General features: G+C 39.4%; 1 protein-coding gene and 1 long non-coding RNA gene across 3 annotated transcripts; one reads left to right on the plus strand and one right to left on the minus strand.

Moving 5' to 3' along the window:
- Nucleotides 1-683: 683 nt before the first annotated feature.
- On the minus strand, nucleotides 684-42,991 carry RPS6KA6 (ribosomal protein S6 kinase A6). Of its 2 annotated transcripts, none has more exons than XM_084534669.1 (22): nucleotides 42,633-42,991; nucleotides 34,531-34,590; nucleotides 30,947-31,063; nucleotides 27,364-27,445; nucleotides 26,614-26,694; nucleotides 25,178-25,257; nucleotides 22,330-22,436; nucleotides 22,026-22,063; nucleotides 20,309-20,451; nucleotides 19,428-19,498; nucleotides 18,271-18,359; nucleotides 17,765-17,829; nucleotides 15,736-15,838; nucleotides 14,373-14,497; nucleotides 13,945-14,070; nucleotides 13,347-13,436; nucleotides 12,529-12,687; nucleotides 11,940-12,101; nucleotides 10,792-10,868; nucleotides 8,969-9,086; nucleotides 7,103-7,243; nucleotides 684-6,066 (listed from the first exon to the last, which is right to left on the minus strand). In XM_084534669.1, exons 1-22 carry the CDS (start codon nucleotides 42,711-42,713, stop codon nucleotides 5,941-5,943), a joined length of 2,241 nt encoding a protein of 746 aa, XP_084390795.1. In that variant the 5' UTR covers nucleotides 42,714-42,991; the 3' UTR covers nucleotides 684-5,940. The 2 variants fall into 2 exon arrangements, with proteins under 2 accessions (XP_084390795.1, XP_084390796.1); XM_084534670.1 differs by lacking the exon at nucleotides 42,633-42,991 and adding an exon at nucleotides 41,510-42,268.
- Nucleotides 42,992-43,741: 750 nt separating this feature from the next.
- On the plus strand, nucleotides 43,742-47,103 carry LOC311443983. Its single transcript, XR_014697606.1, has 3 exons — nucleotides 43,742-44,345; nucleotides 45,363-45,428; nucleotides 46,044-47,103. It is a non-coding gene; the product is annotated as an uncharacterized lncRNA (long non-coding RNA).
- The last annotated feature ends 14,044 nt before the right edge of the window (nucleotides 47,104-61,147 follow it).

Consider the following 61,147-nt stretch of genomic DNA (forward strand, 5'->3'; position numbering starts at 1 on the left):
TGGCTTTGTAGTAATAGCTCAGATATAGGACAAAAGATTTCTATCAGCTGAAGCAATATATCTTAATTTCAAAACCAAACCACTGTAGTAGAAAGAGCTTTTCACTACAACTTTTTATGACCTCACATGGCAAACACTGATGCAGATAGTTAACCATTTGTGCAGGTCACTGCTGTTAATGCCATTACTCTCATTTGCAATGTAAGTGCCTTTATTTCAAAGGACCAGACCTTTGCAGAAAAATTATTTCTTCTTGTATACATGAAGTCAAAGCTGAATACCTGAAAAATGTACAGAAGGTAGATTATCCCGCCCTAAAGTAATACATCAATCCTATCAGTGAATGTATGGTTTATTGAAAGTGGGGCATGAAACACTTTACTGTGAATATAAATTTATAAACAGCTCTTGATGTATGTGTTGTTTTTGGCAAGGCTTACCAAATAATGCAATTCACAGTACATTTAATTTAGGAATGTTTGCTCATTGATCTTTATATCAATTTTTTTTTTTTTTAAAAAAAGAGTTGAACTTCCAAATCATAAATGACCTATTTTTGTCAATTATAAAATATTATGAATTTGCAACCTTTTTATTCTAGTACTCAAGGAACTGCCAGCTATTTAAAACTGTACCTTTATCATTATTCACAAAGTTTAACAAAAATAAATACAATTTTGAGGTTGTCTTTGGCATGTCGTATTCAAGGCAATAGTATCTTTTAGCAGCACAGTGCAAAGAAAGACAACATACCATACAATGCACTACTAGATTCAGCCTTACAAGGAGAAGAGAACGTAGTACAATGCAAACTTTAATGTCAATATATACAGAGCTTTAAAGAAAACATTTTTTAAAATTAAATGAAATAAATACAATATGATACAAAATCCACAATATGCTTAGAGAAAGAAATGACAGTTACAATATCTGATAACGGGGACCTTTTGTATAGTTTCATCTTTGAAGTACCTCAGAGAGCATGTGATTCATTGCACGCTGTTTTCAATTAATGCCCTTTTGTATATTGAGATTTATAGCCAGTCACGTGCCAGAATAGTTTTAGCTCTAATCAGAGTATCAGTGCAAGATGCCAAAGTGCTTGGGATATTATGACACTGCAATTACTTAGCAAATGCTGCTCATAAGCCTAATGCAAAACATACAAAATAGGAACACTTTGTCCTGCAAAGGAGATCCGCCTTGAGCATGTTTTCAGTCCTCACGCATATACACGCAAAAACAACAACCCCACAAACCCAGATCCAATGTTATTCAAACTCATTATTGGTAATAGGCTATCTCCCAAATCTTAATTATTAAGAGACATAATCAAAGATCATTTATCATTTAAAGCTTTCAAAGTAAAATTGCTTTCTTTATATAAGAAAATCTCAAGAAAGCCTGTCACCGATTAACGGGGAGGAGCAAGGGGGCAGGTGAGCAACTTCTATTTACATAAGATACCGTAATACTCAAATCAACTTTATACCTATACACTAGGGTGTTGGTTTTTGTTTTGCTTTGGATTTGTATTGTTCTATTCAAGTGAAAATACAAGCTTATCCACAAAATAATTTGGGGGAGTAAACGTTTAAGAAAATACACTGAAGTAGGGACAAAATTTATTCAGAGGGTACTTAACTAAAGAGAAGTTAATGCAGAAGGATGGTACATGGTGTATAACAGGGTATGCATGTTACCAATAGGTATACCAATACATACTCAAGAAAAAAAAAAAAAAAAGTGAACTTTCAATGAGCAGCTTGAAAAAAACCTGTAGAGCTGTGATAGCATTACATAAGGACCCTATTATCATGGCTTAGGAAGCCTTCTGAAATCTGCTCCTCCCTTCCCTCCCACAAACATTAGGAAAGTTTCAACTCTGGTAGGATTTAAAAACTTAAGTGCTACAGAAGTACATAAAACCCCATAATTGCATTGATGCATGAGCCTTATTTCATTTATATGAATCAGGATAATTACTATATTACTATGTAATTCATTTAACTCAATCCTTATAAGCTCTCCTAACTTTTTAATTGCAACATTTGACAGCAGAGAGAACACTAGATGCAGCCATCTGTCACTGCAAATGACCAGTGTATACTGCAAGTAACTTCCAATTGTTGCTTTGCTAGATGTAATTTTAACTACTGGACATATTAATTTCTTCAATACATATATTAAGATTAGCTTTGGAAAATGAATTAAAACACGGAAGACAATTCAAGCTCAGTATGACTGACTTGGGTAAGGATTTGGATGCCTTCTCTGAATGCTAGCAGAACATTTAAAACCATGGAACATGGGCCTCAACTAGAAGTATGCTTAGACCACCTACACCTTAGGCTCTTTACAGGGTCAAGAAGAATTTACTAGTTTCAAGCATAATGGGAAAAATACACAACAACAGCATTTAGACAAGCCACAGAACAGCAGCTTAAATGAATCTACCCACGCTAATGTTTGCTGGTATGGGCACTCTTCATTATGCACCACTGGCAGATGTTGATGCCACTGTGTAGCTTTTGAATAAAATACAGGAATACAATAGAGTTCTCTGGTTTTCAGCGAAAGAAAAACTGAAGATAGTAATTGCAATACCCAGCTAATGAAAAAGAAGCAGATATGTCAAGTATGGGCTCCAGCTACAGTTCAGGTCTGTAGGTATCTAATCCTTTCAGTGAGAACCATATCAGACTGCTAGTGAGAGCTAGCACTCACTTATAACTGCCATTATCAAAATAAGAGTAGATGTCATTTTGCTGGCAGTAACAGAGATCACACCCAAAATATCTGAGCAGTGAAGAAGAAAATGTTTGTATTATAGTATGATCATAACTAGTCTTGAACTGTGCAGAGAGGATATGAAAATGAAACATTACGCTAACCTTTCACTCCAACCAAGAGCATGTTCAAGTGTTCTTCCATTTCAAACACTGAACTGATAATGCATCATCTGTTCATGAGTATTAATAATTGATTGAACAAAATCTGAGCTTGAAAAAAAATGAGGTTACAACAGAAGTATCAAAGATAATCATTAAATACCATATTAGAAGTAAATGTGTAAGAACTCTTTTGTATCCCTGAATATCCAAAATGTTTCAAAACAGATATGCTGAAATATTCATAGCAAGTTAAGTTCTTTCCCTCAAGTGATTTAAGGATTAAAAATCGGCATACCAGAATACACTGGTCTTGTCAGATATCAGAAAGATGTTTGTCCATATGTTTTTCTTGTGATAAGACAACTTGTTAATGTTGCAGTCACTGAAACCTTGCCTTTGCCCCAGGAGTACCATTTGCACTAAAGGCTAGCAATGATATAAAAACACACCAGGGATAGACTTATAGATGTTTAAAATTCTTTGCTAAGAATCAGAATATCCATCTTGTTTGCGCATATTTCTTCTTACCACCTTTCTTTTGACAAGAACTTGAGTATCTTCAGCTGCTTACAACTGTATTTGTGCAAAATGCTTTTAAGGTGCTTATAATGTGGTGCTTCTAAGCAAGCTAAAAGAAAATACCAATATAAACACTGTTAAATGATTCATGAATAAAGCCATTAAAGACCAGCTGCTACCTTATGGGAAAGCTGAAGACAATTCAAATTTGACATTTTAGTTCTGTTCCATTCCTTGCATTACCCTCTACCAACGCAGTTTTTCCTAGTGCATTACAACCCACGTTACACCTTGACCTTGGTCAAGGTAGCTTATTTTTACCACATCTATTCTACCCCTCTCTACTCAGTGAATTCAAATTCTTCTGGTAGTTATTTATACATTGACGAACAAAATTACAGACTGTAAATGAGAGGTTTACATACATACTTCTGGGCCAAGGTCTCTGATAATAAAAAGGATGAACCAACTGCATAAGACGCAGATTTGGTACTAAACAATAAGCTTTCCAGGAAGCAGTCGTGTTCTTTGATAGCTTTCAAGCATTTCAAACAGGCACCTCAAAATCAGGCACAAATTGCCCCAGTATGCTTCCAACATCTACCAAACACTCAAGAAATTTAGTATGGGGTATGTTCTGCATGATACAAATAGCACACCTATGTTTGCTATATTCATTGAGCCTCAAATCTACATATATTCATACCTAACTATTTGGCCAGATAATTTCCATCTTCCCCCACCACAACAGAAGAAAGCAGCTCATCTAACAGTACTTTCAGTGACACCAAGTACTTCACAGGTATAAGCAAAAACCAGCCAGCACCCTCTGCATTTTAAGATCTGAGTTACTATTGCCATTCTTGGCAGTTAGGCCAGAATTCTTCGGAAAGTTTTTTCTTCCTTTTCTTCCTGTCTCAAAATGCAGAGTTCTGCCATCGTAGATGTCTTGTAATTTGCCAAAGCTATCAGGAACAGGAAATTCAATGACAGCAAATCAGTCAACTACAATTTTTGGTCACTTGCATTCCCCAACTGTTCACAGTCTAACTGTTGGTCACTAATATACTTACCTAATGTTTAAAATGCGTACCATCCTACTATGTCAATACAATTGTACAGTAATGCCTACAACTTGTGAAAATATTTTACTTTAAGCTTATTATCTCTGAATGTATTAGTTCCCAGTCTATGAGCAGATGCAAGTCAGCACTGGTTTTGAGTCAGAAAACTCAAAGGTGATTCTGGCCCTGAGATTTGTTTCCTGTCTATCACAGCACGTAGAAAGAGCTGAAGTCCTAACACCAAGACAGAGAGAACAAGTGAGTGCCGGCAACGGGATATTGTCAGTAACTTGCCCTTAACTATGAAATTTCTTGGTCAAAATTCCCTTATCTGGGCACACTGCAAGGCTTATTTATTTTCCCAAGCTACCCCTACAGTTAGGCAAATAGAATTTTGCATTTATGTTCTGTAGTATTTGTACATGCGGCTAGAGATTCAGATAAAAGCAATGTTCTATAAAAATCAAATAAATAAAATTAAAATCCACATGCCAAGTTTGTTATAACAAAGTGTCAGTTTGTCTCATACACCAAACATACTTAATATTGGATATACATGTATTCAGTGGAAACATCTGCCAAGGAAACAGTAATACAGCCACTGTACAAATGGATAGACAATGTAATTATTTTTTTTTTAAACAAAACTGGATTGCATGATGTTGTCTTAAAATAACAATGTTATTTCAATCCTTAATTTTGACTGTTTATACACATACGTATTTTCTCCAGCTCAGTGCAGGACACAGTACCATTCATGGTAATAATTTGAAGTGTTCATTTTCCTGTAAGAGGCCATTAGTTAACCAGCATTTCTTTCAGGTCACAAGTGATCAAGTTGATTTTACAGGTAAAGTGCAGGACCTTACACATTGCTTTTGTTTATATTTTCCACATAAAATTATCAGTTACTGGCACCATGCAAACACAGACCTGCCAAATTAGCATTAATGCATTTAATATTGGCACAATACATTAGTCAGTTTTTCATAAAAGTAATGAAAAAGTGAATTAAGTTGAATCAGTTAAGTGTCCAATTACAAAATTAAGAATTTGTCCTTCACAACAGGATTTAAATATGTGAAGAAATTAAAAAAACCTTACACTGACACTTTTTTATGTACAACTTGGTCATTGACAACGGTCCCCTAAACCATTTTAAAATGAACCCAGCAAAACTATACAGAATGCGAAATAATATTTGCAACAGATCTCTTAAAGGACAGTGTAGAGAAATTCATTATGGTGTGTACCTGATGTTAAATTAATTTAACAGATACAGCCTGTAAAACAACACAGTATGAACCTGTGGATTTTTTTTTTTCTTTTTTAAAAAAGGACTTTTACAGAATTCAAGTAGTGTAGCAGGAAACCATAGATGCCTTTTGATCACAGGTCAGGCAAAGTAGAGCCACTTATTGGATTTTCCCCTTGCTTCTGTTTGCTAAGGTGTCCCAGTGGATCTATAAGTCTGTAGATGTTAGCTTTTTCATGCTCCGTCGTTGAGCTAAACTCGAGGCTGCAACAGGCTCTAACACTGGCTGAAATGTCTTGTGATTCAGTGCAGAATATGTAGCAGCCATGGCTCCCTAGAGAACAATGAATCATATAAAAGATTGTAAGTCTTTAAAAAAAAAAATAAATAAAATAAAACAACTCAATATTAAATTCTTACAGAATTCTATAAAAATTGGGCTTACAGTAGGTCACATTTTATGAAGTTTGTTTCGAAAGAAAAAGAAGATTTATTACTGAATCCTTCAGGTTTCTAAGCATGGGTGTATGACATCTTTTTCTTTCCCGTGTAGTTCTTCTACATACCTTAGATGTAGCAGTAACCTCTTAATGTGGGTCAGAATCAGGATCTTCCAAGCAATATTAGAATCAATTTATCAAATACAGCCACTTAAGTGGCTATTCAGGTCCCGACTTATGAACACAACATAATTAAGAATAGCTTTCACAGGTCTTTGCTTTTTAATTCTACAAAATTGATGAAGTCTTAAAAGCTGTTTGCATATATTAGAATTTGCTTGTGTATCACAGGTCAGAATCATAGATAAAAAACAAACAGATAAAGTACAAAAATTGTAGCTAGATTGCTAATTTGTTGTTGTTGTCAGGAGACTGTAATAGAGTTAGAAACAAATCTCCAAAGGTTTCATAGAATCATAGACTAATAGACTATCCTGAGTCAGAAGGTACCCACAAGGATCATCGAGTCCAACTCATGGCTCCACACACACACAAAAAAAAAATCAAAACATATCTGAGTGCTGTGCACATGCTTCTTGAGCTCGCCAAAACCACTTCCCTGGGGAGCCTGTTTTAATGCCTGAATTTCTTGAATAAGCATGCTAGGGCACCTGTGGAAGTCTCAGATAACTGTCTGAGCTGGTTCGTGTATGGCCAAAGCTACCTTAAGCTTTGAAAGCACAAAAGGAACAAAAAGAGAAGTCGAAAAAAAAAAGTTAACTGATTATTTGTCTGCTTATATAACTTAAGTGAGGATGTACATACTAGCAAAGAGAAAAGAAAGCTAAGCACAAAAATTAGTATGCCTGTAGCTCCAGAGGTGACCCAAACCATTGCACATCCATCAGCTCAAGCAATATTCAGGTTTACCTTTACTAGATGTGGTGCATCTTGCCTGTTTAGTTGATAATGAGGCAACTGGTCCCTACACGCTATCCATGAATGTTTTAATACTTGCTCTGCTGTATACCTCTGATGCGGATCTACATGAAGCATATGTGATAACAAGTCCTAGATAAAAAACAACAAACACATACCATTCAGTTAAAATAATCTTAATACAGACTATAAGGCATTAATTATGGCAGTTTTTTAAAAAGGATCTTATATGGCAGGGATAAACAAGGCAAACACACAAAGCAGCAGATAAATTGGATCATTTTGTGCCTTGACACTGCAGAAGTCTGAAAACAATGTGGTGTACTATAATCAGTTTAACAGAACAGGCCTTTATTGTAAAGAAACTTACTGTTGCTTCCATGTTTCATATTTCATTTTGTTTATAACATGTCTAGAAGACCAAAAATAGTATTAAAATCTAACAGAAAGTGCTTATGGAAGAATATTATTGGCAAATACCTTTCCTCGTTCCTACTAGGCACTTGGAGTCTGCAGCATATTACAGTTGAATTCATATACGTATATGTGTGTGGATACGTATATGTGTGTGTATATATATATACACACACATTCGTTATATACTACCAAAGATTTTTTCCTTCAAGATATATAAAGAGTAAAACCAAACAAGAATGAACATTTGTTTTTGGCTGTTTAGAAGCATTAGTAACAAGCTAGGAATTGTAGTGCTGGTCAAAAGATGAGCTGGATGGGAAGTACACAGAAAGACAGGAATAGCTTGAAAGAAAACAAAATATGAACAAGCTGACAGAATGTTCCCTTTGTTTTAGGTACAAAATGTTAAATGTTCTTGACTATGCAGAATTGAATTACTTGTGCTAAGACAGAATCAGCCAACAAGTATTCTGAATTACTCCTATTGGGATGAACAAATAACACAGTCCCAAAGGATTAGGTAAAAAAAAAATTAATACTAACACCAAGATTTATGAAAGGTAAAAATAGTGACTAAGATACCTACAGAGTAGGCCAACACGAAACCCTGAGAACGCATACAGCAATTGATATGTGGTGCATGACAGCATCTTTAAACAAAGGAGCATAATCAAGCTGACAGACTATTTGCAAAAATATCAAGATATATATCAAATCATTAGTTTAATTGCTGAAAGTAGTAACAAAAATACAAAGACCTGACAACTTCAGTGTCAAACAAGTCAAAAGAGTGAGCCTATACTACAGGAAAAAAAAAATAATACAAAAACTAGTCAGCTACTATAACTAATGTAACTGTAAAAAGACATCCTTCCACTTAAGTAATACCACATTCATCTGGTTTTGGTCCAATATAAACAATGAATTAAATGATTAGGAAAGCTTATACAGGAACCCATCCTACCTAAAATGGGTATCAATGACCTGGGTGAAGCAACAGAGCACACCTGTCATGTTTGCAATGAGAACTGAACAAGAAGTACAGATTAAGAAGAAAGTAAACTGAGGGAGATGATTGCATTCTTTCAGCCAGCACAGCCAAAGAAATGGAGACAGAGGACAAAATAAAACAAGAGGTGTTACAGCTTTAAATCAGAAGAAGCTTCTTCCTCATTAAGGTAGTCAAGAGAAGGCTGCCTGGGCAGGTTGTATAGTCTTCACCCTTGGAGGTTTTTAAAATCAGACTGAATAAACCCCTGAGCTGCCTATTCTGATCATGTGCTGACCCTGTTTTGAGCAGGATGTTGGTGACCTTTATTGCAATAAACTGCAGACAAGACTAGCAAACTTGTGTGTTAGATCAGTCTGTTTCATGGCACTGAAGAGATGTTTGTTCGAATTCTACAAAATACCAGGAAAAAACACAACACACATTTATACCTTTGCTGCATCTGAAACAGTGTCCCAGTTGCCTCCACTTAAGGAGAATTTTCCACTGCCTATTCGTACCAGGATCTCCTCAGGAGTATCATTAGGACCATTTGCAAATGGAGTGTAACTATTGAAAGGGAAAAAAAATGTTAAAGAAGTTGTTAAAACCTCATAAATCATTCTGACAAGTACTGACAGTAACACACTCTATACTATCAAATAAAGCATACATTAATTAGCATTTCATCTTTGAAACTATTATTTTCTTTTTCCCCATAATTGTTACTCAATTGTTACTCAAATAGAATAAATAGTAATACAGATTAACAAGATGTTTTAAGTAAGTATCTTAATAATACATTCTAACTAGCGCAGACTTTCAAATCAAGTGAAAATGATTCATAAACAAAAATTATGTTAGACAGCCAGAGCAATTAGGTAATCCAAACCTAGAACAGTACCCCAACAGAACGGTCTAATGAAGCTGGAGTAATATAGAGTTTGGGGTATGTACATACATTTTCACAAAGAATGAGCAATATGTGAATACATCTACAATTTGTGGGAAAAGCTGCAAGACAAATCAATCAAGATTTGTTATTATTTATTTTTAAGTGAGTTTGGGAGGCTTAAACCACAAGATTATTGGTTTGGGAGGCTTTTAATAGTTTACTGGCTTTCCTGTAAATTCAGATTATTTTCCTTACAAATCCGACTGTGAAGAACAAAATAACTCACCTGGCAAGTCTGAAACCCCTATCTTAATGACTTTTCAGTCATTCACTTAGACATTCAAAAGTACACCTTTTAACAGGATCAGAAGTAGTACAATGTTTTGGCATCTCCCATGGTCATAGACCAGTACCAAGTTAGTTTTAATTTTAAAAAAATTAAAATCTCAATCAAATTAATTAACTCATAACACCCATCAGACATCAAATCAGTACTACACGTTAATGTGTTGTATCTTAGTACTTTGAAAGCTTTACATAGAAGTCAATCAACATCAAAGGTTTAGGAAGTATCCCAACCAGTTTAGTTGTAGTACTTCAGATGATGAGCTTAAGGGGAACAAAATGGAAAGCTAGAAAACCAAGTTGGACCATTCTTCTCCCTTACTTGTTACCTGCTGTGTCTTTTGTTCAGAAAATGTTTCTTACACACGCAGGCAGTGTAATGCCCAAGATCTGCATAACTGCATATAAATAATACAGAAAACTGAGTTTTGATGACAAAACTGTAGTGGCGATAGTTATTTTACAGGGAGAAGTACTGTATGATCAAGGTTTCCAAAAGACAATATTTATAGATAAAAATGGAAAAAATACTTAACCTGTCAGTACAGAAATTGATAAACGCTATTAATTTTTGAAGTACTTTCTAGTCCTTAATGAAAGCTTAGATGAAAGTTTAGAAGTTTAGAAAACTGGAGAGATTACAAGCCAGCTCATTCTGTAAAAGGGCCATGAATCAAGGCTGCGGAAAGAGATACAAGAGGATGGACTGCAAGGGTGGGGGGGAGAACAAGGGGCAGAAGAAAAAAAAGAAAACCAACACATGGTTTTAAGGATTAAGAGCTTTCCCCTAAGCTAGGGAGAGTCTTTAGCATCCTCTAGTCGTGTACTAGGGAAGAGAGAGAAGACCCGAAACTACCTGCAAGATAAGCCTTGTTTATGTTCAAATTTATAAACTCACAGCTTCCTGTTCCTCTTCAGAGTCTTTGTTATTCTGCATTCAAACCAGTGAGGTAATATCTTACAATTTTAATAAAAGCATGGATTTGTGCAGCATGCTGTAACTTTAGGTAAACAAAATAAGCTAATATTTCTCACCCTGCCAACATTGTGTAAAGAAGAACACCCAAGCTCCATATGTCACAAGCAGCATCATAACCTTGTCGCATGAGAACCTTTAAAAAAAAAAAAGTTAGAGACTTTTCATATATATAAAAAAAAGAAAAAAGCCACCCCCCAACCCCAAAACACTACACACACAGGATGAGGAAGGATAAGTCAGTCCCAATATAGTTTCAGAGGCTTCATTTCTTGTTCAATATACAGGTTACAGTAACTATTGAAAATATTTCTTTGGGAAAATACGTTCCCAGAAAGATCCTCAACATGCAACCATCTTATTTTTGAGGGTAGCCTCTACTATTTTTAAAAAGTATCACAGAAGTATCACAGAATTTTCTAGGTCGGAAGAGACCTCAAGGTCATCGAGTCCAACCTCCAACCTAACGCTAACCCTCCACTAAACCATATCCCTAAGCTCTACATCTAAACGTCTTTTGAAGACTTCCAAGGATGGTGACTCCACCACTTCCCTGGGCAGCCTGTTCCAGTGCCTCACAACCCTTTCAGTGAAGAAGTTCTTCCTAACATCTAGCCTAAAACTCCCCTGGCTCAACTTAAACCCATTCCCCCTCGTCCTGTCACCAGGCACGTGGGAGAACAGGCCAACCCCCACCTCGCTACAGCCTCCCTTGAGGTACCTAAAAAGAGCGATAAGGTCGCCCCTGAGCCTCCTCTTCTCCAGGCTGAACAAGCCCAGCTCCCTCAGCCGCTCCTCGTAGGACTTGTTCTCCAGGCCCCTCACCAGCTTCGTCGCCCTTCTCTGCACCCGCTCAAGCACCTCGATGTCCTTCTTGTAGCGAGGGGCCCAAAACTGAACACAGTACTCGAGGTGCGGCCTCACCAGAGCTGAGTACAGGGGGACGATCACCTCCCTAGCCCTGCTGGTCACGCTGTTCCTAATACAAGCCAGGATGCCGTTGGCCTTCTTGGCCACCTGAGCACACTGCTGGCTCATATTCAGCCGACAAAAGACTTAAAGTAAACACACATACACTCGTATTTACAGACACATCTAAGGAAAACTAGCAGGGTAGGTTTTTGTTTTGTTTTTAAAACTACTGAAAGGATTAAGTATTTGATACATCAAAACCAGTGTAGACAAAATGCATGGCAGCTTAAGATACCTCTGGTGCCACGAAATTTGCAGTGTAGCACGGAGTCAGAAGTAGTCCATTTTCTCCTCGAAGTTGTTTCGCAAATCCAAAATCACAAATCCTGATAGAATCAGCATTATTTGAATCATCCGTATATAAAATATTACTAGGTTTAAGGTCTCGATGCACTACCTTTAAAAAAGGACATTTTAAGATCTATTATTTCGAAGATGTAAAATTTGCATGTATGTATGTTTGTACAATTCTTAACAAACAATAGGTATAGTAAGCCAGAGACTAACACTTCCATGCACTTATCTAACTTTCAAGTAACAAAAAATGTATTTCAGTAACCACATAAAAAAGCATACTGGCTCATAATGCAACTGTAACTAACATAACAAGCTCACAAACAAGCATAGAACAAGTATCTACCATTTCATAAGTAAAAGTGAAGTTAGAAGGGCTTTCAGAATAATTACATGGGTCACTTATATCGTCTTTTATGAAAAATACTCAAATCTTCTCTTCTGATGTTAAAAAAAAAAAAAGCCACTCAAAGCATGTAAACAATAGCATTTGTTAACTCTAAGAGCTGTGAATAAAACAAATCACTCACTCCTTGGCAGTGCAGGTAATCCACAGTCTTAGTTATAGTGTACAAGACAGCACTAGCCTCTCGTTCCGAGAAGAACTTCTGTCTGAGAATTCGATCGAGCAGCTCTCCTCCTTTCATCAGCTCAGTGACAAGGTATATGAATCTACCATCATCATACACCTGAAGAAGTTTAACAAGCACACATATATACAGACATACATATTCATCCAGATCATCCATAATTACAGAACCTGAAAAATCTGAAAATTACAGACTAGATTGTTCACCCATTCACGTATATGAACATAAAGTGCAAACAGCAGGGGCTGTCAAATTTAATTCTGCAATTCAAGAGCCTTAAAGCATGAAGCCTAAAGAAAGCTTGTGTCATTCTGTGAAATAATAGATTATTAAATCATGACTCAGAATGACATTTCTTCAGTCTAGGAACTTTTGTTTATAAGAGGAGACTAGCTCTATCACTCCCTTATTCCTCTTCCCCTCCAGAGGATTTTAAGCTGCTGATACTTTGCATGTACATGACACATGCAACTGCTTTTTCAGATTCAGATCACCAACACATTAACTGATTATTTGAAAAAGTCGTATTTCTTCTAATTTAACATGTACATCATTTCTCACTTCAAGTTCATTAAGCAATCTTTATAAAATATTAGTACCAGGACACTTAATACTCTATACTTTACTATATATACTGCTGTCGATATATTTTGACATGCAAAGGAAATGTAAATCCCAATAAACTCCCTACATCTATATTTATATATAAACATGTATTGACTAGTGTGTAATAAGAGGTAGCAGAGAGAGGTACATACATCCTTTAAAGTAATAATATTTGGATGCTGTCCATAACGCATGAGAATCTCAATTTCTTCTGAGGGATCCCTCTTACTTTTATCAATGATCTGCAAAATACAGTAACATGAAAACAAATTTTGCAACAGTTTCAAAAATGTCAAGAGTTCATTACTTCTTATTAATTGTGACTAATTCATCTTCCAGCTTCACATCCCTGTTTACTCAGTTCTTGTTCTATCCTTGCTACGGGTTAAATCTATCATTAACGCAGCCTAACCTGCTCCAGTGGACAATGGAATTCACTCAACAGCCTGAAGCACCACTTCCCTGCAGGCCAGTCCCAACCTACTGGGCTCTCTCATTTATTTTACTTCAGGTGTGTTCATCATCATACAGTATTTTCAGGCTTCAAAACTGTAGTTTTGAAAATTAGTTCTTCAATGCCACAAGTTTACCCACAGAAACAATAACTACAGAAGCCAATATGCAATTTCAGTGAAAAAAGAAAACACTGTTTTCATTTCTCACTGCATATGAACAGCTACAGTAACTGTAGAATTCAAGCATTTAAACGTCTGCTATGCAATAAGTCAAAAATAAATTTATTAAAAGTACCTTTACAGCAAACTCCATATTTGTAGCTATGTGTATACACCGCTTGCAAACAGAGTAGGAACCAACACCAATATCTTCCTTCAGTTCATATACATCAGTAAACTGCACACTGTTTCCATGAAGTTGCTTTAAAAAACAAACACATACAAGCTGTCATCTAAAACAACGAGAACCTATGCACTATTTCCAGCAGCAAAAGATTTTTTCCTGCTTGCCCGTGATCTCTTTTGAATCCTCTCTCCAGAAAGGCAGCATCCTGGTTCCCTGCACCCCCAGTTCTGGAGTTAAATACCCCGTGGATTGATTTTAATAATGTGTATTTTATAATAGCCTCCACAAAAAAAAAAAAAAAAGAACAAACTGCAAACTCTACATACTGGTTAATCTTTGGCGTTTGAAAAATGGTTTACTGAATACATAACTTTTACCTGTACTATTGGCAGTATATTGGTGAGTGGTGATATTTTATGATCTTCTACAGTAGTAGTTGCAACAAAACTAAATCCTTTGAAGAGCTGATGTGCATTGGCACTAGGTGGGACTCCTGGAGAATCTAGTTGAACACACACTTCATTAGCATGACTAAAGCTTAGCAAAGCTATTTTTTGAACATTCAGTAGAGGTATGTTAGAAGAAACATTTTGAGGGAAGAGACAAAAGTAGCACTAGACATTGAATTAAGACTTCTATCCAGTGATCTGTCTTACAGTATTTCAGCGACACACAACATAAGTAGTACTTCTATGTTTCACCTAAAACTGCAGAAATCAGTGTACGAATACATGTTTTTAGAAAGAAATTTACTGAAGCACAACACTATTTATGCAAAATAAATATCATAACCTTATGTTCAAGGACTGCCTAAGAGTGCCCATACATTTTGCTACCTCAGCAGTATATATGCAGATAAGGCAGAAATGAAGCAATACAAAAATATTCAATTAGTAAAAAAAAAAAAAAAAAAATCAGAAAACCAAAAAACATTAAGCCAAATTTACCTCAGATTCTATTATGTGCACTTTTGAATTCACTGTTTGAAATTTCAAAATAAGCACAGCTTGATAATTCTGTATAGTCTATCAAAACCACAGACACTCTCCAAACAAATATGACAAGTGGTTTTAAAAGTTGGATGCAATAGTAGAGAAAAAAAAATCACATAAGAAAATCTGAAGTGAATACACTAATCAATGAAAAACAGCACTTACTGTCTTTCTTCCAAAGTTCAGTTACTTAGATTATTGCACTAGGAAAATTTCTAAGAGACATGTTAAAAGTTAATTTTAAAGGCTTCTTGAAACTAGTTGAGATGTCTTTGAAAATAATTTAATAGTATAGGTCCTCAGTGCAGTGAGTGTGTTGTCCTGAACTTCTCAGGAGTTACTTGATACACATAAGAGAACTCAAATATTTGAGACTCACATTCAAACAAACTCCATTAGGTATTGACAATAAAAGAAAAGGGAAGCCTGGATAGATTTAAGACAAAATTAACAGGTATTCTCCTTATAGCAGAACAGGACTTGCCCTCTACCTTCCTTGTCATTACATCCAGGGAAACCATAATTAAAAGAAAAGAACAAAGTTGGTTGTACATTAATAATAAATGCTACAGTTACTTTATTAAGAAGGTATTGGGTTTACATATTTTATCTTTCACTACATATAAAATTCAAATCTGACCAGTTCCAGTCTTCTATTTCAGTCCACAAATACCAAATTAAAAAAAAACATTTTACCCCTATAGTGCCATAAGCCTCACCAGCTAATAAGTGAAAGATGCACAATTACCTTTTGGTGTTTTTGCTGTGAATTCTGGATCAAAACAAAAGGTATCTTCTGGTTTTCCAGAAGCAGGTTTAAATGGGGGTTGAATTTCTCTTCTGAACAGTTTCTGAAGTAGAAGAACAAAGTTCATTTAATTAAGAGTGAATGAAGCTTCCATCATGTAATTTTGCCAAGCTAGAGGGTAAGCAACTCAAATGTCATTGTATTAAAAACAGTTTTCTGAAAAACTGCATAGTATACAGCAATTAGAGAGACTCAATTACATATGCAAAAACAGAGTTATATTTATTTCAAACGCTAAGTGAATTGGTACCAAGCAAGTCAAACACACAGCTCTTGCTCTTTTGAAATCTCCTCACCTACCAGATTTGTCCTTTTTAAACTAGGGTAGCAGACTGCCATTTATCACCAGTTCATCTTGGGCTTATTCAGAGAACAGCTACCATGCATCTTCTATCAGTCACCTCAGATCTGGTTCACTGCTATTTTGGACAGTGGTTACCACCCAGAAATACCCACTCCAAAGGGAAGGTATGCAATATAGTCTTTGCCTCTGTCTGGGACCCAGAATAAAAATAACTCTCACAAGCAAAGGTTTCCCTCTTGGCAAGGAACTGCCAGTTCCCCAAACTACTCCAGGTTTTTCCTGACCTACTAAACTAAGTCAGAAGGAGGGAAGGAAAAGTAGAACAAAGGCTTCTCATTTTCTTCTCCTTTACTTGATATGCTTTAGAAAAGCACTTTGCCAACTGTTATCAAAACAGCAATATAAGTCACATTTACAATGACGAGTCTCATTTTATGGAAAATTTCATGTCAAATTATGTCAAAGTCCCACACAAATTTCAGGAAGTTGAGAACATTTTTTTTTTTTTTTGGCATTTTTCTTGTCCTGTCAGACCTCGTACATGTAATAAAAAGCAAAAAAAAAAACACACAAAACCCCAAACCAAGAACACACAAGCAAGAGAGACCTGATTTCATCCCCAAAGAAAATGAAATAAAATACTGAAGCGTTCATTAGTACCACCATAGCTAAATAAATATAAAAGTTAGAATTCCACAGTTTTTGAATTTTTTTGATGGTACTCATTTCGTATTCAGCCCCCTAAAAACAACAAAAACAATAGATAACCTGAAACCACATTACCACTGCCTTCTCTTACTAAGTGTACTCACATAAGATGAAATTTTCCTGATACTTTAAAAGTCTGCTTGCTAATCAGGACTATGTAGATGCTGCATAAGCACAGCTAGAAAGCTACCTTTTCAGAAGGAAATACAGGAGGTAGAGGAAAAGGATAATGCTAAAAGGCTTTAAAGAACCAGTTAAGAACAGCAGTAACTAGCATTGCGTGTAGTCACATCAGCATAGCAACATCATTCCTTGCGTCTATCCTTCTCTAGGCATTACAGCAAAGGCATGTTTGCAGGGTAGATATATTTGATATAGAGCACCTCATTTTTGCAAATGTTTCTGGGCAACACATCTCAAAAGGCCCCACATCAACATGCTTGTTAAAAATTAAGAAAGCAGCCATGGACTTGTACAGACTTCTGATCACCTCAAAGCATGAGAGTCAACACTTCAGCTGTTCATGGAATATGACTGATAAGAGAGGAATGCGCTACAGCTAACTACAGTTAAGTCAAAGAGAACTGTAGTCACAGCGAGGCTTTGTGACCTGCATGGAAGTTATGAGACATGCTTGTACGGGATGGACACCTACTCGAGAGAATGATTCTTGCACACAGGGAGTGCCAGCATGCTCTCCAACTACAGATGATGTAACTGACAATTTAAGCTTTAGAATGCTGCAACTCTAATTATTAAACAATTGAGTAATCAATTATAAATTGGACACTTTTTACACCATAAATACAGTTCCAGATGCCAAGTAAGGTTGCAGTAGAGGCCAGAATCTAAGTCAGCAGTAGTGTAGTGTTTATTGCACCCTATTCAGAGGCAAATACCTATATGCTACAAGGTAGGCAAAAATAAGGAGTTTTATTCAGATCCTTTCCTACTTACATTCCAGTCAACAGTAGAAAAAAAAGGATGTCTCTTGATTTCTTCAACTCCATCTGAACCAGCTCCTGAACAAAGAAAACACTGAATTTAAAACATTTTGAGGGCAAAGTCTTTGAACGAAACTGCAATACTGCGTGTTGCTTTTTTTTTCCTTAATTTGTATATGCATGGTTATATGAGGCATATAAAATATTTGATTGAGCGCATTTGCCTACCTGATGAGACATACAAGAATAAAAGAAGACCATAAATACAGTGTCAATACTCCTTTACTCTGACACTGTCAAAGCTTTGTTCTCGCGGCTAATAGTAACTGGTTCAAGAAAGTAACCATCCATTAGCCAAACCCAGAAAGTCACGACCCACGCTAACATGAAACGGTATCAAAAGTCAAGTCTTACCAACCATCAACGCTGGAGCTTGAAGAGTCTCCAGCAACTGCTTTCTTTAAATAAGAAATTCAGCCCACCTACTTTTATTTCAATGATCCAAAGAAGTGAACCCACCTAATCTATTTGATGGGTTCCTTTTAAACAACATTCTCAGAAGACTTTGAGCTTCAGGGCTGAGAAACTGAGGCATTCCAAGTTTTGCCCTAAATGAAAACAGAAAATGAGTAAGAGAAAGAAATTTAGCTTACTAAAAAAAGTGTACATAAGCATCACCGCATAATTTGGTGTATTAAGGACCTATTCTAAAGTCTTGTCTGGTGTATACATTTAACTCATTAGCTTTAAAGTTTCACATTCTACGTGAGTGATTTTCAAAAGCAAATAAAAAACCCACACCACACAAAAAACTCACTCCCTTCAAGACCCCAAAACAAACGTCATGCTAAAACATAGTAAAGCAATTATCTCAGGAACACACAAGTATTTCAAAAATATCTTCATGTCACCAGTAAGTTATCACCAAAATGTCTACCAGAAGCAAGGCCCAAAGAGACTCACCAAATGCAGAATTATTTCCAACTTGCTATTATCCCCTAAAGTGATTGCTAACGTTTAACAGTTAGTATCTCTATAAATTCAAACTGCCATTTGTTAAGAAAGCTTTCTCTCTCATCCCTTCCTCAAATATCACCCCCTCAAAAGGCCCGAGGCTCTGCATGTGGTCCAAAGGAAAGTCTTTGTTAACTAAGCACAAATAAAGATGAGAGCATGTTTGCCTAACAACTTGCTTCAGAAGTCACCAGTTCACCCCGTTTGTCCTGTTGGACAGCTTGTGCTGCAACTGAGGTAATGTAATATGAAAATGTGAGCACGTAACTGCAGTCTCCATATATATGTTCATAAAAGCAGCACCTGATTAACTACTGCTTACAAAATAAGGTATGCTCTAACAGTAGCAAGAGTATATAACAACATGAATGGCAAGTAATGCTGTTCCAATTCACTGTAATGTTGTTATCTTTATTATACACCTGCAATGAAGATGCAAGTTTATCCCTATGATTTCAATTCCTGCAGATACTTAACAGAATTTCCATAGTCTGGGATCTAAACTGTATTTATTGTACATGTGCACAGAGGCAGTGCAATGGGGTGGCTTTTTTGTTTCTCTTCTATTTTTAATGCTCTCAAGCACAAGGATTTGAAACAAGCTGTTAAACACATTTAAATTAAGTTTTCTGATATTCTAAAGAGTAAGAAAAAATACTTACTTCAGTATCATATTCATAGTTTCATTGCGATCTTTACCTTGAAACGGTAGTGTACCAGTAAGCATTTCAAACTGAAAAGAACAAATGTTAATCTAAATCAACACTTTTCCCCCAGTTGCTCGAAGTGTTAAGTACTGTACTGTTTCCTATTGCTACATTAGGCAAACTGACTTGACTTTTAAGAGAGATTATCAAAAAGTTCACAAATCTAAAATTTTGTTTTTAATTGTTAGTTCACATTATAACAGTGGCAGTTGTGATGATGATTAGGAACATTTCACAGCCATGAGCTACTTTAGAGTAATAAAATCCCCTCCATGCCTTAATTTTAGGCTTTGCTGTACTATGAAGGGAACAATAAGAGTAAGTTCTAAAACTGTATTTTACTTTTAATGCCAGTATGTATATTTGTTTGATTCTCTAATGCATTACAGCAAAAGCATAAGTGCTAGCATTACTGACTCATTACTCTACTCCACTCCAGCAGTATTCAAACTTACTCTTACAAAAGCAATTGATTTTCCATTAAAACAAATCTTCATTTTTTTTTTTGTCAATTATTTTTTGGAAAATAAATATACAAACTGAAGTTTCACACTATGACAACGACTATTCAAAACAACTAAACTGACCAGGTGCATGATTTTTCAGGTTCCTAGTAAGTACTCCTTACCTAAGCAGGTAAAAAGTAAAATTTTATTCAAACTACTTGTTATTTCAGTAGCACTTTGGTCATCAAATTCTACCCCCCGCCCCCCTCACCCAAGCATTGTTAATTAAATCTGGACAAGCCTATTCTAGACACATTATTTCACATTCACTTTAGACATATGCAGCATATCGTGACCTTTAAGCGAGGTAAGCAGCGAAGCATACAGTACCATAAGAACACCAAAGGACCACCAGTCAGCACTCTGGTTGTGCCCTCGCCTGTTTACTACTTCAGGTGCCATGTATTCTACAGTACCACAGAAAGAATAGGCCTTCTTCTCTTGATCTACTGATTCTTTGCTGAGTCCAAAGTCTACAACAACAGCATTACAAGAATATAGCCAGTAAAGAACTTCAGGAAAAAACAACACTGTATATGGCATTTCAAAATGAAAGCGTTGACAGCTTTTGTTTGCTTCTGTTCAGGAACATTATGTTGTTATCCTAATGCTTCATGAAACAAGAAGCTGCAGATATCTAGAGAGGCATCAAACATTTAACTTACTATATGCCACCAAAGCCATTCTACAAGCTACAGATTAGCCATCAATAATACTACTCAAAATATTAACACTTCAATATTTGAAGTGTTACATATTCAGAGCCTTAAGATAAGCAAAAGATCTTTTTCTGCTTGCTACCTGCTTTATCCATACAAAAGACTGCATGCAATTAAATGAGTTTCAAAGATCGTAGTCTGTATGCTCTGCTATTACTGAATGATGAATTAAAGTCAGACTAAAAATAATGTTGTTATATAAGACAATATAGTTCTGCAATGTGAATCACAAGTTCAGTAAAGAAGTCTTTAAATGCCAGAACACTTTTTTCCTTCCTTGTCTATTCAATGGCCTTGCTGAAACAAGTCCTTGATAAGACTTTCAACATTCCCTTTTATGAGAGGGGAAATGACTGCTAATCAACGATACCCTCAGTCTTCCCACTTTCAGAAGGAAGTGAAAGACTGAATTGGATTTAAGTGTACTGTTCAGAAGTTTTTAAAGCAGTGCATTTTATAAACAATTTCCAACGTCATTCAACTCTCAAAGAGTTTAAACAATTTTTTTTCCCCACTCAGGATCTAATAGCAATATAAATTCATTACATATTTGGATCTATAGATAAGTTTCACCTTAAATGTAATTTCTTAGAAGACATATTTCAGTTGTTCCCTATAAACCATTTCCCTGCAATTTCATTTGCCTTTAAGAGTGATAATCCTGAAATACAATAATAATTAAGAAGAGGTCTTATTTTGCACTACGAGCTTTTTATACCAAGAGAACCTCTGTTCCTTTTATATTTCCCTTATAAAAAAAAGATCCACGCTTAAAGTTGCTGGCTGAGACTAACAACTTCTTGATCTTCAACTAAAAGGCATTTCACAGTAAATCTTGACATAGCTTAGAAATTTTCATAACTTTAGTTATTAAAACACTACCATTGGAACTGAAGTTCATTTAAAGTAAATCATATTCAATGGCTGTTTTTGTATTATCATCTATATTTCTTTTATTTTAACCACAGTAATTAGGATCCGCATTTTACAGTGATATTACTGCTAATACTGGAACCTGATCAATACAAAGATCAGCCAAAGCGAAAAATAACCTCTGTGGAAAATGCATCAGGATATGGTAAAAGAAATCATCTGATACAGTCTCCCGTAATCTAAAAATGCTTCAACAGAAGTACTTAGTGGTACATAAAGAATTATTATAAATGGAAGTAATATTGCTCAGTTTTTATATGAATCAGAAAGAAGTTCTCTAAGCAGCTAAGTACTGGCCTCACGCTACAACTATCACTATATGTGTCTTAGGTTTGTATCTATAAGCTTATACAGAGATATACACAGAAAGTGCTGTACTAATAAATATTACCTACCTGTTAACTTGATATGTCCTGCTTCATCAAGCAAAATGCTGAAAATTAAAATTCACATTCACCGATACACATAAACAGGAATGTTTGCATATAACATTTAAAATATAGTAGTTAATTTTGATCTCCGACTTCCATCATTAAATTAACAAACCAGTATTATTGCATTTTAGTCACAAATGCATTTTTATAAGATTATGTAAATAAACAATGTAAAAAATTGAAAATATTTTTACATCACTACAGTAGAAAATGCAAAGCAACAAGCAAAATACACATAATAGTGGTAAAATACATTTTACTTTACTTTTCTGGCTTCAGGTCCCTGTATACAATTCCCAAGCTGTGAAGGTGATCCAAAGCAAGGGCCAGTTCTGCGAGGTAGAATTTCACATCTTCCTCTGTAAACATAACCTAATAAGAACTGTATAGATTTACCTTCTGATCTTGTCTTCAGTTTTTAAAACTGCAAACTAAAAAAAAATACTCCTGTCTGCCTTAATTTCAAAATAAGTTTTAAAAGTACCCCATGAACCGGTAATTCATGAATTTACCTAACAGAAATGATACAATAATACATGCTAATTATCATGATAGTAAACATCAAGTAAAAGAACAATCTGCAACACTTAAGAACATCTGCAGTTACCAGAAGGCACTAACTTTTAAGATAATGAATTTAATTGTTGTGTTTGGTGTTACTGACCACCAGCATTTTCAGTTGCAATCCAACGTAAACTGCTGTCCACTGCATCACAAAATTTGACATATCAACAGCTATTTGTGTCACTCATTGTGCATCTCTGACCTCACATTACCGATATTTAGAAAAAATAGCAGAAGTATGCTAAATAAAATACTTCGTAAAAATAACTGCGATGAGAAAATTAGCAGTGGGTTAAACCAGGAACCTACTCTGTTCTTCTTAGGAAAAGAAATTTTAAAAAGCCTAAAATCCCTAGCAAGACACTGAAGAACCAAGCAACCTACACAGCATTTTATACAGATGCTTTCCCATCCTAAATACTCAACAGGTTGCTTCTAATTTTCCTATAAAGACTATCTACTTTGGCTCTTGCCGTGTTCTACAAATTACTGGATAAACTAGTAATCTTCAAATGTAAAGCCTCAAAAATTACATCCAAAACTCAACTATTCCCTATTTGTTGAAAATGCCAGGAATAAGAAGAGCCCTCTCAATTGCACAGTAAACACCCTTTAAAACTTTATACTACCATGTTTGGGCTTCCTGATTTAGTAATACACTGATCAATACTTGGTATTGCACACAAAATATGTAATTTGTTGTACCAGTAACAGAAATATTGCCAAATTTCACCGTGCAGTTATCAATAGGCAATGCACAATAAAGCTGTTACACGATAGAAACAGCACATGGAAGTTTCCCCTTAATTTTGTAAGGGCAAAGCTGATACAATCTTCCATCTCCATTCACAAGGGAAAAACATCACTATTCCTTGGGATAACCGAAATGCACATCTCAAAATACAGAAATGCTAAATGGTAACCTACAGCCTTGCAGTAACAATTTCACTTACAAGCTACTGTGTGTCAGATTAAACACAGTGCAAGTGAATTTCATTCAATTGTACCACAGAAGACTTTAATGAGTACTCATTTCATTTCCATAGCCGAAACTCTCATACCCACATTAGAACTAAAACACTAGCAAGAGTGTTTTAATAACCTCATACTAAACCCTACTAACTTAAATAATCCTCGTGTATGCAAAGTATGAAGTACAATGGGTAATTTACACTCAGGTTATCCACTGTCTTTGTATTACCAGGAACTTTTGAAAGCATCTTTTCCTCCTATTAGGAATTTAAAAGGCCCATTTTTTTCCTATATATAGATATGGTAAATGTTTAAATGCCATCATAGAAGGTAAATGAAGTTCCAAAAATAACCACAACACACATGTGGAAACTTTAGAATAATCTCACAATTGTTAATTCTTTATTCTCAAGGAAAGTACACACTTCTTTCAGCTAGCTATTATTATTACACATAGACTTGCATCCCTTAATTTAAGGATTTTGCACAGTCAGTAATCTCAGCTGTGTTGGTGCAAAAAAGAATGGTTCAGTTATACCAGAATTTCCCCTATAATCAGACAGCCTATGTGAGAGCAGAGTGACCTCATTCCTACCTAGTGTGTTCCAATAGCCCTTTACAAGCCGGTCCATTCTTTTAACAGTTTTTAGCCCCTGGTTTTACAACTCAAGTTTAATTAATTTTGATCTCAATTCTTAGAGATGATCACTGTTCTACCAAGGTAAGCTTTCTTAAAAATGAGAGAAAAAACCTTTTCAACTCTTTCTTCGCTTTTACCTGCTCCTGAAGTAAAACTAGATTGAACAAATCAGCTAGATTCTTTCTTAAATCAGAAAACTGGGTTATCTTTTCCTAAGCATTAGCAATAAACATTCACATTTGTGAAAGCACTGGAAAGCTCTCTAACTGAAGTTGTTGTGAAATCTGCCGTTAAAAATTTAGAGCTTTATGGAAGCTTTGCAAAAAGAAAATAAAATCTTAAGGATGGTCATGATATTTGCCATCAAATATTTATTATATTAAATTTAAGAAAAAACAAGGCCAGGCTGCATCATATTCCCTCCTCTGAAATTCTCTCCCAAGAAAACAGAAATGAAAAATTGTAGTTCCAGTTACACACTAAAATTAGATGGCAGAGGGGTGTCTTAAAAATGCTCATTCACAGTTTGTGAGATTAAACATTAAGATTTATATTATAGCATTATCCAAGTTTGCAATGCAGCAAAAACCTCTTACAGATACAGGTTTCCAAGAGCACCTAAGCTAACTGTGAGCATAAGAACTATACATCTGCTTTAGTTTTGATGAATTTTAATTTACTTCAGTTGGGTTTCCAAGCAACAAAACATTTTTAGACAAAAGGACTTGCCTTTGTAGACAACAGAGAAAAGCTTAGGCTACTAACCAGTACACACTTAAGGTTACAGTTCATTATTCTACAATATGCAAGGAAAACCCAACTAAGTTCTTAAAAACTTCTTAAAGAATCACAGTGGAAATAGCTATAAAAAAAGAATCCTATACTGTCAAAGAAAATCTGCCAAATACTGAGTTGAGATAAAATTTTAGGTACTTACCTCTTTGGATAATCGTGTGAATACATCTCCTCCCCTGAGAAAATCCAATATTAAATATAGCTTCCCTTCAGTCTGAAAGGCTTTAAAAAAAATCAATAGTTGTGCATGACAAAGATGATCTACAAAACAGATCTAAATGCTTTTACAACAGGGAGATGTTAGAGAAATGCAATATTTATGTTTTAGAACTGACATAGTTCAGCAGCCAATACGAAATTTACATGAGTTACTAATTTTAATGAATGATTTCTTGCTTGCTTCTTCACAGAAGACAATCTTAGTCACAAAAGATCATTAAAATACTGTTCTTTTATTTCTCCTTTGCCAAACAGAGAAACTCCAAGTACATTAGCGACTGTGTTTCATTTTCACTCAATGAAAATTAAAAGACCCTGCAGAACTTCTATGAATTTTCCAGGAAATCTTTACTTTCAAAAGTACCCAATCTAAAAAAAAAAAAAATATGTTGTCCTGGTTTCAGCTGGGATAGTTAATTTTCTTTCTAGTAGCTGGCATGGTGCTGTGTTTTCGATTTAGGATGAGAAGAATGCTGATAACACACCCATGTTTTAATTGTTGCAGAGCAGCGTTAATGCTGAATCAAGGACTTCTCAGCCTCTCATACTGCCTGCCAGCACAAGCAGCTGGGAGGGGACAGAGCCAGGGCAGCTGACCCACACTGGCCAAAGGGATACCCCATACCTCATGTCCTAATGCTGAACAACAAAACTGGGGGAAGTTGGCCAGGGGTGGGCTGCAGTTGCTTGGGGACTGATTGAGCTGAAAGGCTATTTAAAAAGTGTGACCAGCTTAACGTGTTACAGCTTAACAGTCCATCATCAGAAGGAAACCCTCATCTGAATTTCATCTGAATAAAATTGTATATATGCATGAAAAATATCAGATTTGCAATTACACACCATGTGCGTTTGCATGCTAAAGGCAAAATTCCATAGGCAACAACTGACACATCAAGCTACTACATCCACATGAAGAGAATCAGTATGAAAAGGAGTAGCAAGGAAGCCTAACACCAAGTCTAAAATACAATTATAAAAGAAAGAGGTATGCACATTTAAACTCCTCAGGCAATTCTGCAGAGGCTACTTTAGAAATGCTGGTAGATTTCTTATACTTAAGGTTCTTTCTGAAGGTCATTGAGCATCATCATGGCAGAACAATTCTTCCAGCCAGACCATATGCTTTCATGTAGCCAGACCATATTATTTCACGTATGAAACATCCCATGTTTCATATATTGGGACATGAGCAATATTGAGCAGGTCTTGTTTTCTTGTCCTTCTTACCAGTTAACTATATGCCATCTTATTTTATCATACTTAAAAAGAAAACTGTGTTTTAAAGCACACCACTTCACTATCAAGAACAGCAATGTTTCAAGCAAAGAAAAGCTGTACCAACAAAAAAGTACCAACCATAGTGCAGTTTGACGATAAATGGATGATTTACTTCTACTAATATATCTCTCTCCATTTTTGTACGAACTCTATCCCGAACTGGTGAAAAAAAAAAAAAAAAGAATACTAGTATCAAAATATATTATAATATAAAAGGAACAAATTAGAATATGGGAAATTTTTAGTGTCCAAGGCAGTACTTTTACCTTTTTAGCAGTAAAAATTAGAAGAGGTTACAATATTTTGTAAGTCTTCCACAAAACACATTTTCAGACAGCAAAACTGTATTTTGTTTCTTGCCTCAACTTTTTTCTTTAACTAGAATTAACTATTTCACTGAATATAAGCGTTCTGACTGTTAAGATCACTTTTTCCCTCCTCAACGCTCCCCATTTGTACAGAGTCAATTGCCTTCATTAAGGCATCTTCTGAAAGCCAGAACTAAGTTAGCTTTCTGTCACGCCTATAACAAGAATGACTGACTTGAGTTTTAGCCACAGTAGAGTTCTAACTTAAAAGGCAAAATGAAAATTGTTTATTAAATTAATCTGCTCTGGTAGAACAAAAATAAGCAGAAATAAGTAATGCAATTTTAAACTCTGAAAAAGTAAATTTTACTACATAATTAAAGCTATCTGGCCAGATTTGAAATCACTGATAAAGTTTTAAGATGAAATTTATTCTCAAAAGAAATATTTAGACAACAACATTTAAGAGAGGTGCACTGAAAATCTATTTTCTGAAGTTTAAATAAAAAGATACACATACCTTTTAAAGAAGCTTTTTTCAATACTTTCATTGCATAAAGTTGCCCAGCATCAGGACCAATTATTTTCCGTACGAGGAAGACCTAGTAAGAAAAACGCCACCTTTAAAATTACTGCTAAAAATAAACAACTACCACAAAGTATTTGGAAACTTCACACTAGTTTCAGACACCTTTAGGTATTCTTTCCTAAGCATATGCATCTTTCTAAAAAAGGACAGAATTCCCTTAATCAGATCAAAGGTATATACACTACCACATTCCCTTAAGTAGCCAGATAGAGTATACATTCTTTCCTATAGCCAACACCTTAAGTATTCATCAAATACATGTAGAGTGCTCTTATACCATGTGGGTTTTGCTTTACTTTCTTGAAGAACGACAATAGCAGGACTGCCTGGTCTGCCACCTCTTACGCTAAGAGATTTTTGAGGTTTAAGACCTAACTCTCAAATATATAAGAGGCTATACTAATGAATTCTGTAAGGGTGGCAAGACGAAAGCTATGGAACACCACCATTTGTGATGAAAGTACACCTTCCCTCTGGAACAGCAACTCCAACAGGTTTTTCTGCTCTTTCCTTTCCAGAGTTTTAGAGATAGGTGGTAACTTGACATTAAGAAACGCTTAAATAGAATGATGCAGCATGAATACACATATCTCCATTGATTAATATTCTAACTACTAGGTCTTTCAGTGCATAGAATTGTTTAGTATGTGCTTCTGTTTCTAATAATGGCTGTTATAAGAACAACTTTTTTTTTTTTTTTTTATGAGGGTTTTGTTTTAAATACAGTTTTTACATTCAAGAGCTACCTGAAATTGCCTCTGGTCTTCCTTGTACTCACACTTGCCTTAATATTAGGTATATTTACACATACTTCTTTAGACGTGATTAAATATCTAGAACTAATTAAAAAAGTGAACTAGTAAGCTTTTTCATTCTAGAATCAGAAATTCATACTCTGCCAATGATGGGGCTGGGAGAGGGGTGGCTTTTGTTGTAAGCTCTGATCAGAAGTCGTGGTGTTTCCTGGTTAACAGGCTTTTATTGTTAAAGCTGTGACCAGCGGCTGACCTATTGCATCGCTCCCCTGTTATGTGATGTTGTTGCTCAAATAGCGAAGGCAGTAATTCAAACATGAGCAAATGAGAAGACATCTGTAGGTTAATATACTCACAATCTATTATACAAATAAAGCCTTAATAAGCACGTACTAATGTTTTAATGCTGAATAAATGCATGTATCAGCTACAAAAACAAACTACTAAGGACCTAAACAACCGCCATGGTGAAAACTCCTTTAGCACCATCTACTTAAATTTGCAGCCAAATTCTCCACAACTCAACACCTTGTGGAGATGCAGTGGTTGGTTGTTCAGCTGTAAAGCATGAATTCAGACAGACACCTGCTCCACAAAGTGACTCACCTCAGCAAGGAGCAGCTTCAACAGACTGGGTGCTGAAGCCTTAGACCATTAGCAAAGGCTGAACTGAAAAGCTCAACAGCAGACATAAGGTTTAACCCTTTATTTCTGTGAAGTAGTGTTAAACCCTGCACAGATGCAGCAGTACTATACTGGGCCAGAGGAAACAAGCCTTGTGTTTGCTAAACCCAAAGGAAAAGGCCTGGGAGGTACAGAACTGGAGAGAGAAAACAAGGCTCATGAAGGCAACAGCTACTGATCTTCATTGTTTGTTTTCTCTTTTGAACAGCAAGCAGCAAACATTAGATAAAACCATCCCTGTTCAGAGATGTAACAGTTACCATCTGGTTCTTAAAGCTGGTTCTTGAACCAAGTTCTGCCAGGCTTTACAAGCTCTGCAACAGACGTCTTGCCAAGCTGGTGGGATTCTGAGCAACAGTGCTCCTATGGCTACCAGAAGCCTGAGCACTGTAAAGTGAGAAACAAACTGAGGCAGGGTGAAGATGTCCATACCAGGTGCGCTGAACCCCAAGACAGGGTGAGACAAAGTTTGAGGAATAAATGCATGGAGCATTTGAAGTCTCTATAGAGAAGCAGCACACAGGGAGTTGGCAGCCAACTTCACCAGATAAGGAAAAGTTTCTCAAACTAATGTCTAAATTATTTTCCCCTTCTCATTCAACTCTATACAGAGGTTTGTTCCTGCCACAAAACAGGAAAAGAAAAAAAAAAAACAGCAAAAGAACAGGAAATTGGAAAAATATGTATAGGCGATTGCAAAGAAAAAAGGTACAAGTGTTGCAAAAATCTCGTTTAAAAGACTAATTTAAAAAAATAAGTTGTCTACATATACACTAGGATTACTGTTTTAATAAATGTGTTTCAAATTAGTGCCTGAAACATTTTTAATTTCATTTCTGCAATGTGACTGCAAGGGGCACATTACAAAAAATTACCGCAACGTTGCCACAGTTCTTCTATAACCTATTTAAATAATTTTTCACTTAGTGTCTGGAACTGTAGATCACCTGACAAATACAGCAAAATAAAAATTAAACATTTCCGAGGCTATTTACTTTATTGTTACTTCAGCTCAAGTTCTAAATTACCACAATCATAACTCTGTATCTCCATCAATAAAGCTTTCACATTTGGGAAAGCGGGGAGGCAGGGGCTGTGGAAGAATCAAACATTCACACCTGATCAAGTAGCATCATTAAAAGATGAACCATCATCTCCTCTGTTAATGTCTACCAGTATTTATTACACCACTGGCACCCCCAAGCATCAACCTAAACAGCAGAGGACGCACAAGTACTGAACAGAGAAATTCATTCCACTTCCTCACCAGACACTGCACAAAAGAGTCTTAAGGCAGCTGAAGACACCACGATTATATTTCAAATAGCCATGGCACTGAACAAACAGAACATGCCAGAGCTGTTGCATAAAAACCACACTTAATTCTACAACCCAAGCGGTAAAATCCTTTGCTGTTGGTGCCATTGTTTCCACAAAGCTGCAGATACCAGTTGGGATGAACTACAAACATGCCTCCCTGCTCAAAGCAAGGGGGAACTTTCCATGGCAGACCTCCTGCAGAGCTGCTACAGACTCACCCTCCTGCCTAGAGACTGATGCTGTTGCCTATCTGGGTCTGATACGATTTGGAGTCCTGCTATAAATAGTGTTCTCTTTGCACCAGCGCAAGACTGGAAAAAGGTTGCATCTGTCAATATCTTCTCAAATGTTCCTAGTGACTCAGCTATGGCACTTTCTTGCCCCAAAAACATACTTGAGCTAACCCTTCCCAGGCTGAATGCCTGGATAGGTCTAGAAAAAGATGTTGCTTTTCCAGTAACTGTCAATTCCTCCTAAAAAGGTAAAGCCAGAAAGGCTGTTATAGCAAAGTAAATAAATACAAATAAAAAATAAACAGTAAAATAGGGTAACTTCCTCCAAAACAGGGCAGTACACATAAGCACATCTATTTGTACTCTGAATTATTGGCTTTATACCTAACGTGATTTCTGAAATGTCCTGGTAGTATTACAATGGAAGTAAAACATTAACATGTATTCCTATTAGTGTTAACATCAGTAAGACAAAGCAGGTTGAAAGCGGCCCTTGGATGAAAACAAGATGTGCTGTCTTACCTTTCCAAACGATCCCTGACCAAGAACCTTAAGTAGTTCAAACTGTGCTGGATCTGCTTTCTCGCATCCTTCTTTCACATGATGGGTAATGGGAATTTCTTTCACACTTCCTTCATCCTATTATTTCAAAGCAAACAAAATACAACAGTGAACAGTCCAGAATTAATCAACTCTTATTAGATTTGCATATAAATGCCTTTTTAAAAAAATTAAGTTTTAATGAGGCCTAAAAGAAAGCTATTCAAATGGAAAGTTTCCCATCCATACTTTCTGAAACAAATGCATGTTTTCAAACTCTAAGCTGAAGTCAAATTCTCACCCAATTGAATAATGCTTATTTTCTTTAGTCATGAATATTACAACTGAAACAAACATGAATTTTCTTACATGAAAGGAATTAATATACAGATTTTTAAACCAAGTCTGAGGTGATCCTTCTATGCTTTACCTTTGGTTTAGTTGCCTTTAGTTTTCCCAGTGATTGCTCTTCTCATCTTTCCCTTTCCTGAAATAGCCTTAATGAAAGCTAAATTGAATTTCATCATTTTAGATAATTACTGCTTTTCACAGCAGCAAATAATAAATATGGTCATCCACTACTGTCGCTAAAGGAACATGCGTTGTTTGAAGAGCATAAATAATACATGAGTCATCCTAATCACTCTGAGAATTCTTTCATCCAACAGAAGAAATGCAGCTCTGAGGTGCAAGGCTCAGGGAAACTCTCCTGTGTGGAGTCCTCCTTCAGAAAGCTGAGGGCAATTCTGAGGCATGGAGAGATCCAGTTGCCTTTTTCCTGTTGGTCTAATCGTTTGTTGGGGACAGTTAGAACAGATGATCTTGGAGGTCGTTTCCAACCTTAATGATTCTATGATTAGCAAAGTAGGGCACAACAGCTAAATTGTGAAAAAACAACCATTCATGATGAAAACACATCAGATTACGTATTGCATGCCTATAAAACTTATGGTGTAAGAGAAACTTCTGTGAGGCAAAACAACCAAGGTGTCAAAATAAGCACTCTTGAAACTATGAACTGCGTGCTAAGGCCTGCAACAGCAACCTGAGCTTGCCCATAGCAGAGGAACCGTACCCCTTCGCCCTGTCAAGAACACCAATGAATTTCTTGTGCTCAGCAAATAAAACCCAATGACAACAGAAAATCCCACCCAATTTGCAGTACTTTGTGGTCTTTAGGGTATCCAAATTATTAACTGTTCTCCTATCTTCTTGTCAGTTCTTCACCTCAAACTTTTCTTAGTGAAGACAGACCAGGAAAAATAAAAACAAAATCCTGCAGTGCATTCCTCTCCTTCAACAAGGAGTCTGACAGATAAAGACATCAGACAGATCACTTGATGAAATGGTTAGGTTTAACAGAAAACATCTTACTACAGTCATGGTCAGGGTGACTATACAAAGTCTCGCAGCCTAAGAGCCAGCATAGAAGTTTACAGTCAGCTTTATCAGACTTGATAGACACACTTCTAAATGCAATTCTCTAGGTCACATTACACAGAAGATCAGGAAGAAATCCAATCATCCAGATGTGGATGTACTTACTACACTAATGAAAAAATAACAGGCAACCATCACACTGCATTAACTGTCTATGCATTGATTGCCTTTTGTTCATCCAGCAATGGAAGGAGCTCCAACATCTCCATATATTTACAGACTGTAGTGCAGCTGTTACTATGAGTCTCCCCTACATCTCCTATTTCATATTCTGGAAAAGGGCTGTTTGTTCTGCCTGCTTCCCATGCAAAAGGTAGGTATTAACACAAGTCACTGCTGGATAACAAAGTTAATTCTTCAATTCACGCTATAGGCTACTTACTTCCCCTCTTTCTTCACAAAATCAGTTGACATACACTAATGATACAGCATATATGCATCCCAACTTCATTTCATCCATCCGTCTTGCTGACTCTGTATATATGTATTTACATGAAAGGTGCACTTTTTTTTTTTTGTAACACATGCTTCCCATGCTTGGAATTTAAGGCAGGTAAGAAGACCAGCATTTCAAGTCATCTGATGACAGAAAGCAGCAGTTCCTCTCCTTATATGCCATGAGGAAGAAGAATCTTAACTGCTCATTCTTTCTATGAAGTATGTAAATGCTCTATTTAGAAGCATTTTTACCTCAACATCTTAATTTGTGTTGCTTAACACCATGAACCTTTGCATGAGAAAAGATGTTTAAGAGTTCATCTGCTCTTCTATTTATCACCCACCTTGAGTCATTAGCCTGTGACATCACATTTGGTTGCTGCGGAGACAGTATTTCTAAATGTGACTGAGGAGAAAAATGTTTTCCATGCAAATAAAGAATAACTTCAGATGCATTAAATGAGTTAATTTTATAAGTAGCTTCGCCTTTACAAAAGATGTCTATATAATTTCAGCTACTTAACTATCATTAAAGCCCTAGAAATTGGTATGGCTGAAGTATAAAAAGATCTCTGCATCATCAGCAATGAATGAGCGGGTAAAAAGTTGCACGGATATGTAAGCCAGTTTCATTTTCCTTTCTAGTTTGGCCTCCATGAACTGCAAATTTGGTTATCTGATTTTACGTTCTGCTTTTGAGCAGCAAATCTACTGCAGGGTTCAGGTACCAGCTCTCAGTAATCCACCTTGCAAATGAGGTAACTCTTCCCAGCAGGTTAAACAGAAGGCAAAGCACTGAAAGAAACGCCACAATCAGTTATGGCTTTTTGCCATCTAACTTAGTTACAGCTTGAGTGGTATGTTGCTCCAAGCACCCAACAAACAAGCTCTGCAACATCCTTCTGGTTCGAGTACAGTGAAAGACTGAGGCACAACCCATTGCTCATCTTTCCTTGCTACCTGGAAGAGGATGACCAGGCTGAAGGTTTATTTACTTACTCCAAACCAGGAAACAGACAACTATCACATCACATAAACTCACAAGAGTTTAGTCTCTAAATCACTTAATCAAAAGTTATTATTTCAATACAAAGCAGTAAGATCTACTCAATACCCTCTTCCACGATACTGTTGAAAAATACAGAGGTGTGCGCTGAAGAATGATAGCCAGTTTTTACCAAAGTCAGGCATTTCACCACAAAGTTAGCCTTTAGTTTATTGCAAGATTTAGCCAGCAAACAGAACACCGATCTTCAGAATTTCCTAAAAATGCAAGTTACCAAGGCACTGGACAAGTATTAAGTATCTTCTAGATGAATGTAAGCAACTATATGACAAGAAATATGCTATCACCTCCGCTTTTGTAGAAAGAGAAACATTAAGCACACAAAATATAAGAGGTTTGAGGTTGACCTGAGCTAGAGAGATCTGTAAATGCTCTCTCCAGCACAGAGAATCTGTTCTCCTTAAAGCACTGCCTCATGCTGCAAACTTTCCCAAACAAGCCACTTCAGGCCCCTATCCAGGGGCCATTTTTCAAAGGCATCTTTGAGACAGAGCCTCTTCAGATCTGGTCAAATAAAGTGACAGGTTCGAAACTTAAATAGCAGGCAATGCCTTTTTTTTTTTCCCTTCATAAGGAAGTAAGGCTAATGAGTGTCTGAAGTGAACGTTTATCAGAGACTTACATGGTAGGAATATGGTTCTCCTTCTTCCATAGGCTCATCTGCCATTTTAAGGCCATTTAGCTGAAGAGGGGAAAGATGGAAAACGCATTAGACAAAACATTAAGACCAAATAATTTTGAAAAAGCAGAGTTCATAATTCAACCAATTTACATTGGAGCAAATAAATAGCACACTCTTACATGGGAATGCCACAACACACCCCACTTCATCCAACAGTATAAAGAAGATATCAACCCCATAGTCACAGTAAGAGAAGAGTTGGATTTATAGATGAAGTTCAATCTCTCCTTAAATAACAAATGATTCAATGCTGTTTAACAGATAAAAAAAAAAAAGAATCAGAAAGGGCATGCTTTGTCCCAACATGCAAAACATTAATTATAAACTGGAAATACCTGATAAAATGGGTGAAGGCAATTACGGATTTTGCTAGTGATAATTGCTAATTTGTTTATACGTTAATTGCTCAGCATCACTACCTTCACGTGGCACGGATCCCACACAAGAACACACTAAATAAGATACGGAAACTCACAACTACATTTTCCCTGAAAACAGAAGCTAAAGCAAGCAAGTTCTCAGACTGGGTAACGACTTTCTTTCCTTGTACTTCCCTATTTACCTAAAATACGTGCTTAAGACACCGAAATACGGTACGGTTACCGGTACATGAATCGGTAAAACACAGGATTACAAAGACTTTCGAAATGCCTTACAGACCATGCCCCTATTTAAGGAGGGAAAACCAGACAAACTAGTAGGGCTGCAGGGACAGGTTTATGCCATCGTGGTTGCGTCATCTAAGCAAACCCTCAACCACTTGCACTGCTTCTTCTAGAAGGACTCTTGATTTCAAGTACACCATTTAAGAGCTGAGTCCTAAACGAATGATTTTCCTAACATAGCTCTCCAACTCCTGTATCAAGATGCTAGCGCTTATTTTTGGACTACATTCTCATCACTGACGAAAGTAACCGGAGGAACTAGTATGAGGCTTCAGTTACTTTCGCTCTTCTCTCACTTTCTATTTATTTTAACCACAGTCAGCACACACACTGTTCGCATTAACTGCAAGTCTGCATGAGCACGTAACAGAAGACCCATCCATCTAAACAAGAGCTGGCATATTTAGCACTTCCTTGTCATGCACACACATCATGCACTGCCACCTTAATCCCTCAAGGCCAAAATTCACTAACCTATTACCCTGGATTCAGAAACCTCACATGCACTACCGAAGCCAATGTACTACTTTTGCTGCACAACTTATTTCCTTTTCTGCATATTTTTTTTTCCAAGTTAGATAAGTGGGGAGGGATGCCCACTATACTTAGTATTGTACAAATTAATTGAATACATCAAGGTACAATGCCAAAATTCACACCAGATATGAACTCCAGCCTCCTCCACCTGATCTCTTTTCACAACTTTGTAAGATTGCGTTCAAGCCTGAGCCAATGTGAAGCCCGCCAAAGCTGTCCAAAAACTAGTAAAGAAAAGGGTTTCCCCTCTAGGTGTTCAGAAATAAGATACAATTCTCCACTCGTGGACTTAAACTTGAAATTAATTTATTGTACATTTAGCCTTTTCTTTCTTTAAATGCTGTCAACATTTTCAAAGATTAGGTATTTGAATTTAAACTCTGGAGCCAACATCACTAGCCAAAAGAACTGCAGATACACCAAAACCAGCTCAACTCCAGACAATCAGATAAAGAACGCTATCATGGCTTAAATCAGTTTTTGAACAAAAAAATCAGTGTGCTATCTGATTTCTGCAGTTTCTGAGCACGCCATGTAAGCATACTTTCAGCTTTCTGGCAAATCAAATATACTAAGTTATGGGATATTTATGGCAGGTAATCAAATGTCATCTTAATTAACAATTTCCTATCATACACTTTCCCCCCCATTGTTGCTTGTTTTTTTCCTGTCCAGTCTCTCTACAATTACAAAAACTGGGATGTCTGCCAGTTTTTAGTCCAAAGAATTTTATGTTCAAGCACGTAAATCTACTTTTATTGCCTGACAGACACAGACAGTTACACTTCTGGCTTATTTGTTTGCAAACCCTGGTCAGCAAGTCTGTTTAAAAAAGTAACACACCTGTCAGATCACAACCCAAAGGCTAGCAATTTTAAAAAATAAAAATATAAAAATGTTAACTATTCAGTTAAAAAAAAATCAATGACAAAAAGCAAATCACTACTCTTCTGCCCAGTTACTTATATTGGCCAAGTTTCACTAACTAAAAGTTTCCACTCTCTCCCCTATACTATCAAATAAAAAAAACCCAACACCCTCAATTACCAGCTTTACGGGAAAAAGTACAAATTTCTGTTTCTGCAGCCAACTAGGACCTCCTTTAGTGATTTAATTATGAATATTTATACACAAACATATAAAGAACAGAACTGCTTAAATTTCTAAGTCATTACTTAGTGAATATTCACGAATCCAGAAAGTGAATTTATTACTGAGAATTAGAGAACACCTGCCTATATCTAACAGGTGAAAGGAAACAAGTACCATTATTCTGAAGGAGACTTTCATCCTGGAATCATTCTGCTGTTCTGCACTTCTGCACTAAACTTTTATAATTAACTGAACATTTTCAATATTAACTTTCATTACGACACAAACTAAACTCAGACATTGAGGCAAACAGCATCTATGCTTTCCAAATAATTTTCAGAATTCAAGTGAATATTCCACACTGTTGATCGGTATAAAAGTTAACAGAAAACAATGCATAAAAAAAGATGAGAACAAAGTTGAGATCAGACAACCTGGAGTGTAAGAAACTTACTTTTCCAGAGGTGCAGGCTAAAAGTCCCACTCCTGCAATGGCAAGCTCTCTCTGAGGTAACACGGTGCAATCTGCCTTCTAATTTAAATAGCTGCAATGGGTCCCATGACTAGCTGGGCCTATACCATACTACCTTGGGAGAATATCTAAACAGCTTCTGTGGGCTAGTAAAAGGCTTAACTACTATTGCACATGCTTTTCCTCAGATAATTACAGCAGAGCAGAGGAATCCCAGAATGACCAGAGATTAGAACCATCTAAATATAGGTATTTCTTCACATATTGATGATGTTTTAACTGTTTACAGGGTAAATGCATTACAGTTTGATGGTCTATATGTTTGACAAAAACAAACAAACAAAAAAAAAAACCAGACAAATGGTCAGTAAATGTGCCTCACTACAAGGAAAAACAGTAGAGAAAGTCAAGTGGGTTCGCTCTGTCCTGTTTTTAAACATCTTCATTTCAGCATTCAAACAGAGGTAAAAAGGAGGAAGAAAGCAGACCCAGGAATTTTATTAACAGAAGTAAGAATGTGTTACTCATCATGTATAACCTAGCCTGGCTTCAGACAGGTTCAGCTTTATGTATGGATCAACAGCAGTGTCTGCACCTCCCAGGTTTCTCCCTCACTGCCCTGATTTGCTGATACCGCAGCTACAGCCAGACCAACCCCTCTCAGTTCTCCCAAGCGAGCACAAGACAAACCAGTTTGCTTCCTATTTACAGAAGTATTTCTTCAAAAACCTATTTCAAAATGTTAAGAGCATGAGCTTACGTTAGGAGCCCCTTATTCCAAAGGCTTTGAAAAAACAACTTTTGGGGGAAAAAAACGTGTTAAGGTGCCCATGTTTGTTCCTCTTTTATTTTGAATCACATCTGCAGACAGTTTGCATCATTAATTTAATTAACCACACATTGGCCTACTGAATTGTGTTTCCTGAGACTGGACTAAGAAACTTTGGTTTTCTGTGCACACCTCAACAGGCAGAGATTTGATTTTAAAACAATGTCTAAAAGTCTTGTTGTCAGCTCCAGGCCCCACAGGTGCACAGGGCCCGGGCACCCCAGGGCCTCCTGCCCAGCCCCTCGCTGCTCAGACCCCACTGCTGGGCTCAGCTCCTCTCATGAGACCAGGCCAGGAAATTCCCTCACACCTACTTTAAATGGATCAGATAGGAGAGGGAGATAGAGACATCCACCTTTAGAAGAGTTCCTAAGGCCCTCATCAATTTCTAGGGAAAGTTACGAACTTGTTTTCCTGTGGCAAAGACAATATACACTCAAACAGGCTAACAGACCTTCAGTAGCACTTAATTAGCGATTAAGCAAACATTTTGATCCTTTCCATTATCAGATGGAGAGCTACACATCTCCCATTGGTTACAGACAAGCCACAAATGTGGCCGTGAACACCAGGATCTGCGAGGACCGAAGGTGCTGCCTGCCAGGGAGAGGCATGAAGCTCCACAATGAACGCGCGTAAAGCAGCCTCAGAGTCCTCTTTTGTGACAGATAAGGCTGAAAACTGATGAAAACAACGTACTTCATCTTATTCCTAACGTAATAAAGAACTACATCCACACACACATTGAACTTCTGTACATCAGGAGGTAAGAAACGACACACTTCTTCTAGAGTCACTGGGCAGTTTCTCCAAAGCAGCGAGATGAGCTGCCTCAGCAGAGCCCTGGCTCTTCCAGAGACTCAGAACTCCACAACTATCTTCAAAAATGATATATCAAAACACTTACCCTATTGCAGCACCTTCCAGTGCATAAAGACATCCATTTTTTTTCCATCTAAGAGAATTAATGTGCTTACTCCCCCATCTCATCCCCCTTTTTAAGGCACCTTGTTCTTGTCTTTATGAAAAGTGAACATGGCTGCAATGGAAGAGGGCCCTCAATTCGCAAGTTCTGTGCAACTAGTACTTGTTTTTTTCTTGGCATAGCACTGCCTAATTGTGGAAATTTTCAGAGATGCACAGAACTAGGTAGCTGAGTCATCCACGTCACTGCCAGTAATTACTCACAAAGGAGTTATGCAACTCCTAACACTGACAAAATTCAGTGGCCTTTGACGGACCAGGATCATAACATGCTTGAAAGGATGGGCCCAAATCAAAGATATATTTACTTAAATTGGTATGGACAGACTATGTACAACAACAGCAACGCTCCACTTAGGAGCACGTCTTTTTGAAGGCTGCAACTTTCAACACAGCTCAGCTTTCTAGCTGAATACTTCCATTTCCAGTCACTTTGCTGTTCCAGCCTTATCCTCCGTGTCACTTACAGCCAGTTAAGCAATCAGTTTCTGAAGTACTTATTTAACAAATAAATGAGTATGAAGTTGCATTTATGCAATTCACACTATTAATATTGTGAACAGCATACACTTGCTAAGGCAAGTGCAGTTCTTACTTGAAACGCATGCAATATCACTTCTATTAAGTGAGCAGAAAACCCCAAAAGTCCTGTATTCTGCCCATTTCTGAGTATTTTGGCATTTTGTTAGCTTGGCGAATAAAGTGTTCACAAGTATTCTGTTTCTTTGTAGATTGCAGTCATTTTACTGATCTGCTACATTTGTTTATAATCAATACCTCTATTGTATCTATTTTTGACAATGAAACTACTTTTTAATCCTGTATTTCAAAGGAAAGAAGTTCACTGATATCTGAAGCTTAAACTGCATGACACTAAACCTTGTACGTATGCTTAAGGAATTCCCATAGCCACAGAACTGTTTCAGAAGTGACACTGTCATAGGAACACTAGAATAGACAAAAAAACTTCGTGGCGCACAGTTCAAAATCAAATCCTCAGCCCTTCAAAAGCAGCCCAACATGAAAAAGCACAAAATAATTCAATTCTAAACTTCCTCCAGAAGTTCATGTTGTTTTTATGCCTTCAAGCATGAAAGTTTGTTTCCTACCTTCAAGATTGCATTCTTCCTTTGCCAACTGCTTTAGTTCATCAAGTCGACACAAGTGCTACTTCACTGGAAATGCACTTATTTCTAATAATGTAATTCTAAATTTAGCCAACAAGCAGATTCCTCAGAGAGAATTGTTTCGCCAATTTTTCCTCCTGTGGTACAACTAATGGACAAGAGCTCTAGTAAGTGCAAATAATTTAGTCTTTAAAACAGAAGACCATCTCTTAGTCGACCATAGTTCCTGCAAGCGCAAGGTCACCTAGACCTATCAGATCGTAAACACAGGATTACATTAAGTATTATAAGCAATAATTCATTCTATAAATGTTAAGTGAAGAATCTAAACTAAACCACCCCCCTAGATCCCCTAAACCAACTGAATGTAAAATTCCCGATGAATACTACATCTCTCCTAACTCCACTTAGATGAAGTATTACGACAATAGTATTTGCTAACACAATTTCGGAACTTCACAGGCAACCTGAAGGAACTGTTTTTGGTATAAATGAAGTTTTAAAGGCTGCTAACCAAATGTAACAAGGACATAACAAATGTGATGTCTCATTTTAATCAGAGCACAACTGAAACAGGTTTATGCAGACACCATTAGGTAAGCAATTCCTGTAGGGGCTTGAGGAAAGCACAATTTGAAGAGCAACTGTTGCTAACAGGGCTGTTCTGGACATCCATCCATTGCCCCACACCACCTTGGCTGGGTGAGCAGGACTGCGAAGCCAGGCTCCTACAGGAACGCATTGCCAAGCTCCCAGCTCTTCACAAACACCCACGGAGGCGTTGAAGATAACTCGGACGTCACCACAGTCAGCAGAACCACCTGTCTGAGCTCTGCGGTGCTGGAGCTATCACAGGTCCTCCTGCCAATCCTGCTGTCAATACAGTATTTATGGCAGAGACCGTACACGGGAGCAGCATGAACACAAGACGCTGAAAGTAGCACGAGCCATTTGCAGAGGGGTGTTTGCCCAGCCAAAAAATACCGTGAGCTGGGCAGCAACCACAAAGTTTTACATTTCAACTGCAACACTTTAACTGTGTGTGTGTTTTAAACCCTACCATATCGCAATACTCTTCAAGAATAGCTCAGTGGTGTCAAGAACATTCTCAGACATTCAGTAAGCCTCATACCTTAAGTACAGCGTGCTATTTTTACAAACCATAATAGCAACAAATAGGCTTTAATACTTCTGCTGACTTTTTAATCCTTACCTTTAGCTTCACTAACGTAATTAGGATTTCTCTATTATTAAGGTACATGAACTGCGTTAAGTATTAGACCATTAAGATACTTAAAGTGTAGCAGGCACGGTGTAGAAATACATGTCCAGTAATTACAGGGCTTGGATGTGGCACTCTGTAGACCCAGCAGCAGAGAATAAAAATAAATACAGAGTTTGAAATCCCATGGATTTATTCCTATTGCGAACTACTGTATGTTTCCTTTACGTGTATGTATTGACGTTATCAGGAGTAAACTTCACCAAGATCCTTCGCTGGCGATTATTTCATCCATCCCCAAACGTGCAGGTAGGCCAACTGGGCGCACTTTGTACACGGAGACGAATCTGCTGCAGCCTTCTCCGCTCCCGATAAGCGAACCCCACCGCATCCCAGCAAGCGAGTCCGACCAGTTCCCAGCAGCTTTATTTCGATAACATCTCCTGCGCGTCTAAACGCACCGAGGTGCAGCCTCCCCTTTTTGTCACACCTACCGGCACCGGCTTGCGATTCAGCCGGGGAAAAGTTTCGGTGCTCCTGCGGAGCTACAACCCGGCACCCCAGCACCAGCAGCCGCCTGCTCGGCACCGCCTTGGGGGCAGAGGCAGGCACCGAGCGGTGCCCCGGAGCCTTCACCCCGGTGCCCCCCGGGGCGTGCAGCGAGGAACCGGCTCCCGGTGCCTGCCGCCTGCCCGAGCTCCCGGCGGCACGGAGGCGATTTCGCACAAGTTCCCGCAACTTTGCCGGGGCGGCTCAAGAGCTCGGGGGCCGCATTTTCACCCCGAGACCACGCAGCCCCAACACTCCCCCCCCCTCCCCAGGCACCGTGCTGCGAGCACCCCCCCACCCACCCCCAGCTTCGCCCCCGCCGCCGGGGCCGCGAGGAAGTGGCGTCGGCCGCGGGCGCCGGAGGAAGCCACGGGGCCGGGCTCTGCCCCGGCGCGGGGGGCGCGGCCGCCTGCCCTGCTCTGCCCTGCCCTACCCGAGGGGACCGGGGAGCGAGGAGGGGGCTCCCCGGGAGGCACCCTCCGTGGGCAGGCGGCTCCCGGTGTCCGGCGGGCAGGTGCCCTTGTAACGGGGGAGCCCCCGCGGCGCCGCCCCGCCCCGCACTGACCTCGCCGCCGCTCACGTACAGCTCCATTTTGTGGCGGGGCTCCGGCTCCTCCGCGTCCTCCAGCGGAGCGAACGGCACCATGGCCCGGCTCCGCGCCGCGCCGCCGCCGCCGCTCTGCTCCCTACCGGGGGAGCCGCCGCCGCCGCCACCGGCTGCTGCTGCTGCTGGGGCTGCTGCTGGTGGTGGTGGTGGTAGTGGTAATGGTGGTGGTGGTGGTGGTGGCGGTGCCGCTGCGCATTCCGCGGGGGCCGGGAGGCGGCGGAGCCCCCTGCCGCCGCCCACGCAGCGCGGCGGGGCTCGGGCTCGGGCTCACGGCTGCGGCTGCTGCCGGCCGGCGGGGGCGGCTCCGCGCTGCGCTCCCCCGCGCACACCCCCCAACATGGCGGCCGCCGGGGGCAGGGCCTGCGCCGCACGGGGGTGACGTCAGGGCGGGACGGAGAATCCCTGACACGGGGAGGGGAGAGGAGAGGAGGGAGGGGAGGTGACCGGAGAGGGGGGGTGCTCCTCTGCAGGGCGCCGTGGGCAGTACGTTGGGGGCTGTGTGAGGCTGGGGGAGGAAGGTTGAAGTCCTGGGAGAGCGGCAGGAGGGTGTTTAAGGGATAATCAATAAATTAATAAAAAAATAAGCGCAAAGCTGCCGTCGCCTCAACGCAGCGAGGCTGCCCCCCGGCTGAGGGAGCCGCCGTCCCGCCTCATGGTGGGGGGCGGGCAGCACCTGAGGGGGCTGTGTGAGGATGGGGGGGAAGGAGCGAAGGCCTCGGAGAGCAGGAGGGCATTTAAAAATAAATCAATAAATCAGTAAATCAATAAATCAAGCAATAAATCAATAAGCACAAAGGTGCCGTCACCTCAGCGAGGCTGCCCCCAGCTGAGGGAGCCGCCGTCCCCTCAGCCCGCCCGCACGACCTGGGGCGCCGTGAGGTCCCCTCACGAACGCCGGCGGAGCCTCCTGGGTCTCTGCTACCCGGTGAGGAGACTGAGGGAGAAAAGTTTTTCCCTGCGTCTATTTTTTACTTTTTTTTTTTTTTGCAAGTCGGGGGTGGCAGGATACGAAGGGGAGGCGGCTGCAAAGCAGGGAGCCGAGCAGCAGGACGAGCCGGGCCCGGGGGAGCCGCGCCGCCTCTCCCTGGTTACCGACCCGCGAGTGGGCGGCCGCCTTTGTTTCCAGGCACGGGCTTGGAGAGAAACGCCGCGGCATTTCCGAACCTGAGGGGGGAAATACAAGGCCAGGGATGAGAAAATAATGTTTTCCCAGCACTGTTTGATGCTGGGAGCTGGAAAACGTTCGACGGCGCTACCGAAAATACGTAATTTTAAGGACAGAAAACCGCCTCACTGACACCGAGTATTTATTTAAGCGCCGCACGATCTGTCGGTGAGCCCTGCCCCTTAGATAAAGCTGGAAAAGGAAGTCTCAAACTGTTCTAAATTGCCAAATAATTTTGATGAAATTAGTATGATCGAGGGAGCAAAATGGTACACTCCATAGTCCAGAATGCTGTTTTTTAAACTCAGAAGTCAGTCGTCGGACAAACAGGTAGAAGATGCCTGGCTGCTGCCATCCTTGGTTAAATTTGGGCAACCTGTTCCACAGCGCTCACCGGTACCGTCCCCTGCCACCCAGCCTGCTGAAGAGTTGCCTATTGTGGATGTGTCATTGCAGCAAGAGCCAGCTGGCATGTCAGCATTTCCATTGCAAACCTATTTTTAAAGGTCTGTAACTCAACCGTGGAAAACAAATGCTTTGGACTGAAACGGAGACTGTGTACCAGGAATGTGCTCCTTCAGAAAATAAAAAGTATACGAGAAAACACAGGACCAGAGTTACCACTTCTTAGTATTGAGAGAGAATTTACATTCCAAATATAGAACTATTTAGGATAGGTCACTTGTAAACACTGTTTTTGTTGTAGTAGGATAATGTGTACCCGGAGCTCTTAGAGCAAACACGCAGTGGCAGAGCAGGTGACAAGCCCCAGCTTCGTGAGCCTTTGGTTCACACTCTGCCACCTACCCCAGTGCCTCTGCTCCTTAGTGTTACTGGTGTGTGTCCACAAGCAGCCAAAGGGGCAAAGCTTTTTATTTATTTATTTATATATTCTTTGAGATTAAATATTCATGTACTTGATCAGTGCCATGGAACAGATCTTAATTTACATACAAAGGAAATCAACTGAGAAGTGACTTTTTGAAAGTGCTTGAGTGCTCAGCAAGAACTAGTGTTTAAAACTTGTGTTGCAGATGGCTCTCTGCATCTGACTTTTTTTTAATGCTATTGAGGCTTTTCTTTAGTGTCTCAAACACTACGAGGATACAAATGATGGCCCTGCATCGCCAAAGTCCTAACACTATAATATTTGAGAAGTTCAGAGTAAAGCAATGATTGAAGAAGTTGGCATTGTTACTCGTTTCTTGTCAAAGATTACAAGAGTGAAATTGTGATACAGGTAGATATAATAATGACTGATTCAGAAGAGTAATTTCAGAATTTCTTTTACTCTAGGTTTCACAACCAAAGAAACAAAAGATATTCATTTAAAAAGGCAGCAATATGTCACTGAAATTCAAAACTTGGCAAGATCCAAAAAGAAATGGGCTTTTATAGAGAAAGAAAACATCAACAATATCATAGCAAGTCAATAAGTTAGGAAGACCAAGGTCTTATGTCCTGGGTTTCAAACGAATATTTCAATTATATATATATAAATGTTTTTTATACCTGTTTTTCAGAGTATCTCATCTCACCCGTGTCCATGACTGTATGGATATCAGATCTCCTTGGTGTGCAGTTTTCAGGTGAGGATATCAGATCTCATTTGGTGCGCAGTTCTCAGCTGAATATTTCTTGCATTCCAGAAGCTTAATTTGTTCAGCAAGTTCTGCTCATTATGTTCCACAGCATGTTGTTGTATGATCAGCATGACATTATAACCTTTTTTCCCTCTGCCAGGTACATTTATTAGATGAAGGTTTCAAAGTAACCAGTTTCTAAATATTTATTGATTTTAAAATTAATTCTATGACAAGGCAAAGTTGCTGAGAATACTCTTTTACCTACCCTAGTAGAAAAGGAATTATAATAATAATAAACAGGATCTGCAGCCCAAATTCAGCCTGTTCAGTGTCAGTAACATGAGCTCTAATCATTCAGTTGTCCTTTTTGTAGACTTCACAACTGTGGCCAACTCACAGCATCCATGCGTAGCTTGCTCATTCAGTTTCTCTGAAAGTATCAGTCATACACTTGAGAATATGAAGAACGGATTATTTATGAGATAAAAATATCTCTGCAAATTTTCTGTGGATGATTCCTAGCAGTACTAGGAATATGCCTTCTCAGAGAAGCATATTATAAAGCTGCATTCCCTCCTAAGTTTTCTGTCAATCTGTGCCAACCTTGTCCCTAAACAGGATTATTTCAGAAGGATCCCACAACCTTTGCACTCATTCATCCAGCGAGTTTTCCAACAAAGGAAAAGGAAGAATACTATGATCAGGCCAGTTTCTTCTGTTCCCCTCCTCCCGCCAGTTAGTGATACTGGAATCCGAACCATGCTAACCACGGCAAGTACAGCACAGCTCCACCCTGGAAAGCAAAGCAGAAAAAGCAGTGTGGATATAGGAATACGTGAAGAGTATCTCGTTCAGCAAGATCTCAGGAAGGCAACATAAAAAGAAAAGTTTGAGCAAACTGCCCAAGTCAAGACTGAAGATTTATTTTGAATTTACTACAATGGTAAAGCCCCTGAAAGGGAAAAAATGCAAATTTAGTTTCTGTAGATTCCGTTCAAGGCAGGACGTGAGCTCTAGTATCGATTGTGGAGGTGGTCTAGGGGAGGATACAGTTAATTTCTTAGGGCAAGTTTATTCAAATTCTGAATTATTTCACCTTTAATCTTTTGTACGATACAATTCAACAACACTTGCACTGTCTGAGCAGTACAACTCTTTCCTATTGTGTGGCTGAATTTACGTGGGTACAAAGCATGCTTCTATTAGCATGACTCGTTCTCATTCAGAAAGGAAAAAGAACTGTCCTGATGCACAGAAAATGTTTGGTTGTGTGCTTGTGTCTACATCAGAACTGTTCCAGAGCAGGAACTGATGTACACAAGGGTCAGGCAGTCGGGAGGGTGGGCTCTCACACTGATGTAAGACAGCGCAGTGTTTTCATTCTCAGTCCAGGGTCACAGCTGTAGCTAGTAAGCTGTGCAGATACTTTACACACAGCACAAATCGATCTGGTCTTAATAAAGCAAATATTACAGCAAGATTTTTGCAATTCTACAAACTAATATAAAAATAATAATCCAACTAAATAGAAATGGTTAAGTTATGGAAGAGTATCCTGAGAAAATCTTCAATTGATACTGAGTTAGTCTTAACATGAAATAGCGATGTGAGAGTCTGTATCCCATCCTGATTATACTGATATTTAAAAAATGTGAATAAAGGCAAACTCATGTATGCATTTAGAGAACTGTGGTATAAAATACATTATAAACAGCTTCATGTTGTTAAACAGTTCATTATGTAGTATGCCCCATCCTACTAAGGCAAGAGAAGTCAATTATGTGAAGAAACAGCAAGAAACGCTTTTGTATTCATTTATGATTATATGAAGGACAAGTGAAGAGGCCCTTATTGAATTCCTTCTTCAGCGTTATGATTATATTTTTCCATCTACATCTTTTGTACTTTTGTAGCAAGTTTTTAAAAAGCTTGTTTACGGATAAAAAAGCAGACCAATTTAAGAGATGACGCTCATAGGTCAATGCCTTGATAAAGATCCTTGATACTTGCTATTTCACTCTCACCATCAAAGCATCACGCTTTTCTCAGGCTATTACAGAGTAGTAGCCAGCTAGCCCCAGAGGACAAATTTAGCAACAAGTTTTGCCACTTTCATCCGAAATGAGCTAAAGAAAGATCTCAGACAAGCAGAACACACAATGAATTTAATCTCTGCTGATCACGTTGCATCAAGAAAAGGGAGTAAAAATTATATAGGCACAGTGAGTGAAGCTCCTGCTAGATATTTTTATGCTTATCTCATTATTTTTATTTTTTTTTCCACTTAAAATTTTGGACTTGTTCTTCATTTCAAAATGTATTTTGAATTCAAATATCCTACAACATAATATTTTTGCAGAACTGTATGAATGCTCCAGACCAGCCAACTCACACATCTCAGAAGTTGTATGCTATCAAACCAAAAACTGCTTACAGTGAAGCTAAAGACCCAGCGTCCTGTGTCTGGCCAAGAAAGTGGATCCCAGACAGAAAATACAAACAGGGTAAGCAGTACATAACCATACTTTTCCAGAATTTATTTTCAGCCTCCAGCCATTCAGGTTTCCTGAGCCCTGGGTGGTGTCTTGTACTGAGTAGTGTTGATGGGTATTTCTTCCATGAATCTGCCCAAACACCCTTGAATCTCTAAATTTTTCAGCAGAGATAATATCTCACAAGTTCCACAACTACACCTTATTTCAGAAGCTCACTTTTAGCCTACCCCTTAGTTTTATCCAATGTTCCCCAGCTGCACTTTGTAATAGGGATTAAGCAGCCTTTCCACATCAGTTGTGATTGTGTGTGTGTGGTGTATTTCCCACCTGCACCATCCTGTCGTCCTCTTCTCTGTTTCCCAGGCTGAGATTCCTGGGCTGTTTAGTCAGTTGTGAATGAAGGGTGGAGAAATTCTAGTTTCTCTTTACATATTTTCACTAGCAATGTGGAAGTGAATATTAAATAGCTACCAATAGCGTGCATGAATTACAAAAGGAAAGGTAAGTAATGAGCAGTCATTAGCTATCGAAGTCCTTTGGGGAATGACAGGTGACTCAAAGCAAATTACAGGCTTACCACGAGAACTGGGTGGACAAGCAGCAATCTGGTAAGGAGGGAGTTTGTTTTGCAAAAGGGGCCATTGCAGAGATGGAGACTGAGGCTTTGTGTACAGTTTTGGAATCTGAGCTTGGAAAAGCACAGCAGTGAACCACAGAAATACCCCAGCCTCCACCTAAAGTTTGCAGTGGAAAACCCAAAGGCCCAGCTTTATCAAACCTGGTTTTAAGTGCTCATCAAACGAGAATTTCTTTGGTAGTCTAGTTCTGTTTCCAAAAGCTACAGAAGAAAAACAAAGCAACGATATTTCGCATATAAACACCTCAGCTGAGCCGAGCCAAACACGGGTCAAAAAAGAATTTAAATATTACAATCAGTTACCACCGCAGTCTGAACACACCAAGAAATAGCAAATTTACCATAAGCAACTGATTTATTTTTTTTTTAACTGAATCTCACATACAAATCTCATTTGCATTTTCCAAAACTTACTTCATTATTTTTCTTCAAACCTGTTTAATCCTTGAAACTGAAATGAAATCAGAGAAATCTGGCTAGAATTTGCTGTGAATTTTGCCTCAGAGCACAGAACAAACCACCATGATGTTCCAACATGCAAATGTATCAACAGTGATGAATACTTAAGGAATTGATTGCATCTAAAATCATCATGATCTCAGTCTCCAGGGAAGTTTTTGTGACAGCAGGGGTGTTACTTTTGAAATGATACAGAGCCAAAGCTGTTGCCAGTCCCTAACTTTAGCTAGGAGCCCACATATCATGCCTCAAACTAGTATCCTAATCATCTCAGGTGAAAAATCTTCCCATTTTGGAAGATTATAATTAACTTCCTACTGAGCCATGCTTAGAAGAATGTCTCAACCTGCAAGATTAAATAGGGACTTAGTATCTGTCAGCAATCATTCAGCGGTAGCTGTTTGTGTCTTGCAGCATAAAGATACTGATTTAACATATTATATTTAGAAAATGTTTTCTCCTTATTGTGGAACAAAAGGACTTGACTGCATGAGTAATAGATGTATTACTGGGAATACAGAGTAGGTCGCTGAATACCACTTCTGCCATATTAGTTTATGCCTCCAGATAATTGCTGTAACAGCCGGACTTTCAGAATCCCCACTCCTGGAGAAAGAGAAATCACCATGCCTTCCCAACCCACTGATATTCTCCGAATTTCTGTGGGTCAACATAACTCGGACTGATAGCTATTTTTTCTCTGCTGTTATCAAGGTTATTTCCAAGCCATCTTGACTTTGCTTCTGTTCCAATTAGGGCATGACTTGACTCATCAGTTCTTTATTTGGAACACACATCACATTTCTTCACTTCATCACTTTTCCTCCCAGTGAGGTCACTTGTTTGTGGCCATTCAATACTTCATTCAAGTACCGATTTCTCAATTTAATTCATTTTCATACAATCCTGTGCAGAGTCTTTCTTAAAGCCACAGTTCAGCCAAGTAGCTATTATGCAGAAGGATAACTTTGGGTTTAGCAGGATATAAACATATGGAAAAAGGTGAGGCCATTCTGAAATATGTTTCAGAACCAGTATCTGAAGCCCAAATTCTTTTTCCATTAAAAATGGTGCAAATTTTCATAATAATTTCAATGGGAACATGATCATTCTCTAAGTAATTGCTATCAGGAATTTAATTTAAACCTCATTTGACTGACATTTCTTGTTTGCAAGATAGCTATTTTAGGAACAATGTCTTGCTAGTATATCTCTCTTCATCTTAGTCACGACTGATAACAGAATAATCATCTCAACTACTTTCCTTTTCTTTTCCTGCATAATGGCTTCGCTGCATTTTCACATACCAAACACACAAGAATAGAAACAATTAGACAAATAACAGTATTATATGCAGATAAGCAGGTAAGTGAAGAGAAAGAACTTGCTTGAAACTATCCTGGCCTGGGTAACAGGCTGAGAACCCTTTGTAGTCACACATGGTTTGTTTAAAAGACTAAGGGAACATGCAAGGTTGTCTCTGAAGCGTGCCTGTAACTCACATTACTCTAAACTGACGTGACATCCACGTATTAAATACAGAATTTCTGTGTACCATAACTCCTCCCTGCTCTTTCCTTGTCTCTCTGATGTACCATGTTGTTCTGCAAGAGTTAACTGTTCGGTCCTGCCAATGCTATCTGATAACAGGACACCATCAGCAAAGTCAGAACTATTTATCCCAGTCACATTGAGCTTTCCCAGGACGAATCTGAAGCAGCTATCACAATTGTAATTTATTTTTAAACAGTATATTTCATACAGGGAAATGCCACAAAAGGCTTCACCGTTCATTTCATTATCTTGTTTCTTCTACTGCTTTAATAAAAGACAGCGGTCATAGGGCAGCTGAATGCCAAGTTAAAAAAGAACATTACTTGTGACTGTTTCCAGTTCTTTGTAATATTTTCTCATTTGCCATAAATCTATGAGGACAAGAGATTACAGAGAGTTTTCAGCGAGTTGACTTTGACACTGAAAGAGCTGCTTCTCCTTTTAATGATGAGCTGTCACAGGCATCGATCAGCAGCCATGGCAGAACAGATGAAAGCAGTAAAAAATGACAGACAAACAGACTTCTTAACGATAAGGAAAAAATACAGTCCAAACCATCTGAGAGACAGATTCTCGTTGGCTTTAATGGGAGGACTGTTTCCTTTTTTTTTTTTTTTTTTTTTAGTAAGCCTTGTGTATTGGCTTCAGTGAGAAATGGGAGCACTTAACAAAGGAAGCATCTAATAGAATGAGGTCAGACTTTTAAAGAATGGCTATTACCCAACAAAGCAGAACATCAGCAGGTCACTACAGAGTAAACAATAAATAACTTTCTATTAACAGGAAGAATAATGAGAGGAGGAGGTACCCTGAACATCCTAATGAAGCTACAAAAGATCAGCTCCGGCCTGCCTTAAGTTCACAGCATTTCACCAGCTAGTGGTGCTTCAATGAGAACAAGCAAATTAGAATTAAGCCCTGTAGCTGATATGACAAGGCTAAAAAAAAAAACAGCAGAAAGGAGCTGGATGTAGAGCCTTGCTGCCGAAGCACTGCTGTTACCGAGACAGTCTTAAAGGGAAAGGGGAAAAGGCAAAGGCTGCCTCAAAATTAAATTCTGTAGCAATGATCTGGCAACGTTATTTCTCTTTAAATTTCAGTAACTTCATAAACAGGCTTGCTCCTCTTCTAGCAGTACAAGTGATATGTGATTACATTACTTTCTTGCAACAATAAAAGCCCCGGTTTAAGTCTCTGCTGCACCCCAGGGAAGCGCTCTGGGGCTGGTTTTGCACCTTCTCCTCTTTTGAGCTACATGGGTAGCTTGGCCGATCCTGACAGCATCTCATAAATGGATGGATGCTTAAAACCCTAGAGTTTAGAAACACGAGTGTATCTTATAGCTGGGGAAATAAAATTGTATTTTTATTAAATGCTGGGCTTTTAAACTTGTAATTCTGAACATCAACATTTATCTAATATAAGAGCTGCTGGTATTTTTTCCTGTGACCAACACAACCTAGCACCAACGTTGGAAGGGCAGCGAAGGCAATGGAGCAGGACTCTTAGAAAGAGGAGGAACTGATTTCTTAATCCAAAAACTTAAAAAAAAAAAAAAAAGACACTTTTAAAATATGTTAACTGTAATATAAAGGAAAAAAAAAAAAGGAAAGAAAGAAAGAAAGAATGCTGGGTTTGTGTGGGAAGGAAGCATATTTAAATCTGCAATGAATGATGTACCTTGTAATTATAGGAACCATTGAAAGAGATAGTCAGAATTAAAATACTTTAAATATCCAGATTGAAATATTAATTTTAAAAAAATTATGTATGTATAAATGCACACAAACAGAGGTAGATGACAAAGGGCTGAAGTTCAAATCAACTCAGGGAATGAAATCGGCCCCGTTAAGTGAAAGCTGAAGTTGCTGAGCTCAGCAGGAAGGGCTTTAGGAAGGATGTGGCTGGGGCAGCGATTCTGAAACTTGGGGTTTAATGGTAAATTAGGGTCTGTAGAGTACTGTAACTGCCTCCCAGCGATTCTTTTCTACAGCACATGAACTCTGAGAACTCTTAAAAATTAAACCAAAACACCCTTCTAAATTTTGAATTACCAAACAATGGGTGATTAAGCATAATTATTAAGCTTGCAGCAACAGAAGTAACATATTTCTTCTGTTATGACAAAGTTCTCACTGCTTAATGTGCTTTTATAAGACAGTTATAAAGTGTCTCATGGTATTACAGACATTTTACGTCCAGCTATCAATATTGCTTACTTAGCTCATGGGATGGTACATATTTTCACTCCGAGATTATTGTATCTGTTTTACCAGCTACAGATAAACCCATGTGCCCATTTAACACTGAGAAATGGCATTTTTCAAGCAAGGCGTATGCTTATCTGAGCACAGAACCAGCACAAGGCACCTGCAGAGGCATTACAAAGTTAGATAGGCTTTCAGTGGGACAAACGTGCTGGATTCTCTTTCTGTAGAGGAGAATATTTTGCCGTAAAGTTTTTTTTTTCATAAAAGACTTTTCTTTCATAAAGCATCACGCTGAGTGCTCAGAATTTCCTTCCAACTCCCCTCGAGTCACGCTGACAGAGCTGCATAACCCACAGATCGACGCAGAAAGCCCAGGGGAAATGAAAATTGTCCTTCCTTGTTTGTTCGACTGTTTGTTGAACATTAATCCAGCACTCCTGGCTTTTTCCAAAGTTGTTCTGAGACTCTGGGAATGCTTGTTTTAATGCTATTGACACGTCAAAGCGACACCTACATCTCATTATACTCTATACAGCTGGAAAAAAGAGAGATCACCTGCAAAACGCCTTGGCTGCTGAACCAGCATTTTACCAAACACTGCCTCCAAAGAGGGTGATTCACTCGCACAGGTTGGTGGTTCAGTCTGAACAGCACCTGCCAAAACTGCTGCCAATGCATTTCACTTCAGAATCGTTTAAATATTTGCGAGGAACAAGGGCTTCTCCATGGCATCAGCTTCTCCATGGCTTGGACACCTCCACCTCTCTCCTTTTCCCATCAGTGACACGAGGGACACCGGGCCAAATCCTGCCTGAGCAGCCCGCCGTGTTCACCACCTCAGTGGAGAGGTTTGAGAGACTTCATTTCGCTATCAAATCCTTCTCACTTTGGGAAGGGTTAATTTGGAGAACATTGCAGCTTCTTGCTCTGCGTGTGGGTGAGTGTGGGGGTTTCTGTTTTGTTTTTGAGCAGGAAATCATATTTTGAGCTTTTACTGAGGGCCTTAACCCCCCAAACGGCAAGCATGTTGATTGGCCCTAATGCAGTCCCAAGCTCTTCTGTGTTTTTTTCTCCATCCCACTCTCTATGTAAATCATCTTTCTTCTGCTTTGTCTCCGTAGCCTGCAATCCCTCTCAATTTTTGTTTTAATTTCTTATCGAGTGTGCTGAAAATTATTAAGCACATTGAGTGCTACCGAGTCAGCTGTTTTGCCTCCAGACTGTCCATCTTTCAGCTGGCATCGATTTCACAGAGAGCTGCTAAAACCTTTTTGCATGGCCCTCCAGATTTCCTGAGAGATTCAAAGTCTTCAGGGACCTTGAGAGCTCCAGTCTGACACGTGGGTTATCATAATCCTGGGGCGGTGTATCCAGAAAGCTTTCAGAAATAGCATCTGGGCAAGGGCTGCTTCAGCCAGGCTGTCCCTCTGCTGCAGTCAGCATCGCTCCCAACCAGCACCACGCAACACTGCTCCACAGCTCCCAGCTGGTTCTTGCAAGAGCCCCTCAGAAGCTAAAATTCTGCCTTTTACTACAAATTTAAACACACATTTACAAGCTCTGATTATATTTGAATGACTAATACCTTGAAGGAGTCACCAAAGAGGCGTAAATTAGAGTTATCAGGTCAGATCTTGGACAGAGGCAGTTGGTACAACCCTGTTTATTTCCGAGCATGAGGTGAATCAGTTCAAGATCTCTTTCCTTGAACTAAGACGTACTTTTAGAAAAAACACTCATCATTTTGAAATTGTTAGGATATGGAAAACAATATGTAACCCAACATCAGTACCATGTAAGCGTAAAAACAGCCTGTAAAACTCCTCCTGGTCAGGAGTTTTACTAACTGATCTAATTTCTTCTTTTAATTACTGTATTGCTTTTAATACAAATTATTACTTTGTGCACACATTTTATTTTTACATGTAATACAGTTCTAAAAGGTTTTATTTTTTTTTCCCCTTACTGAGCCCCAAATCAACTGTTATTATGCCCCCACTGATACACCTACAGGCCATGTCATCAAAGCAGCATGTACACAAGCAGCACCAGGACTCGTACCGAGGATGCTGCACCTTCCTGGTGTGTGCCAGGCTGAATTTGTGCAGTCCTGGGTGACACGCTTATGTTCGGACGACTTCTCCAACCATATTTCTAATTTACAGTGTGAATTTCACTTCAGCATCAGAACTGACTTGTCCATGTTTTCAGCAGTGCATTGGAGCATTTTGGTGTTACTCAATAGTTTTTCTTACTCCATCTCAACAAGAAGTGCTGGTAAGGGACAGGCATCAGGTAATGGTTTTGCCACTTAGCCCTTAAATGCTGACTGCTGCCTCTTTTGAAGGCAGCAGTGAAGATGATGCCCCCTGATTCCCTGTGCACATCTCCCCCAGTTTCTTCCCTTGCCCCGCTGCCGTAGCCCTTTGGTGCCACCCCAGAAGGGCAGATGGGAGAAGGAAAGGCAGCAATGCCCAAGGTCAGCTCTGACTAAACCCCAGCAAGGAGGCTCCTGCGGTTTGGTTCCAAGTTCCTGCCACTCTTTCTTTCTCCTCCAAGGCCTGTACATGTGTACTGCCATCTGGTACATCTGCAGCCTTTCTCCATTTACCATGAACACAAAGCAAATGCTTCACCTCCTTCGTGGTGCTCTGTCTTTGCTGTCAGTAAGCTGCTCTTCCTTCCACAAGTCCACTCATGTACTCAAACCCTTCCTTAGACTGCATTTGCACGTCTCATGCAGTTGTCCTTTTTTTTTTTACAGGCTTCTCTTTCTCATTATGTATTTACACCGATGTCCGTCAGTTAAATCTGGGTTTGTTACCCGCAGTTCCCAGCTGGTTTGGCTGTTTGCTTATGGTCCCTGTGTGGTCTCCTGCTGGTGCTTACACCCAAGAGACAGATACGACGAGAATTTGGGTGATCTTGGAACCAGGCTTTAAAGTCAAACCTAAATGATGATGGTCACAAGCCTTTGTTTTATCTCCATTCTTAATACACTTTACAACTTGTCTTTGCCTCAGAACAAGGGAGGAAAACTGCGTTGCCTAAGCTTTGCTCATGCCAGATCTCAGGATTTCGACAAAGGCAGCTCCTGTTTGAGAATCACAAAGCCAGGAGGACAGGAAATCTCCCTTCCTCCAAACTTAACCTTGCTCCTGCACCAGCAGAGCCAGCTTGAGGAGTGACTGCATCCCCAAGACCAACAGCTACCACATCTAAACTGTGTTTGGCACCACATTTACGGAGGTGGGAGGCCATCCCATCACCGCTAGCAGCCCCTAGGAGAGCCGTGGTGGCCAGGCAGTGACAGGTGGGGAAGACGACAAAGGACCACAATGTTTCCCCCAGAAACAGCAAATAATACGGATCTTGCCGAGCTGGTCACTGCCCCTGCGTTTTTAAGAAAAATCTGAAATTAATCTTTCATAACTGCATGTGGTCAGGATGTTAATTTGAGCTCTACCCAAGAACCAGAGTGCAGGAGATAAAGCAGCAACTCGAAGGCTGTGCTGAGATGTTGACGGAGCCGTGACTCACAGAGGTGCCACCCACCGAACCTCCAGCAGCCTCCTTGGATGAGAAGCAGCAGCTACACACGCTTCCCTTCCCCTGTATCCAGCTTCAATTCACACAGAGACCTATGAGTCTGTATATATATATACACACACACACACACACACATTATACATCGACATTTAAATATAATATACTGCCAGAGTTATGATTTTTTAAATATCTGAAGGATGTGGTATCTTGGAAACCAATTGCTTCGAGCTGCCCAAATCAATTACAGAGTGAATCAACACATCGCCTCGGCGTGGGAGAAGCCAGCAGCCGGTGCTGCCGCCGGCCCCGTCCCGGGGGCTGTGGGGCTCTGGCAGCCCCCGGTGCCCCCATTCCCCTGGTGCTGTGCCCAGGGCAGCAGCCACGGGGGCTGCGGGCACGGAGCCAGCAGCTGCAGCAAGTTTTTGGGTGCCGTCCTCGATGGCTTCTCCAGCAGGAACGTGTAAGGGCCTCACGGCGGGAGCAGACCACGTACACAGCCTACAAAGGTGGCTTTAACTCTTCATTGTGAGTGCCTGCACAAATTTGGATTCTTTCATTTCATTTTCAATCATTGTCTGTGTTTGATAGTTGAGCAATCAAACAAAAACAAACAAAAAGAGTGAGTAACATTTCCTTTTTTTTTTCTTCTTCTTTTTTTTATTTTTTTTTCCCTACATATGCCATTTACACAAATAAACACTCTGAAAATTAAGTGGCATGTTCATCCTGTTTCCCTATGAGGAAACAGACCATAGCAGGCGTGAGTGAGCTCATGGCCCACTGATGGCAGCCAGAAATGACATTTGGATATTTCTGGTGTGGCTGTGACGTGTGAGGTGCGACGCAGGAGCGGACCCATCCATTTCTTGTGGCTCTCAGCTCAGCAAGGAGGCAAAAGCCGTGCTCCGAAGGGGCTTGTCCTGTGCACAGTGACGGTCACCGGCACTTATTCTGATTCCCCAGGTTCTCAGAATTTAGCGTAAAGGAGCGCACTGAGCTGGTTATTGCAAATCAACTGGTCAGTGCTTGCTTTGGGAAGAGCGAGCAGGGGAAATCGCAGGGCTCCACTTCCCTGAGGGGTTACAAACCAGGGCCCTGTGCCAGGGGTCCATGCACCCAGGGAGGGGAGAAAGAAAGGAGGGGGCTTGCCAGGGCTCGGGGCAGGTTAGCGGCGCACACAGGCTGCTTAAATTTATATTCAAACCCTGCTGCTTGCTCGTCCAAATTTCATGTGAGCAGTGAATACCATGATCCACAGATAAGAGCTGACCAAGTGCGTTCATTTTGTTCCTCTCAGATCACTTTCGCTGCTTTGGCCAGCTCTGTGAAAATGCTGAAATCTTAAATAATGGTCCAAAAATGGGCTTATGTAGCTAGGGGAGTGTGGGTTGCTGAGAGAAGAGATTGCTGAGCTAAATATTTGGCAGAATTAAGAAAAGCAGGAAAGACATGTGGGCATAAAGAAATAATTCAATATTAAATTTCTGGCAGGATTCATAAAATCTGTTTATAGTTGAGATCACAGTGAGCCACTTACTTACTATTATTGGAAAGAAGGCCCAGCATCGGAGGGATTTTGCTTGCAATGGTTTTGCAGATATTAAAGAACAAAAGTATTAAGAGAACATTTAAATACAGGCAAGTTCCCCGGCGGTCTCTGCGGTGAGAAGCTGCTCACGGGTGCCGTGGCCGTTCGGGACGTGCCCTCCTGGTGTTGTTTGCTGCTCTCGTGCTGCAGGCTCAGGTCATCTTTGACCAGGGGGGTATTGCTGGCTGGGGTTTTTAATTCCCTTTTAAGTGCCTCCATATGGTTTTGTCCTTGATCTCCACCTCCGCCAGCTTTTTCTTAAGTCTTTCATGATTCCCCACTTTGCTCAGTCTCTTTTCATCCCCTGTGAAGTAGGGAATAGCAAAAGGGGGATAGGGGAGCGCCTCTGCTCTCTGCGTGCTGTGTGGCACGTCTGGGCGATCTGCTGGGGAATTATTCAAGCAACAGAGGAGAAGCAAGGAGGCAGCAGCCTGGGCAGGAGGATCACCTGCTGCTGGATTCACATGGATCCCACCGATGAAATCCCGGGAGTGATGCTGTGCTCTGGGATGGGGTTTCCACACAGCACCACTCGCCCTGAAACCCTGCTTCCCTTCAGGAAGAGGCAGATGACACAGCTGGCCTCCTGCCCGAATACTAACACTGCATTTTTGTTCCCAAGGCCTCCCAGGCCAAGCGACGGGGCTGGTTCAAGCAAGTGCCAGTACAGGATCCTCCCCTCTCCCCCATCCCTGCTCTGTGAGGCCAGCTGGACCCAAAACCCTGCTGAAGAAAGAGACCAGGAACAGACCTTTAGCTGAAATTTCACACAAAACAGAGAAAACAGCTGCAGAAAGATAGGGACTAGGGAAAACTTTACTTTCAAAAATAAAATAAAATAAGATTTTCTCTGTTAGAAAAAAAAAATGCAGTTCAAAATTATTCCAGATTTTCGGTGCAAAGGAAAAAAAAATCTAAAAATTCAGATAAAATCACAGATAAGGTCAGGATATTTTCAGTTCTCTTTGGCAGGAATAACAGCCTCCCTTTCTTCCTTGCCTCTTCCCCACTAAAATGAAACAAACAACAGCAAGTAAACAAAAAAAAAAAACACTTTCTGATTATTATTTTTTTTTTCCCTTATCTGCTGCCTGTGTGCAAGGCCAGGGAAGAGCTGCTGGGGAATATTTTGGACGTGGCTGAAGCTGCTGCACGAGAAGAACAAACAATTGTGTACAAGCCCTTGTACGCTCTGCTCGGCCACATCAGAAAGAGCAAAGCCAGCACTGCCCACACCCACGTGAGTATTTTGGTTTTCCAGGCATCACCTCCTTCCAGAGCAGCTCCCCGGGCACCCTACGCCTGCCTCTTTCCTGGTGAAAACCCATCCCTCTGCTGGATGCCAGCTTTTGTGGAAGTTTTCCAGACCTTTTTCTTGAACAGTACCTGCACTTTACACACTCAACTCCTCAGTACTCCTCAGATGACTGCAGCCAATATTTTATCTTCTTTCTGATAGCATTTCTTTTACAGGCGTTTGTTGCAGAAACACACTGTTCTGACAGGGAAGACTACAAAATAGCTGGAAGGCTCAGCATCACATTGCAAGTCCCTGGATGCTTTCTGGGAAGAGTTTCCTTCAGGCTGGGACAGCGCCAGGAAATTTGGTTTACCTGATACACACACGTTTGTTCTTAATGTGCTCAGCAAAAATACTGGTATCGAGACTTTAGATATTATCCTGAATGTCCTATTTAGTTACTACTTCTGTACTGCACTGGATTTCAAAACGTTGAAGTAGGACTGAGCTACACGCACGCGGTGCTGAGCAGAATGGCCACGGACAAACAGGGGGCAGAGCTAAGGCTGCACATTCAGCCTGGTCTCGGTCTCCTGATTTTTAAATGCTTCATTCCTCAGTTTAATACTGCATTTATTTTTCATTTACATTTTTAAGAGGTACTCGTGAAAAATACAGTGAGGACAGCTCAAGGCATTTTTCCCCCAATTACTAGTTCTTCGCCACCAGGTGGCAATGCAGCCACAGCCATCGCACCTTTTCTTCCCCCCCAAACATTCAATTTCAATCACCTGCAAATCTGTTACTAAAGCTTTTGTGTCTGACATATTTGCTTCATCTTCATTTATTGCTTTTCTCTCTCAAACTTTTTAAATCTCCTCCTCTGCATCCCTGCAGCCCCGTAACTGCGCTCCGGCTGCCACCAGGAGCACCAGGCTGTGATGCTCGTGACCTCCACAGCTTTTCTTGGGGGGGGGGGGAAAGAACTGGAGCTGTGTGGCTGCCCGAGGGTGTGTGGGGACATAGAAAGAGGAGAAATAGTGACTGAAATACTTTTTCCCGAATGTCTAGAGCAGAACAAGTTAGTCCTTCTAAAGCATGACTTAGCCCCTCTGTGCTACTGACAGGGGCTTATTTGCAGTTTTCAATGTAAAGTTTTATCCTTGTAAAGGCCACTTTTGGATGAACTCAGTTGATGTCAGAGGACTGAGAATTTTACTTACAAAGCCTCTGTAAATGAGCAGGGATCAGGCTCACACCTGCAGCTGCAGAGGTGAGTGTGTGCCCACCCAGCACAGTGCCCGCGTGTGCACGCAGCCACACTGCCACCTGGCAGCACTTCTGAACAGGAGCCCGCTCAAATAAAACTGTGATCAGCCTTGTCCCAAGTAGTGCCAGCAGGAACTCATCCTGGAGGGGTTGTGGGCTCGTGCCACGCGTGGAAGCCAGCTCCCAGGCACCAGAGCCCTTTTCCACAGCATTTCCTGCAGCTGGTTTTCTCTCTTGCTGGTCCTGGTCTTGAACTCGTTTAAGTTCTTCCCCTTAGTCCTGTTGCTTGCAGCGCAGCACCACGTCAGCTCTCCAGGACTGCTGTAGTGTTTTATTATATTCATCACCCACACTTGCTCAGACAGCCAACAGCAATTGGCACCTCCAACTTTTGGCAGGTTTCTATCACCGAGTCAAACCAATTATTTAGGTTCCCAGCTGAAGACAGAGGCAAGTGCATTTAGCTCCGGAGATGAAGTGCTAAGACCTGGTATCATGATTAGCAGCAACTTAGAGCTGACATTTAGCTTCAAAATAAATAATTTAAAAAACGCTTTAAAACATTAATGGCTCACCTGAATTAGTGTGATTTTTTTTTGTTGTTGTTTCTTTGTTTGTTTGTTTGTTTTTCTTTTATATGTTAATAACTAAGGCTGTAGCTCCCTGCTAATTAATCTATAAACTCATAGTGGTTAGCTGAATGGTTCACCACCCAACATTA

This window comes from Aythya ferina (genome assembly GCF_964211825.1).
Source record: "Aythya ferina genome assembly, chromosome: 13".
NCBI classification, from domain to species: domain Eukaryota; kingdom Metazoa; phylum Chordata; class Aves; order Anseriformes; family Anatidae; genus Aythya; species Aythya ferina.

Bases quoted from the DNA above. Each gene is read 5' to 3' on its own strand.
- RPS6KA6 (XM_084534669.1), bottom strand. From the start codon at position 42,713: ATGGTGCCGTTCGCTCCGCTGGAGGACGCGGAGGAGCCGGAGCCCCGC. The intron at 22,437-25,177 runs GTAAGTACCTAA...AGTTCTTATTAG, and splicing joins TCACACGATTATCCAAAGAG to GTTATGTTTACAGAGGAAGA. The intron at 15,839-17,764 runs GTAAGTAGGAAA...CTTCTACTTCAG, and splicing joins TTTCTACTGTTGACTGGAAT to AAACTGTTCAGAAGAGAAAT.